This window comes from Vigna unguiculata, chromosome 4 (assembly GCF_004118075.2).
Source record: "Vigna unguiculata cultivar IT97K-499-35 chromosome 4, ASM411807v1, whole genome shotgun sequence".
Lineage (NCBI taxonomy): Eukaryota > Viridiplantae > Streptophyta > Magnoliopsida > Fabales > Fabaceae > Vigna > Vigna unguiculata.
In genome coordinates this window covers 34,748,499-34,820,587 of record NC_040282.1, presented here as the reverse complement: position 1 = coordinate 34,820,587, position 72,089 = coordinate 34,748,499, and the positions used below count along the sequence as shown (strand labels likewise).

The 72,089-nt window shown below is 32.8% G+C and overlaps 4 protein-coding genes and 1 pseudogene across 7 annotated transcripts; 3 read left to right on the top strand and 2 right to left on the bottom strand.

The window, feature by feature from the left end:
• Positions 1-3,280: 3,280 nt before the first annotated feature.
• Positions 3,281-9,442, top strand: LOC114182212 (ABC transporter C family member 10-like). Its single transcript, XM_028069031.1, has 11 exons — positions 3,281-5,510; positions 5,731-6,051; positions 6,129-6,215; positions 6,352-6,939; positions 7,011-7,175; positions 7,374-7,668; positions 7,811-8,025; positions 8,113-8,418; positions 8,493-8,556; positions 8,765-9,004; positions 9,315-9,442. The coding sequence occupies exons 1-11, from the start codon at positions 3,465-3,467 to the stop codon at positions 9,425-9,427; spliced, it is 4,440 nt and encodes a 1,479-aa protein (XP_027924832.1). The 5' UTR covers positions 3,281-3,464; the 3' UTR covers positions 9,428-9,442.
• A 15,565-nt stretch (positions 9,443-25,007) lies between these two features.
• Positions 25,008-34,771, top strand: LOC114182215 (annotated as a pseudogene).
• Positions 34,772-35,753: 982 nt separating this feature from the next.
• Positions 35,754-40,007, top strand: LOC114182218 (TMV resistance protein N-like). The gene is made up of 5 exons (XM_028069035.1): positions 35,754-36,347; positions 36,717-37,821; positions 37,983-38,273; positions 38,610-39,404; positions 39,485-40,007. The coding sequence occupies exons 1-5, from the start codon at positions 35,881-35,883 to the stop codon at positions 39,947-39,949; spliced, it is 3,123 nt and encodes a 1,040-aa protein (XP_027924836.1). The 5' UTR covers positions 35,754-35,880; the 3' UTR covers positions 39,950-40,007.
• A 6,503-nt stretch (positions 40,008-46,510) lies between these two features.
• LOC114182211 (ABC transporter C family member 10-like) lies at positions 46,511-68,654 on the bottom strand. Of its 4 annotated transcripts, none has more exons than XM_028069029.1 (11): positions 68,131-68,654; positions 50,204-52,281; positions 49,501-49,992; positions 48,768-49,355; positions 48,518-48,682; positions 48,084-48,378; positions 47,773-47,987; positions 47,378-47,683; positions 47,239-47,302; positions 46,932-47,171; positions 46,511-46,803 (listed from the first exon to the last, which is right to left on the bottom strand). In XM_028069029.1, the coding sequence occupies exons 2-11, from the start codon at positions 52,250-52,252 to the stop codon at positions 46,691-46,693; spliced, it is 4,527 nt and encodes a 1,508-aa protein (XP_027924830.1). In that variant the 5' UTR covers positions 52,253-52,281; positions 68,131-68,654; the 3' UTR covers positions 46,511-46,690. The 4 variants fall into 4 exon arrangements, with proteins under 4 accessions (XP_027924830.1, XP_027924829.1, XP_027924831.1 ...); XM_028069028.1 differs by lacking the exon at positions 68,131-68,654 and adding an exon at positions 52,398-52,538; XM_028069030.1 differs by lacking the exon at positions 68,131-68,654 and having other exon boundaries at positions 49,501-49,587; positions 49,672-49,992; positions 50,204-52,378.
• Positions 68,198-68,611, bottom strand: LOC114180822 (receptor-like protein EIX2). Its single transcript, XM_028067110.1, has one exon. The coding sequence runs from the start codon at positions 68,609-68,611 to the stop codon at positions 68,198-68,200; it is 414 nt and encodes a 137-aa protein (XP_027922911.1).
• Positions 68,655-72,089: the final 3,435 nt, after the last annotated feature.

Sequence of the window (72,089 nt, the reverse complement as noted above, 5' to 3'; positions counted from 1 at the left end):
TTTTAACATAGTATCATAGTCAAGTTATATTCTATCTTAGCAAAGTTCGTTATTTGTTGAGTTTATTGTTTGTTATCAGACCATCTATTAATGTTTAGCCTTGCACTCGATATATATGAGTAGGTTAGAGTCTATCCTAACAAAATTTTATTGTTTGTTGGATTTATTGTTTCACCTGCTATCAGATTAGATAATTTATTAATGTCTAGTCCTTCTCTCAAGGGATGTAAATGCCTCATCATGGGAAAGTGCGTTGGAAGCCTCGTATAAACTAGATAAAGTCAATTTAGAATATACAATGAGTACAGACCTTATATTACAAACTAATTTTTTGAATTTGAATTAACTTTAAAATTCACCATTTAACAAAAACCCTACGTCTAACAAAAAATAAGATGAAATCATATTATCTAAGCCCATGCAAATTTTATTTTGCAATCCATTGTAAAAATAATCTTAAACTTAAAATTTACTTATTTTTTAGGTTATATTATATTTTAAATTTACATCACGTGAGCAATGACGACAAAGTACTAGGGTTTCCAACGATTTTGTCTCTTCAGTCTTCTGGTTTACGACCTCTCGTTTTCGCTCCAGACAAGGTTATCTTCGACAAAATGGAAAATAAGAGAATATTTGACACCTAACTTTGATTTTACAATAACACGGACAAACAATCTTTCGCTTTTACAGAAGAGAAGGCCACGTTCTTAACAACTTATTCTTCCAATCATATTCATTCCAGTGCTCAATATAAATTTTTTAATTTACTTTCACCATTATATTATATATATACAATAAAATAAGTAGAAGTGGTTGGCAATGGCATTTTTACTTTTTCTACCATCGATCATGCACTCATTTGGGTTTCGTGTTATAGCTGCTGTAGTTTTTCTTTATTTAATATATTATTTGTTCCATTCTCCTTGTTTTCAATGCTTTCACTGTCTTATTGTATGAATATTATATATACTCAGATTAATTGTTTGTAAGATTTGTTTTACTCTACACCCAAAGTCATGCAATCACGTGTACCAGTAGAAAAGTTCATTGTACAATTATTTACATGTTTGTCTTCTCACTGTTGTCTTACGTTATTCTCTCTCTTCTATAAGTTGACAAAATGGTTTTTTAGTACATGTACATGAAGTAAATTTGGAGTGATAAAAGTACAAACAGATCTTGTTCCATACACTGAAAGGTCCTTTAGGATTATTATATTTCTTTCTGCGCCATACTACATATCCACCAGATTTTCCTTTTCGGCGTTACTTTATTCATCTTTCATCTCCAAATTCAGCTTCGTGATTTTCGCTAACTGGTGCTTGTTAGGTACGTATGTGGGCACTCACTATAACAACTTAAACATTTAGAAGAATTAAAAGTATCATGATATATCAGAATTTCTCTGTTGTCACCTTCCATTCTTTTGAGTGTTATGTTTCATGTTTTCAAATCCAGAAGGGTTGCAGCAACAATCTCTTAACTAGCGATAAGGGTTGAGTATTTTGATTTAAACCACCCTAAAACCAACCTAAACCTGCAACAGCATGGTAGAAGAGTTTTAAAATTTTGAGTTCATATGAAATACAGATATAGTGTTCACATGAGTTGATTTATCAATTTCACTGATGTTGAGCTTCATGCGTGTTACCATGTGATGATTAGGAATGTAAAATATATACGTATATAATTTATGGGTACTTATTGATATATGTTGATATTAAAAATATATACGGATACCTGCACGAATATAAATACGGATATAAAATGAATATTTATCCGACGAGTAGATTACTGTTCGTACCTTACCCGCTTCATTAACGTGTCCCTAACGATGATGTGAGAAACGATGATGTGAGAGTGAATGGAAAGACGGATTTATATCGTACCATTCAAATCTCATCTCCTCACAATTTATAACATACCATTCAAATCTCATCTCTCCAAAACTGAAAGGATTTGCAAGAATAAATAGTCATTTTACCCGTTACTTCTAATTCATGATCGGTGGTGATGGAAGAATTCCGTAATTCATATATATGAATATATAATTAATTGTAGTACAATTAATAATAATAATAATAATTAATATTGATAAATAATAAATAATAATAATTATTAAAATAATAATATTTAATGATATTAATAATAACATTAAATAATAGTAATAATTATATTAAATAATAGTAATAATAATATTAATAATTAGCTACAAGGATAAAGTAAAATTTTTTAATTTATTAAAAAAATTATCACATAAGTTAAATAATTTATAAATTTTCAAATTACTCTTTTACCTTCAAATCTGAAGTATATAATTGAAATTTATTCATTCAACGACGGCTCATTATTCTTCAAATCCATCTTATGCCCTTAAGTCTGGTATGCATTTAGTCCTTGAATAGTTAAATAGCTTTTATCTTCATATCTACGGAATTTTTATATTTTAATGTAAATATATGTAATGTTAGTATAAGTTAGATGAAATAATTTTTTTGAAAAAATCAAGTGAAATTTAACTACCATCATAATTGAATGGTTATTAAAGAGTGATATATATATATATATATATATATATATATATATATATATATATATATATATATATATATATATATATATATATATAGTACTAGTACAAAGGGCCATTGTACTTTATAACATGAAATAAATGTTTACATCTACTTTGTGTTTATTATTTGGAAAATTATACTATAACAATTAAATTTTTGACAACTTTCTCGTACAATCTAAGTTGTCATATTTTAAGTAATTTTTCATCTTTTTTATTTTCTCATTTTTCTATATTTCAAAACCACTCAAAATATGTCAATTCTGGTTGTAAGAGAAAGTTGTCAAAATTTAGTTGTTATAGTATCATTATCATTATTATTTTATGTTTTAGTTTTTTTTTTCTTTATAAATACAAAAGTTTACTCTTTCAATATTTAGTTTTTTCTTTTCTTTCTATATACAATAGTTTATCTCCAAAAATGGATAGTCAAGTAATGTTTGCGGTGTAAAAAAATAAAAAAAAATAATTTTGTTAGTATAAAATTGTAAATTAAGTATAAAGAATACATTTTAAGGGGTTTAAGATATAAATTATGTTACTACTTGGGATAAATATTTTTTATATTATAAAGTATGGTTAAATTTTTTAAATATGGAAAGTTATACATTTTACAGTAATATTATCAGTTTCTTATTTTATATATATTTTTTTCTAAATATGAACTTGTTACAGATGATTCTGTCTTAGATAACAGTGCAGAGATAGGCTTTGTGGAGTGAGTTTCATGGGTTCATCTTTCGTTAGAGTTGGTATTATTCTACTTACTGTGACCATTTTTGGTTCACTTTTTAAAAGAAGAAATATTAGGACAATGTTTTGTTAAGAAAGAGATATAACTTTCTTGTCCTTCATATCAGAGTTTAAGCGGCAGAGAAAACTTACAGTGATGGAGGATTTTTGGAGCATGGCTTGTGGAGAAACTGATTGTCCTGGGAATGGAGGAAAACCACCCTTCTGTTACGACTTCAAGTTTTTGAAAGATCCTTCTACGTGCACCATCCAATTCTTGATCATCTGCTTTGATGTTTTGTTAATGATCATGCTAGCATTCATTTTGATCCAGAAGTCTTTGTTCAAACCATTTCGTGGTCAGTTTCAGGTGGAAAGATATTCAAACTTGCAGGTACTGTCTGCCATGACCAATGGTTTTCTGGGGTTGTTGTATGTGTGCTTAGGCATTTGGGTTTTAGAGGAGGAATTAAGAAAGAGACACACTCTCTTCCCTCTTAAGTTGTGGTTGGCAGAGCTTTTTCAAGGATTCAGATGGCTTTTTGTAGGCCTAAGTGTAAGTCTTCAGTTGAAACAACTTTCAAGATCATGGTTGTGGTTGTTTTCTCTTGTTACGTTATTTGTTTCATTTATTTTCTGTGTTCTATCCATGTCTTATGCAATTAGTAGCAGAAAATTGATCTTCAAGGAAGCTTTAGATTTTCTGTCTTTACCAGTGTCAATGTTACTACTCTTGTGTACTTATAAAGTACATAAACGTGAAGACACTGACGGAGAAATTGATGAAGGCCTTTACGACCCTTTGAATGATCACTGTAGTGAAGTTGATCCAGATAATCATGTGACTCCATTCGCCAAAGCTGGATTCCTTAGTAAGATGTCATTTTGGTGGTTGAATCCATTGATGAAAAGGGGTCAAGAGAAAACACTTCAGGATGAGGATATGCCGAAGTTGCGAGAATCGGATCGAACAGAAAGTTGCTACTTGTCCTTTTTAGAACGTTTGAACAGGGAAAAAGGAAAAGAACCATTATCACAATCATCAGTGTTGTGGACCATAGTTTGGTGCCACAGGAGAGAGATTTTGATGACTGGATTCTTTGCTCTGCTCAAGGTACTCAGCTTGTCCACTGGTCCTGTACTTCTGAATGCTTTTATATTAGTTTCTGAGGGTAATGGAAGTTTCAAATATGAGGGTTATGTATTGGTCATATCACTTTTCATTATAAAGATCATCGAGTCCTTGTCTCAAAGACAGTGGTATTTTCGCAGTAGGCTTGTTGGAATGAAAGTTAGATCACTGCTTACTGCAGCCATTTATAAGAAACTATTGAGGTTATCAAGTGCAGCTAGATTGACACACTCTGGTGGTGAGATAATGAATTATGTGACTGTGGATGCTTACAGAATTGGAGAATTTCCATATTGGTTTCACCAGTCGTGGACAACATGCCTCCAAATATGTATTGCTGTAGTTATACTTTTCCATGCTATTGGAATAGCAACAATATCCTCATTGGTAGTGATAGTTCTCACTGTGCTTTGCAACACTCCACTAGCAAAGTTGATGCATAAGCTTCAGAGCAAACTCATGGTGGCACAAGATGAGCGATTGAAGGCCAGTTCTGAGGCTCTAACAAATATGAAAGTGCTAAAGCTTTATGCATGGGAAACTCATTTCAGAAAGGCTATAGAAAGACTAAGGAATTTGGAACTGAAACTTTTACGCTCAGTCCAACTGAAAAAGGCCTACAACATCTTTCTTTTTTGGAGCTCACCGGTTTTGGTCTCTGCTGCTTCTTTTGGGACATGTTACTTCTTGAATATTCCTCTGCATGCAAATAATCTTTTCACATTTGTGGCCACTATACGTCTTGTGCAGGAGCCAATTACAGCGATCCCAGATGTTATTGGGGTGGTCATTCAAGCAAAAGTGGCATTTGCCAGGATTATTCAATTCCTTAATGCACCTGAATTGCAGAGTGCAAATTTCAGGAATAAAAGTTTTGATGGCAGTAAAGGGTCAATTAAAATCAAATCTGCTGACTTTTCATGGGAAGGTAATGAATCAAAATCAACACTGAGGAACATAAACTTGGAGATCAGACATGGGCAGAAGTTTGCTATTTGTGGAGAAGTTGGCTCAGGCAAATCAACCCTCTTGGCTACAATTCTTGGAGAGGTTCCAATGATAAAAGGAACTGTAAGATTTGATTCTTTCATGCTCCTCCTATATTATACAATGCACTATTAAATCTTAGGGTACTGTTATTGGCTATAATGTTGATGACATTTCTACTTCGTATAATCAATAGTTATATTTAGCATATGAATTCAACTCACTATACTCAGTACTATTTTTTCTTATTCTTCTTTTCAGATGTAATATTAATAAGTCCTTAATTCTCTCTATTGAATTACAGATTGAAGTTTATGGAAAGTTTGCATATGTTTCTCAAACAGCATGGATACAGACTGGTACTATACGGGAAAATATTTTGTTTGGATCAGATTTGGATGGTCATAGATATCAAGAAACACTTCGTAGATCTTCACTACTAAAGGATTTGGAGCTGTTTCCCCATGGAGACCTCACACAAATAGGTGAGAGAGGAGTTAACTTAAGTGGAGGTCAAAAGCAGCGAATTCAACTTGCACGTGCTCTTTATCAGAATGCTGATGTATATCTTTTGGATGATCCATTTAGTGCTGTTGATGCACATACTGCAACAAATTTGTTTAATGTAATGTCATCCTCCTTATTTCACACACTATAATATGAGACATTCTTTATATTCAAACATGGTTCTAAATTTTGCAGGAATACATCATGGATGGTCTTAAAGAGAAAACTGTTTTACTCGTGACTCATCAAGTTGACTTTCTACCAGCGTTTGATTCTGTTTTGGTAATTCAATGAAACCAGGACATGGTTATGCTAAAGTTCTTCTTTTCTCACTTTCCTGCACATAACTAGTGATAGTAAATTAGTAATGAATTGGAAGTTACTGAAGTGAAGTTTGTTTTTTTTATCTTTTCCTCAGTTGATGTCAAATGGGGAAATCCTAGAATCTGCTCCTTATCATCATTTGTTGTCCACAAGCCGAGAATTCCAAGATCTTGTTAATGCTCACAAGAAAACTGCTGGTTCTAACAAGCCTATGAATGTTTCGTCTTCCAAGAGGCCTTCAATATCTGCTAAAGAGATTACACAAGCTTCCAAGGAGAATCAATTAAAAGAGACATATGGAAATCAGTTAATAAAGGAAGAAGAGAGAGAGATAGGAGACACAGGGTTGAAGCCTTACCTTCAGTATCTGAATCAGACGAAAGGCTATATATACTTCTTTGTGACTTCTCTTTGTCACCTCTTGTTTGTCATTTGCCAGATACTGCAGAACTCATGGATGGCTGCTAATGTTGACAATAACCAAGTTAGCACATTGCGGCTGATTGTTGTTTACTGCATGATTGGGGCTCTTTCTACTGTTTTCTTGCTCATCAGAACTCTACTTCTAGTTGCCTTGGGCATTCAGTCATCAAAATATTTGTTTTTACAGTTAACGAACTCCCTTTTTCGTGCACCGATGTCCTTTTATGACTCTACACCATTGGGAAGAATCCTTAGTAGGGTATGTATATTAAATGATTTCTTTCCATGCTGTGAATTGTGATGATATTTTGATAGTGATTTCCTATGCAGGTCTCATCAGATCTAAGCATTATGGATATTGATATCCCTTTTATTATTGCTTATACTGTGGGAGGTACTACAAACTTCTATACCAACCTCATGGTTTTAGCAATTATCACTTGGCAAATCTTGTTTATCGCTGTACCGATGGTTTACATTGCAATACGCTTGCAGGTAATGGCAAATTCTTCTTTTAAAAGTGTTGTGATACTAAAATAGTGTCTTCTATTTTGACTGGCATTGGGAAAGTTATCAAATTTGACCATATAATGCTCGTTGTTCTGTTAGCTTTTATCTTTTGGTAACTTTTTGTTGATCTTTTAGTGTGTTTAATATCAGATACTGAACAAAGTATTTCATTTTTAAAACTAGAAATATTACTTTTCCACTGCAAAAGAAGTGATGCGGATGAATGGCACAACAAAGTCCTTTGTAGCTAATCATGTAGCTGAAACTAATGCTGGAGTTGTGACAATAAGAGCCTTTGAAGAAGACAATCGTTTCTTTGAGAAGAGTCTTGATCTAATTGACATCAATGCTAGTCCCTTCTTCCATAGTTTTGCCTCAAATGAGTGGCTGATCCAGAGATTGGAAATAGTTAGTGCAGTACTTCTTTCCTCCACAGCACTATGCATGGTTACACTTCCACCAGGGACTTTCAGCTCTGGTGAGACTTCTGTCATGTTATATGTGAAATATCATGGTTTTTAGCGCTACAATTATCTTAATAGTATTTTTCTTTTATCACCAAACAGTATCATTATCTCTCTTGATGCAAGTATATTAATTTTAAATATCTTCTGTTCTAGGATTCATTGGCATGGCTCTCTCTTATGGCCTTACACTCAATGCTCAACTAGTATTTTCAATTCAGAGTCAATGCAATCTAGCAAATTACATAATTTCTGTAGAGAGGATAAATCAGTATATGCATATACCGAGTGAGGCCCCAGAAGTAGTAGAAGGAAATCGTCCTCCTTCAGATTGGCCAGTTGCTGGTAAAGTAGAACTAAATGACTTGCAGGTAGTTGGAACTTACTTAAAATGTGAATCTCAGTGTTCAAATATGTAATGATATGCTTATGTAATTTTCTTGTTTATACAAAAACAGGTACGATACAGGCCTGATGGACCACTTATACTTCATGGAATCACATGCACATTTGAAGCAGGACACAAGATTGGAATCGTTGGAAGAACAGGCAGTGGAAAGTCCACTCTTATCAGTGCATTATTTCGTCTGGTGGAGGCAGCAGGTGGAAAAATTGTAGTTGATGGCATAGACATATCTTCTATTGGCCTTCATGATTTGAGGTCACGTTTTGGAGTTATACCTCAGGATCCTACTCTTTTTAATGGGACTGTTAGATATAATTTGGACCCTTTATCCCAATACTCTGATCACGAGATATGGGAGGTAAAACCAACCACATTCTCTTTATTTTGTGCTTAACTTTCCAAATGTAGCCTAATTTTTTCATCAATATGAAGGTTCTTGGGAAATGCCAGTTACGAGAAGTTGTCCAAGAGAAATTTCAGGGCCTAAACTCCCCAGGTAATATTATTGCCAACGTTATGGTAATCAAGGTTTGAAATTTCAGTTGGGTTTTGTCACGATACATAGTATTGTGGGAAATTGTGCAGAAATGAGGTTGATGCAGCCACAATTGTGGTCATAAACTGTTTTCTGAAATATTGATGGTGATATTATGTCATAAGTAACTTACCTGGTTAATAACAACTAGAAAAATGTTGTTATGCAGTTGTTGAAGATGGATCAAACTGGAGCATGGGACAAAGGCAATTATTTTGTTTGGGGCGTGCACTTTTAAGGAGAAGTAGGATATTGGTGTTGGATGAAGCTACTGCTTCCATTGACAATGCAACTGATTTGATTTTACAGAAAACAATCAGGACTGAGTTTGCAGATTGCACAGTGATTACAGTAGCACACAGGATACCAACTGTGATGGATTGCACTATGGTTCTTTCAATCAGTGATGGTAATTTGGATATAGAAAAACAAAACCTTTATCCTTTTCAACAAATCTTTATCAAATTATCCATAACCCATTTTCTTATGTTAATATCAAACTAAACCTTTCCACTTGGTTTGGCACAACCATGCATTGCATAGGCATGCTGTTTGGCATATAGTTTACTTACATTCAATAGTTAAAGGTTAATGTGATAAACAATGGGTTAGTTGATTTAGACACCTTCTGGAATATGGGGTACTCGTTTTTCACACTTGAAATCTTTTATTAGAATAAATGTGAAGATTTTTTTTTTATCATTTTATTTGTTTTACAGGAAGGTTGGTGGAGTATGATGAACCAACGAAGTTGATGACGAAAGAAGGATCGCTGTTCAAGCAACTTGTGAAAGAGTACTGGTCTCATTTCCAATCAGCAGAATCACATTGATCGTGCAAACATGTTTGATTTATGTCAATATTGTGTGTCTATCTTTTGCATTGAAGAGGTTTTTGAGGTTATGAAGTAAATGATAATACTATATATTGACATAAAGAAACTACGAAATGAAGAGGTATTTGTTGTTATATGTTCTATAAAGGTTATAACTATTTTGGTACAATAAAATATCAATCAATTTACAAGTTTTATATACTTTTATTATTCCTTACAAGCTGATATCAGAGTTTAAACCAGACCTGATATATTTAACTAAGTTGCAATTAGCTAAGAGAGAAGAGAATACAACACAAAGATTGTCAAAAAGATCTAAGACAAAATTCTCCACTTTGATGGTCTACATTATCATTATTGGAGTGAGTTGATGAAACTTTTTTCTATTTGCGAAGGATTTATGGAGCTTGATTGAAACTAGTTTTGAGGAGCTTGGTGAAAGGTTGTTATTTTTAACTTAAAACGAATATTCTTATAAAAGATGGAGAAGTCAAGTTGGTACATTACAGAACCTAGAATCATATTGAAAATTTGATAACTAAAGTTATGAAACCTGAGACTTTTTAGAAGCTCTAGAAGATTATAGGTGTTGGAATTTTTAGGACTGCTAAAGATATCAGAGATACGAGATAAATGAGAGATATATGTTGCTGAAAATATTACTTAATATCATTTTTATTTAAATTAGTTTTTAGAAAATATTTCAGTTTTAAATATGTTTCGGTTTTAGAAATTAGTTATTATTTTAGATTAGGAGTGAGAAATTCTAAATATTTGATATTTGATATTTGTTATATTTTATTCTATATATAGGATATATCAATAAAATGCAAAAACATGTTCCTCCGTATAACATATCACATATATCTCTCATCTATCTCATATCTCATATTTTCAAAAGCCCTAAAAATCCCATTAAGTGGTATCAGAGCCATTATTCTTATTGCCGATAGAATGGAAGGAAATATGTCACATGTCACTATTCCACTCTTTGATGGTGAAAGCTATGATCTATGGGCGGTAAGGATGCAAACATATATAGAGGGGCTAGATCTATGGGAAGTCTGGAGGAAGATGATGTTCTCTTGTCTGAAAATCCCATCGTGGCTCAAATAAAAGTGCATAAAGACAAGAAAACGAGAAAGGCAAAGGCAAAATCATGCTTGTTCGCAAGTGTTTCACAAATGATTATGATCAAGATCATGACTCTAAAGTCTCCCAAAGAAATTTGGGAATACTTGAAAGCAAAATATGAAGGAAACGAGAAGATTCAATGCATGAAAGTTTTGAACTTGATAAGGGAGTTCGAGATGCAAAGAATGAAAGAGTCGGAGACAATCAAAGAATACTCAAACAAATTGTTGGGCATTGCCCACAAGACAAAATTGTTGGGAAAGGAATTTCCAAATTCCAAACTCGTTGAGAAAATTCTGATGACGGTGCCAGAAAGATTTGAGGCATCTATTGCTTCCTTAGAATACACAAAAGATTTGTCTACAATTACCTTTACAAAGGTGATACATGCCTTGCAAGCACAAAAGCAACGAAGATTGATGAGAGAAGATCATGAGGTGGTTGAAGGTAATTTAAATTACATTGAAGAGAATGCTCTCATAGTCAAGAAAAAATAGAAGGAGCAAATACAACAACAAACAAGTTTTTTCATCTTGTCCCCATTGTAAGAGAAAAGGTCATCAACCCAACTGGTATTGGTGGAGGCCAGATGTCAAATGTCACAAATGCGGTCAATTGGGACATGTGAAAAAGGTATGTAAATCTAAAAACTCTCAAGAAGATGTTCAAATTGTGGAGGATAAATCAGTGGAGGATAAATCAAAGGAAGAACTACTTCTTACAACATCATGTGTCACAACCAATGAATCTACAAAAGATTGGATTATAGATAGTAGTTGCACAAACCACATGTCTCATGATAGAGAAATTTTCAAGGAGCTCAATAAATCAAATATTTCCAAGGTAAGAATTGGAATTGAGAACAACTTGTTGTGAAAGGTACATGAACAATTTCAATTAAAACTCATTCAGGTATAAATTAATTTTTGATATCTTATATGTTCCTAAGATTACCTAGAATTTGTTAAGTGTTGCTCAATTGTTAGAGAAAGGTTATAAGGTCTCCTTTGAAAATAAAGTATGTGTGATAAAAAAATGCTAACAACATAGAGGTATTCAAAGTCTACATGAAAGACAAGAGATTTGCGCTGGATTTTATGAAGGAGGAATGTGTTACAAATAAAGTGAGTATGGAAGAAGGATCAAAATCAGAAGATAAATATCTCTGGAAGAAAGTAGATGTCCAAGTGAAGAAAGTAGATGGAGGTTCACATTTTAATATTCACAAAAGGTCTAATGTCACTCCAATGAAATCCACACTAGACAAAGAAAAAGAAGATGATGCTGATATAAGAAGAAATATGAAGGATGATGCCAAATTGAAGAAAGATGTGGTGTCATGGAAGAAAGAGAAAAACAAATATTACAAGCACAAAAAGAGGAGAAAATCAAGCATCAAAAGATGGAGAAAAGATGGAGAATCAAATTTGAACATAAAAAATTTAAATAAACAAATATTAAGCAAGGAGGAATATTGAGAATATTACTTAATATCTTTTTTATTTAAATTAGTTTTTAGAAAATATTTAAGTTTTAGAGATATGTTTCAATTTTAGAAATTAGCTATTATTTTAGATTAGGAATGAGATATTCTAAATATTTTATACTTGATATTTGTTATATTTTGCTCTTATATATAAGGTATCAATAAAATACAAAAACATGTTTCTCCGTATAACATATCACATATATCTCTCCCATCTCTCTCATATTTTCAAAAACCCTAAAATTCCTAACATATGTAATATGTTATACGGAAGAACATATTTTGTATTTTATTGATATACCCTATATATAAAGCAAAATATAAATAGGATATCAAGTATAAAATATTTACAATATCTCACTCTTAATATAAAATAATAGTTAATTTCTAAAACTAAAATATTTCCTAGAAACTAATTTAAATAAAAAAGATATTAAGTAATATTTTCAACATTCCTCCTTACTTATATATGTTTATTTAAATTTTATATCTTCATATTTGATTTTAATTATCCATCTTTTGGTGTTTGTTTTCTTCTCTTTTTGTGCTTGCAATTATTGTTTTTCTCTTTCTTCCATGGCATTACATCTTTCTTCAATTTGATATTCTTCTTTGTGTTTCTTCTTCTATCAGCATCATCTTCTATGTCAATTGTGGATTTCATGGTAGTGACATTGGACCTTTTATGAATATTAGAATGTGGACCTCCATCTATTTTCTTCACTTGGACATCTACTTTCTTTCAGAGATATTTATTTTCTTCTGATTTTGATCTTTCTTTCATACTTACTTTATTTGTGGCACATTCCTCCTTCATCAAATCCAACGCAAATCTTTTATCTTTCATGTGGACTTTGAATACTTCGAGGTTGTTAGCATCTTTGATCACACATATATTTATTTTCAAAGGAGATCTTATAACTTTTCTCCAACATTTGAACAATACTTGATAGATTTTGAGTAATCTTATGAACGTATAAGACATAAAAAATTAATCTTAGGAACATATAAGACATTAATAGTAAGTGACCTGAGTAATATTAAAAGGCTGAAAATTGTCTAAACTTTAGTAATTATTAAAACTTATCATTTCCTAAGTTGCAGAATGGAGAAATACGTCACATGAACTATTCATAAAATTTGAATGATAAAACTATTAACATAAAAAAAATTCTTTTTTCACTTAAATGGAAATTAAAATTTATTTATATTATTTACTTTAAGAGATAAATAATTTTAAGCAAATATTAAAACTTAAGTTTCATTATATGTGACTAATGACATTCACCCATGATAAACAAATATTTGGTTGAAAATAATTTTTCCATTATATTATATAGATCAATTGAGAAGTAAAGTAATCTCACCCAAGTTGTCTAGTGATAAGATTGAGGCAAGCCTGTTAAGACAAGTAAGAAAAAATTGAATGTTTATACAGGCTTCTTTCATATGGACTTTTAAACAAATTCTAAGGTAAATAAAAGAAAGCAAATGAAATAAACATTTAAAAAGTTAAAATTAATTCATAAAAAATAAAACATTTCTAAGTTTTTATTTTTATTTTTTATTTTTTAATTTAGAATTTACTATATTTTTTATCTTTATTTTTATTTTTTTTTTAACTTTTTATGAATTTTCTTTTATCCAAATATACCTTCTTCTACCTTTTTAATGGCATTTTATAAACAGAACCACAAAGTTCTAAATAAAAAAGGCCTGATAAAATTAGATTCTATGACATTAGAAGATACCTTGGGCCGAAAAAGCTATGACAAATTAAGTTTTTCTTTTCAACTGTTTGTCTTTTGTCAATGGAATATCATCATTATATATGTTGCAACCCTGACGACTCCTGATAACATAGATAAGAATACGAATATCAATTAACAGTTTACTAAAATGGGTTTAATTTTGTGGCCACTGAAATATTTAATTAATCTAAATGATAGATACGATTGAACAATAGAGTAAACATCATATTTACTTTAGAAACTTGGAAATTAAAATGAATATCTCCTTAAAATTTTGAACTAATTTGATCTCCTCTTTAGTAATATGTAAATTTAATTATTTTAATCAACTTTTTTAAATTTATTTTACATTTTAAATATTTTTTAAATTCGATTTTTAATTAATATTAAAGTGAAAAATGTATCAAATAATATAAACAACTCAAATGTTATCATAAAATGTGTTTGAAATGTTAAATAAATTAAACTAAATTTGATTGAAAGTATTAAATCTACACATTTGTAGAATTGAAGGATTAAATTTAGTCAAAATTTGAAAGATGGACTAATATTTAAATGAAACTCTATTAGTATTGCATAATATATTTAATAACTGTGCCACTTTTATAAAATTGATTAACTAAACCTATTAAGCAAATAATTAAGATTAGTTCGAATATATTATAATCCTATATTAAATCATTGTTTATTTAATTGCATATTATAAACTAAATTACACAAAGTCGAATAAAAACTCTCTTTACCTTTAATATATATATATATATATATATATATATATATATATATATATATATATATATATATATATATATATATATATATATATATATATATATATATATATAATCAAAGCAATTCAAACTCTTTTGTTCTTCTAAGCACGCGTTGAAAAGAATAATTGATAAATGTCAATAAGTGTTTTTGTTTTGTACGTTGTAGTGTTTTTTTTTTGTCTTGTCCATGAGTTTTTTTTCTTTTTCATTGATGTAGATTATCTAGAAGCTTAAACGAAGGTTACAAAATTTGAATGATCAATGCAAATCAGAGAAACGAAAAAAAATAAGGAGCATCCTTTATTCAAATACACATGCAATTCCAGTTTGTGGATATATGTTAGTGGGATTGTTACAAGATATGAATTGTAATGTAAATATAGTCTTGGATGAGGTTGTTGTTCTCACAAGTATATTTTTGAAAGACTCATATATATAGAGCAGAAGAGTTATATTATTATTTTTTTATTTTTTTATATATATTACTTTGTGCATTGTCTGGCAACCAAATTATCTTTATTTTATTTTTTTTCTATTATGAAAAAAATACAACTAATCAAAATATGTCTTTATTAATCATTTCATAGTATCAATATATAAATCGACAAAGAATTCAAGAAAGGATTGGTTCACTCTTTAAGAACTACATTCAGTCTATTTTGCATCTTCGGCAAATAGTTCCACTAATCAACAAAACATTACAAGATACAAAATATTCTCAACACAATATCACATTCATACTTTTTGAATCCTAGAAGAAGCTAAGTCTATGCAAAACCCTATTGCATAACTCTGGAACCTACCAAAAAAGCAAGAAATTACGAGACAAGGTTAAAGAACAAAACAACCAGAGCAATGATTTGCTTAGAACTCCCACAAGTTCTTAGACGAAGACCATACTTATCCTCAAGAATGTTTGATCTTGGTAGCATCTCAATATCACACACATTTTTAGCTCACTTACATATTAAAACTTTTTTTCCAAAAAAGTTAAGTTCTTCATGCACTGAATGATTGATATATAAATATATTCTCTAATACATTCAACCGATTTGATATAACAAACAATAAATAGATTTCACTTAATTAGTGAAATCAATTGATTGACAGTTATATTAATAAGTTAAGGGTTAAATATGTTTTTGGTCTCTCAAGTTTTAATGAAATTTGGAATTAGTCATTCTTCGAAATTTTATACCAATTTAGTCCTTCATCTTTAAAAATGCATGAATTTAGTCCTTTTAACCAAATTTTGTTAAGTTTATCTGACGTTTCAAGTACATTTCATGATAATATTTGAATTGTTTATACCGTTTGACACATTTTTGCTTCAATGTTAACTCAAATATTATCATAAAATGTGTTTAAAATGTCAAATAAACTTAATAAAAATTGGTAAGAAGGACTAAATTCACGCATTTATAAAGATGAAGGACTAAATTGGTATAAAGTTTCGAAGAGGGACTAATTCCAAAATTCACTGAAACTTGAGGGACCAAAAACATATTTAACCCATAAGTTAAAATGCTCATAGTATATATCCTAGAAACTAAGAACATTTAGCTCGTTAAAATGTTTTAACAAACTAAATATATTATTGAGATTTGGAAGATTGTAAATACATATTATATGTTTATGCAATGATCTATTACTTAATATCTAACTTGTAATAGTTTAATTAGTAGTATAAATCTACTAAATTTGGGATATTACTAGTGCAGAATTGCATTTTTACCTCGCCTTATAGGTCTCGGTTGGCAAGGAACCGAAGCATATAATGGCGCGGTGGCATTTTTGCAATTCCAAGCAACTTTTAAGCCTCAGTTCAAGCAAAACCCGAAGCCAAAAAGTGTTATAGCTGTTACGTCTTTGACCTCGGGTGACACTGAACCGGGGCCAAATAGGGCTATATGCCTCGGTTATTAATTGAACTGAGGCCATATAGTTTAATTAGGGCACAAAACAACGAACCCTTTTCCTTCTTCCTCGCACGTGCTGCATCTCCTCCATCTCTCTCTCTCTCTACAATTGTTCCGGCGACACCACCACGCGAGCCCCCTTCTTCTTCCACCAACGTTGTGCTGCCACCGTTGCGTCTCGCCTCCGACCAGTCGTTGCTCCGATTGGACAATGTCTCTCTCTCTCTCTCTCTCTGCAATTGTTCTGGCGACCCTCCACCACCTCCGATAGGACATGTATTTGGATTGTAAATGATTTGTAATTGTCTTTTAAATGAATTTGAATTGTGGATGTGTTATAAAATATATTGTTTTGGTATGTGCTGGGTGCTGAAGAAAATTTGTAGGTTTAAATGTAGGAATAACACCAAAACAAAAATTGTATTAAAACAAAAACACTATATTAGGCCTCGGTTCTTACCAGAACCGAGGCAAAAAGCCTACATATGGCCTTGGGTCAAACCAAAACCGAGGCCAAAAGATGATCGAATTTTTAAAATTAATGGCACATATGGCCTCGCCTCAGGTCAAGCCAAAATCGAGGCCAAAAGATGATCGAATTTTTTAACAAATTAAAAATTAATGGCACATATGGCTTTAGGTAGACTTGAACCGAAGCATAAGGGTGCTCTATGGCTTCGGTTCATAACCGAGGCCAAAAGCGTTCCCCTTTTGGCCTCGTCCCAATATGCTTCGATCTGGGAATCGGTACAGAATATTGAAAACAACCGCTGTCAAAGCCCCTTCATGCAATGGTGTATGTTATATTAAAAGTATCTAATATTATGGTTATAAAGACTTTTGTTGATAAAAAAGTTAAAATTTAAATAAAAATATTGTATAAATGTATTCATTATTCTTTTATATTATATTTATATGAGATACATAAAAAAGAACTTCACATATAAATTGTAATTAAGCTTAATTACTAATTTGATCTTAATTTAGAGATGACAAAATTGAATCGTTTAAAAAAAATGAATAAATTGAATAAAAAATAATAAGGGGGACCAAATTAAACATTTTAAAAAAATTGAAGGACTAAATTGAACCAAAAATAATAATAAGAGGACCAAAATAAACTAAAGTAACAAATTAAAGGACTAAATCACTAATTAAGTCTAAATATAAGGAATAATTATTTTTTATCTATAAATTAGTTATTATTCATAATTTTCTTGTGGTGATATTATGTTATATTACATTAGGAAAATTATATTTTGTTATATATATTGGTTTAGGATTTAGGGTTCAGAGTTTAGTAATTTAATCTGTTGTGATTGAATTAGATATCAATTTAGTGATCGAAATTATTTATCAATTTAATAACCAATTTCAGTCATTGATTTAGTGATCTGATTTGAGTAATGATATACTTGGTCATTAAATCACTCTCTAAATTGAGAAAAAAAAAATAATCGTTCATTCGATCACTAATAAGAACAATATGTTATTGATTTTTTATGTTACTGATTTTTTGTGATTGAAAATTTGTTCGCCAAGTTGGTTACTAATTTAGAAACTAGAGGTGTCAATTTGGCCCCTAGCCCATGGGCCAGCCCTGGCCCACTCTTCATAAAGCCCCTTTTTAGGGGGCCCCCAAATGAGGGGGCAAAAAAAAAGCCCCAGCCCCCAAAGCCCCCTCTCTAGTGGGTTAGGGCTAGGGCTAAGGTGGGTTAGCCCCCCCCCCAAATAATACTACATTAAGCTAAAGTCAAAGATCAAGTTGAGCGACCCGGATGGGCCCGATGACCCGGATGAGCCCGATGACAAGGACGTGCTCGACGACCAGGATGGGCCTGACAACCCAGACAGGCCAGACAACCCGGACGGGCCAGACAACCCGAACGGGCCCAACGAGCCGGATGGGACCGATGACCAAGACGGGTCCTACGACCCAAACGGACTCGACGACCCGGACGGGCTCAACAACAAGGACGTGCCCAACGATCCGAACGGGCTTGACGAGCCCGACGACCCGAACAAGCCCTACGACCCATACGGGCCCAATGATCAAGACAAGACCAATGACTCGAACGGGCCCGACGACCCGGATGGCCCCGACGACCCGGATGAGCGTGATGACCAGGATGAGCCTGATGACAAGGACGTGCCTGACGACCCGAACGGGCCCAAAGACCTGGATGGGCCCGATGACCTGGACGGGACCGACGACCTAGACGGTCCCAATGGGCCCAATGGGCCCAATGACACGGACAAGCTCGATGACCCAGACAGACCCAATGATTTGAACGGGCCCAACGACCCAAACGAGCCCGATGACCCAAACGGGCCCAATGACCCAAACAGGCCCAATGACCCGGATGAGCCCGATGATACAGATAGACCCAACAACCCGTACGGGCCCGATGACCGAAACAGGTCCGACGACCCAAACATACCCAACGACCCAAATGGCCACGATGATCTAGATAGGCCCAATGACCAGAACGAGTCCGATGACCCGGCCCGTCCGACGATACGGACGAGCCTATTCGGGTCATTGGACAATTCTGGATCATTAGGCCCGTCCATATCGTCGTACTCGTTCGTGTCGTTGGGCCTGTTTGGATCATCGGGCATGTCCGGGTCGTCGGGCATGTCCGAGTCGTCAAGCCCGTTTGGATCATTGGGCCCGTTTGGATCGTTGGGCCCATCTGGGTCGTAGGGCTCGTCCGGGTCATCGGGGTCGTCCGTGTCGTCGAGTTTGTCTGGGTCGTCGAGCTTGTTTGTGTCGTAAGGCTTGCCCAGGTCATTGGGCCTGTTCTGGTTGTCAGGCTAGTCCGGGTTGTCGGGCCGTTCGCATCGTTGGGCCTGTCTGGGTCGTCGGGCCCGTCTAGGTCGTAGGGTTCGTCTAGGTCGTCAGACTCGTCCGGGTCATCGAGTCTGAGGCGTGTACGGGTTGTCGGGCTCGTTCGGGTCGTCGGTCCTGTTCAGGTCGTCAGGCCCATCTGGGTCATCGAGTCCGTTCGGGTCATCGGGCCCGTCCATGTCGTCGGGCCTGTCCGTGTTGTCGGGTTTATCCTGGTTGTCAGGCCCATCTAGGTCGTCCGGGTTGTCCGGCTCGTCTGCATCGTCCCGGTCGTCGGGCTCGTTCGGGTCGTTGCCTGTTTGGATCATCAGGCCCATTCGAGTCGTCGTTCTTGTCGAGGTCTTCGGGTAGGTCCAAGTCGTTCGATCTATTCGGGTCGTCGTGCTTATCCGGTTCGTTGGGCTTGTCCCACAGATAGTAATATATTTTAAAAAATAATATATTTTTCATGTGGAAGATGAAAGCCCATGGTTGGCCCTGGCCCACAGGGCTTTTGTAGGTTTTTGGCCCTGTGGGCTTCTTTGTTGGGGGCTTTTTTTTCAATGTGGGCTTTTTTTGCCCTAGCCCACATGGGTCAGGGCCAAGCCCCGTGGGCTGGGCCAAATTGACATCTCTAGTACCGCATGTGAACAAACATCTTGTTTGTGATCAACCATTGTGACATTGTGAGAATATGTAAAATAACATGCATATACATAACCCATTGGTCTGAATCTGAATCATTTGATGAAATAAGCTCATATTCGTAGTACCCTTAAAGTAACGAAGTAAATGTTTTACTCCAAACCATTTTCTTCTTGTAGTTGAAGAACTATATCTTGCTTAGCAAATTTATAGCAAATGCAATATTAGATCGAGTATAATTAGCAAGATACATTAGTGTTTCTATGACACTAAGATATGGTGCTTCTAGACCAAGAAGATCTTCATCATTTTCTTGAGGTCTAAGAAGAGTCTTTATCAACATCTAACGACCTCACAACTATTGAAGTGCATAATAGACATGACTTGTCCATTTAGAACATTTTAAGCACCTTAATTAAATAAGCCTCTTGACGTATAAAAACACATTTATTTAAATACTCAATTTCTAATTTCAAATAAGACTTTGCCCTTCAAAGATCATTCATCTTAAATTATTTCTTTGAGTAATCAATTATCTTTGTAAGCTCATTAGGAGTTCCAACGATGTTTATGTCATCTACATAAACAATAATTATGGAAAATTCATTTTTGGATCTTTTCATATAAATACAATAACAAATAGGATAATTTCTATATCTTCTTTTAATAAGTACTCAATAAGACGGTTATGTCACACTCGTCCTGATTGCTTTAATCAATAAAAGAGCATGTTCAATTTTATTGAATAACCCTCTTTAGAATTTGTCTTGTTGGACAAATAAAATCCTTCAAGAATTTTCATATAAATAAGATTCTCAAAATAACCATACGAATAAGTTGTAACATCATGCATTAGATGTAAATGCAAACCTTGTTGTGCAACTAGGATAATCGAATATTGCAAAGTTGTTGCATCCAATACTAGTGAATATGTTTTTTCACAAATCAATACAAGGTTTTGTGAACAACCTTGAGCAATCAATTGTGCTTTGTATTTAACAATTTCATCATTCTTAATTTGTTTTTTGTGCAAAAATCCATATGTACCCAACGGGTTTCCCAACTTTAGGTGTGTGAACTATACGTCCAAAAACCTTTCGTTTAGCAAGCAAGTATAATTATTTGTTTTGCATATTTTCATTTTGGCCAATCTTTTCTTTGCCGACAATCTTCAATGATCATTGCTTATTGATCCTCATTGTCATTCATAGCATTCATCACTATATTATAAGTAAAAGTTTTGTCAATGTTAACTTCATTTTGGTTCCATATTATATGATTCATGACATAATTTATTGAGATCTCATCATTTTGAACAATTTCAGGTACCTGAGGTTCTTCTAGAACCGAATCATTAATTATATGAAATGAATCTTTTGGGATTTTCACCTTTTCGAGTAGGTCATCTTGCATTTTAGCTCCTTCTAGTTTTTATCTTTGGAACCAATCGGCCTACCACGCTTCAAGCGTGTCTTTGGAATTAACAAACCATAAGAGAATGTTGATAATTTCTCCAATATACATTTTTTTTTTCAACTCAATTGTAGAGATATAAAGATATTTCATATCTTTTCCATTGTTTGTCTCAATATAATATCTATTTAGACAAATATCCTTGAAACTTAGTAAGTTTCTATTCAACTTCTTGGTAGAAGTATTAAAGCTCTTCTAAAGCCTTCAAATATATTTGTAGTACTATAAATAATACTAACATTGATGTCTAGCACTATCAAACAATAGAAAAATTTGTTACTCTTGAGAATTGTATAAGTTGTTGCATTGTCAATAAGACACAACCTTTGGTACTAGTGTCAACATTCATTCTTCATATAAACATAAATATAAATATGATTTTTTTAACACTCCCATAACTAATGAGGTGATCAGTGATCAATGTTTCTATCTGATTTAGCAAAGAAAATAATAGTATCAAGATGAGTAACATCCATATGGCCATAATTAGAATCACCATCTTCATAAGCAAAATGTGTTTCTATGATCTTCACATTATTTGTAAGATGCTTTGGTGTACAATAAGTACAACTCAAATGGTCTTTACCATTGTATAGATAATATATACTTTCATCTTTTCTTTTGTCAATATTTTCAAATTTTCCTTTTCCCTTTTTCACATTATTGTGCCACTTCTGATGACAAAATGTGTCTTTGAAATTTTCTTTATAACCATATCCATAATCAATATCACGATCATGAAAATATAAATCAAATCTTGCTGCATTCACTTCTAGGAATGGAGCAGAACCAATTTGGACAGGTTTCATGATTTTTTTTATCAAAAGCTCATTGCTTTGTTCAGCCATACAAAGGCATAAAATAAATTCAGAATATTTATTGTTGCATTCACTTCTGGGAATGGAGCAAATTAGGTGGATCTTATGATTTTTCATCAAAAGCTTTATTGCTTTGTCCAGCCAGCCATACATAGGCATGAAATAAATTCATAATATTTGTGAAATCTCTTTTCACACTATTTTTGTTGCATGAGCAAATTAGTTGTTTAGATGCTTTATTTCTTTATTCAATGGTATCTCAATATCCATTGCATCTAAATGTATTTCAATATTTAAAATCCAATATAAGGAATTCTTCCTTGTAATATCAAGGGTCACAAATCCAAATTTTGCAACGTTTTGCGTGTTTAGAATTAGCACATAAAATAATAATATTAATAATAATAATCATCAAAATAATAATAATAATAATAATCACCATCATAATAAAAATAAAAATAATAAGACGGAGATAAAAATTGATAAAGTCAAACAATTCTTATCACAAGAGGAAGAATATAAGGTAAACTTATAAATTGAGAAAGGATTAGAAAGAGTCTGAATTGAGACACGCAGAGCACTGTCGTTAGAGAGAAAAAACCTCCATTGGTCCTCAGTTGGTTGAAGCATCGTGCTGATAATGTGTTATGAAAGAGAGCCAATAACAAAGAGAATAATAGATAATAGAGAAGAAAAAAAACAATAGAGAATAAAGAATGAGAGAATAGTGAACAAGTCATCTGTGTATTACTATTGAGTCCTATATATAGATACAACATGTAATCCATCTAATCCATAAAGGAAACAAATCAACTTAGTTAATACAAATATTTACATAAAGAGAAGTAATTAATATTAATCATATGAGTAGATGTCTCAGATCAATGGACAATCATTAATTCATAATATTAACATATATATATATATATATATATATATATAAATTATAATTAAATATGTAATATTATTAGAGTATTAAAAAGGAAAGAAAAATTAAGATTGAGAACAAAAAGTAAAAAAATAATAAATAATAAATGTGACAAAGAAACAATTATTCTAAATAAATCACTTATATATATATATATATATATATATATATATATATATATATATATATATATATATATATATATATATATATATATATATATATATAAAGAAATAGTGCAAAAAAATATTTTAAAAGCATTATGAATAAATGTGGATTATATAAATTCAACTTAATCAAACAAATAAATTTAAATCGAACCGTTTGGAGAGATAGAATTAACAAAATGAAAATGACGTATAGTGTATATTATCTTTATAAGATGGAGATAAGTTTAACATTATTGTGTTGACTACTGTTGCATTGACCAAAACTGGAGCATACTAGAAAGAGACCAACAGAGATATTTTCCAAAAGTTTCACGCGTTTAATGTACAACAGGAGGACCCACTCTAATTACTGTTTCATACTTAACTCTGCATTACCTTACATTTCATTGTTTGAATTTCATGTTTATTCAAAGTTTGATTCCATTTGGTCCCAACACGCTCAATTTTCACTCCGGACTTTGTTCTAATGCCAACTCCAAGTTCCCTTGGTTTCACATACGATGTGTTCCTCAACTTCAGAGGGAAGACACGCGTTATGGTTTCACTGGGAATCTCTACAAAGCTCTGTGTGACAGGGGAATTCACACTTTCATCGATGATGAAGACCTTCAGAGCGGAGAGGAAATCACACCAGCACTTCAGAAGGCAATTGAAGAATCTAGGATTGCCATTGTACTCATAAAACAATTCCAAAACTAAGATGGACTTTTGTTTTTGAACATGCACGGATCCCTGAACTCTATTTTTTCGCTGTATATTACAAAATATCACATTTTTTGGAGAAAAAAAAAATATACATTTCTTATATACTCGTTTCTTCGTTCGTTTATTACTACAGCCTTGAAACTTAAGATTTTGAAAGTGCGTAAACAATTATGTTATGAGATACCATATTGATATTTAATATTTTCTCAAATATTATTCACTCATTACATTATGTATCTTATCTCAAATTTTCTTCTTATCTCTTTTAGAATATCCGTGGAACTATATCTCTAAACATTAACTCACAGATTGGGCTGCCTACTCCTTTTGAAAAAGTCAACTAATCTAGTCATGAAACATATAATCAATAATACTGTAACAATAAACATATAATCAGCTTTTACATTATCAAAGAGAAGAAAGATTGAAATTGAGAAAAACTAAAAAACATTCACAATTAACGGAAATGAATCAATAATTTAAAAATAATTTTTTTTCATTACAAGAGATGTAGTTGCAAAGAAAATCAAAGTGCACGTATGAATGGAAGTAGTAAAAACAATAGTTTGAGATTATTAGGAATGAATATGACTTAGATCAACCCAACTTAATCAAACAAATCAATTTAAACTCAACTGTTTGGATTGGGTATAGAATTATCAAAGGTGAAAATCAAGTGAACTAATCCAAGTTAATTATGTCATTTTATAATTTATAATCTTTATAAATGAATGTTAATAACATAAGTGGAGCAGTATTGTGTGGCTATTGTTTGCATTGACCAGTGTGAGGCAAATCAGAAAGACCGAAACAACACGAGGATATTAATTTTCCAAAAGACCACGCTAATTACTGTTTGGCACTTCACTCTGCATTACCATACATTTTACTCCTCCAATTTCATGTTTATTCAAAGTTTGATTCCATATACAGTCCCAAGACGCTAACAATTATCACTCGAGACTTTGTTCTAATGGCAACTCCTGGTTCCCGTAGGTTCACGTACGATGTGTTCCTCAGCTTTAGAGGGGAAGACACGCGTTATGGTTTCACCGGCAATCTCTACAAAGCTCTGTGACAGGGGAATTCACACTTTCATCGATGATGAGGAACTTCAGCGTGGAGATGAAATCACACCAGCACTTCTGAAAGCAATTGAAGAGTCTAGGATTATTAGACTGCATGGTCCCTCATAACTGAAACGTAGGAGGAAGAAAACAGTAAGGTGCTTGACAGAAGATCGTGATAGCAGAATAGTGATCAGAAAAAGCGAAAGCATAAGCGAAGAAAAAGTTCCCTTATTATTGGTGTAAGCAAAAGATGGTTACAGAGGTTATAGTTTTAGAGGAAAGAAGTTCCTTATATACAGAAAAGGTAAAAAGAAGTAACTGCAGAATAAAAACAGAAAAACTGTTTTAAAACAAATTAATAGATTCTAAGACCCCCCGCAAGCTGGCAATATATATTAAGATTGCCAAGCTTGGAGTTGAGCTGAGTGAAGAGTCTAGGAGGGAGAGCCTTTGTCATAATGTCGACAAGTTGATGATTGGTTCTGACAGGAAGGAGTTTGACCAAGCCTTGCTGAATCTTTTCTCTTATAGTGTGGCAATCAATCTCTATGTGCTTAGTACGCTCATGGAAAACAGGGTTATTGGCAATTTTGATGGCAGAAGTGTTGTCACAGTAAATGGTTGCAGATTGTGCCATTGTGATATTCAGATCGTGCAGCATATGAGTAAGCCACTGAACTTCACATACAGTTTGTGCTAAAGCCCGATATTCTGCTTCAGAGGAGCTCCTAGATATGGTGGCATGTTTCTTTGATTTCCATGCTATGAGGGTGTTCCCTAGATAGACCAGAAAGCTTGTTACCGATCGTCATGTGTCAGTGCACCCAGCCCAGTCGGAATCATTATAGGATTTGAGTTGAATATCACTCTTTGCATCAAGAAAGATCCCTTGTCCAATGGATCCCTTTAGATATCGAAGGATTCTGAACACCGCTTGATGATGATCCATAGTTGGTGCAAAGACATATTGACTAAGATGATTGACAACATAAGTGATGTCGGGCCTTGTGTTGGTCAAGTAGATAAGTTTCCCAATGAGTCTACGATAGGTTGTGGGATCAGGAAGGGCTTCACCATCTGCATGATACTTGACAGAGAAATTCATAGGAGTGCTCACAGGAGAGCAATTTAACATGCCAGTTTCAGATAACAAGTCGATGGTGTATTTTCTTTGAGAAAGAATTATTCCTTTATTGCCTCGGGCAATTTCAAAGCCAAGAAAGTAGTTCAGATTTCCCAAGTTCTTCAGTTTAAAACGTTGATCAAGTAAAGCAGTTATACGATGGGTATTTTCCACATTATCTCCTGTGATAATTATGTCATCAACATAAACTAAGAGAAGTGTGATTTTACCTTGATTGTTATGAATGAACAAGGAGTGGTCAGCAGATGATTGTTTAAAATTGTGACTAAGAAGAAAAGATGATAGTTGAGCATACCACTGACGGCTAGCTTGTCGGAGGCCATATAGAGATTTGTGTAAAAGGCATACCTGCTGAGGATCTGTTTTCTTCATTCCAGGAGGCATATCCATATATATAGTTTCATCTAACTCACCGTGCAAGAACGCATTATTGACGTCAAGCTGGATCAATTGCCAATCTTTAATGGCAGACACAACAAGTATCATACGTACTGTTGTAAGTCTGGGCGCAAAGGTGTCATGAAAGTCCATTCCTTCGAGTTGAGTGAATCCTTTTGTGACTAAGCGGGCTTTGTAGACCCATTTATGTTTTAACTTGTAGACCCATTTACAACCTATAGAGGAGCAGTTGGTAGGGAGCTTGACTAACGTCCATGTCTTGTTTTGTTCAAGAGCTTTTAACTCCGTATCCATGGCATCTCTCCAATTAGAGTCTTGAACAGCTTCGTTGAAGGATTTTGGCTCACTATGACTATCAATGTTGAGAGTGACCTGTTGGAAATGAGAAGATAACCTAGATGGAGAAACATATGACTGAATGGGGTATTTTGAAGATTTGACACAGACTAAATCTGTATGATAATCTTTCAAATATGCATGAATATTTTTAGTTCTGTGAGATCTTCTATGACCAATGTCAACAGTACTAGATTGTTCAGAGTTGTTAACTTGGGTAATGATTTCAGAATGTGCAGACGTGTTAGCTTGTTCACTGATATCATATTGCTCAACACCAACAGTATCACTATATGCATTATCGGGCTAATCAAAAGTAGAGTTGTATGATTGATTAACAGGCAAACATATATCAGTTTTGCTAACAGCAGAATCATCAATGTTAATGCAGCTAGGAAAAACATCTTCATAGAACAAGACATTACGAGACACTTTGATATCATGATGCTTCAAATCAAACACTATGTACCCTTTTGTATTAGATGGGAAACCAAGAAAAATGCCAGGTTTTGTACGAGGATCAAACTTAGAACGCTTAGCAGATATAGTTTGCATATAACACAAACATCCAAACACTTTAAGATTTTTAAAATTATAAGAATCACCATATAATTTTTCATAGGGAGTAGAATTTTGGAGAAAAGGAGTAGGGGTTATATTAATCAAGAAAGCAGCATGAGTGAGTGCATAAGACCAAAAAGGTGTTGATATTTTAGATTGAAAAAGTAAAGCCCTAGTTACATTGAGCAAGTGTTGGTGCTTTCTCTCGGCAATCCCATTCCGTTCGGGAGTCTCTACACAACTGGTTTGGTGTATAATGCCCTTAAAGCTAAAGAACTCATTCGTTTTAAATTCACGGCCATTGTCACTCCTAATCACTTTCACTTTGGTTTCAAACTGATTTTCAACAAAGTTAATGAAGTTAGTGAGATGTGTTCTGGTTTCAGATTTATTATGCATGAGATATATCCAAGAGTACCTACTAAAATCATCAATGACAGTTAAGAAGTAGCGATGACCATGTAAAGAAGGAGTGGGTGCAGGACCCCATATGTCAACATGAATGAGATTGAAACATTTATCAGCACGAGATTGACTATTGGAAAAAGAAAGTTTCTTTTGTTTTGCCATATGGCATACATCACAGTGTTCATTTCTGATATCTATATAATCATGTTTACTTTTCAAGATGTGTAACCTTTGATCAGATAGGTGGCCTAGCCTTCTATGCCATGTATTACTACAAGCAGAATTAACAGAATTCTTAGAGTCAGACAAAACGTATAGTCCTTCATGAAAGCTAACTGAACCAATCATCTTTTTGCTCACTTGGTCCTGAATGAGGCAGCCAGAGTTAGTGAAAACAACATGTACTTGAGAATCTACTACTAACTTTGAAATAGATATCAAGTTATAGTTGAAATCGGGTATAAAGAGAACATTATGCAGTATAATACCATTATTCAACTTGATATCTCCTTTGTGAGTGGCATTAATACAAGTACCATTGGGAAGGTTTATTTTGACATGATTAATCATTTTATATGAAGTAAAAGAATCAAGGTTTATGGCAACATGATCTGTAGCCCCTCAATCTATAATCCATTTCTCATTATTATGAAAGAAACTACGACAATTAAAGATATTACCTGGCTCAACAGTGTTAGAGTAGATGCTACCGACGTGACTTTGTTTATGAGTGGTGTTATCAGAATCACCCCCAGGTTTGATTAAAGCCATTAAAGCTTGATACTGTTGTTGAGTAAATTTCACCTCCTGGTCATCTTCATCATTCTTGGGTTCGTTGAATTTGGCTTTAGTACTGAAGGTTTTATGACCGGTAGGTGGAAATCCATGCTTCCTATAACAAACATCCACAGTGTGGCCATTTTTACCACAATGGGTGCAGACACACTTTCCCCCTTTATTATTAGGAAACCCATTCTTGTTGTAACAAACGGATTCAACATGACCGCTTTTCCCGCAAAAGGAGCATGTGGTTGCTGAATTATTTGCAGCGGCCACAATTTTATTTTCTTGATTACCAATCATATGATTCCTGAACAATTGTCTTTCTTGCTGCATCACATAGGAAAAAATTTTCGAAATAGGAGGTAAAGGATCCATTAATAGAACGTGAGATTTGATATTACCGTACTGCTCATTCAAGCCTCTCAGAAACTGCATCTCACGATCCTCAGATTTGCTTTGGATGACTAATTCTGAAACCTTGCAAAGATCTTTGCAGCTACAAATGGGATCCGGACGAAAGTTCTGAAGTTCATCCCAGATGACCCTTAATTTTGTGAAATAATCGCTAACAGTTTGGTCCCCTTGTTTTAACTGTGACGCGTCTGATTGAAGGTATGAAATACGGAGTAGATCACCTTGAAAGAACCAAACCTTGAGATCTTTCCATATCTCTTCAGCGTTCTCAATCCACAGAACAAATTGCCTAATTTGAGGTGAAACAGAGTGCACAAGCCAAGAAACTACCATATTATTGCATCTTATCCAGGCATTATGTGAAGGATCACCTTTTTCTGGTTCAGTAGCGACCCCGTTCACGAACTGTAGTTCGTTCTTGGCACTCAAGGCTGTTAACATAGACCTGCTCCATGAATGGTAATTTCTAGGATCTAACACCGGCGACACAAGAGCAACCGCTGGACTTTCTCCAGGATGTAGGTAAAGGTGACCTTCACTGGTGATGGACATTTTTTCAGAAATCTCTTCTTTAGTCATGGTGAAGAAAGAAGGAAGATAAAACCGTGAAAGAAAAAGGAAATAACAGCAAGACAAATGAAAGAATCAGAGTAAGCAAACCGGGCGCAGCAGAGCTCTTCAATCGAAGAGCTCTGATACCATATTAGACTGCATGGTCCCTCATAACTGAAACGTAGGAGGAAGAAAACAGCAAGGTGCTTGGCAGAAGATCATGATAGCAGAATGGTGATCAGAAAAAACGAAAGCATAAGCGAAGAAAAAGATCCCTTATTATTGGTGTAAGCAAAAGATGGTTACAGAGGTTATAGTTTTAGAGGAACGAAGTTCCTTATATAAAGAAAAGGTAAAAAGAAGTAACTGCAGAATAAAAACAGAAAAACTGTTTTAAAACAGATTAACAGATTCTAAGAAGGATTGCCATCGTTGTGCTCTCTAAGAACTATGCTTCTTCCTCCTTCTGCTTGGATGAACTTGCAACAATCCTTCACTGTCACACCCAAGGATTGTTTCTTATACCGCTCTTTTATAAGGTGAATCCTTCAGATGTAACACATGAAAAAGGTAGTTATGGAGAAGCATTGACTAAGCATCAGAGAAGGTTTAAAGATAAGAAAGAGAAGTTGCAGAAATGGAAGATGGCTCTGCGTCAAGTGGCTGACTTGTCTGGGTATCATTTCAAAGACGGGTACACCACCTTACCAATCTTTTTACTTCATTACTTTTCTTGGATTAAGTTTTACTTCTCTAATGATATAACGTTAAAATTCTTGTTACCCTTTACCATACAAATTACAAGTATTAAGACATGGACCGGTCTCAATTTTTACCAGGGACTTTTCTAAATACTTTAACACTTTTAAGATTTTATTTTCTGTTTCCTCTGTCTTCTCAGATTCGATTTAATGATAAACCTTTTCGTGGGCACAGTTAGCTGTACCGTTAGTGATTAAGTAAAAACGATTGGTGCTGGTATTTTTTTTGTGCAGATTTACACATCTGTGTAATAATCAAAAAGAAAAATTTTGTACCACACAACCTACACTCACAAAATTGAAGTTTACTGTTTTTTTCCCTCTTTTTATTGCAACTTCACAAACAACACTCTTTTCTGTTTTATTTTGGTTTTACAGCTCTATATAGTTTTCTGATTTTTTAACAATTTTAGCCTCATTAAACCTTTTTGTTTGAAATAGTAATGGGTACGAATTCAAGTTTATTGGGAATGTTGTGGACTGGGTCTGCCACAAGATTAATCCTGCTCGTTTACATGTTGCGGATTACCCTGTTGGACTAGGGCCGCAAGTGGTAGAAGTAAGAAAGCTTCTAAACGTTGAATCTGGTGATGGATTCCACATGACAGGGATCCATGGAATGGGTGGTGTAGGAAAAACAACACTCGCTTTAGCACTTTATAATTTGATTGCTGACTGTTTTGATAGTTCTTGTTTTGTTCAAAACGTGAGAGAGAAATCAAAAAAGCATGGGCTGGAACACCTCCAAAGCATTCTTCTTTCGAACCTACTTGGAGCGAAGGACATCAACTTAACAAGTGAGCATCAAGGGATTTCAATGATACAACAAAGGTTGCAGCGAAAGAAGGTTCTCTTGATTCTTGATGACGTTGACAGGTACGAGCAGCTACAGACACTGGCTGGAAGCCCTGATTGGTTTGGTCCCGGCAGCAGGGTCATCATCACAACTCGAGATATACATCTGCTTGCATCTCATCAGGTCAAAACAACATATGAGGTCAAGACATTGAATAAAGATGATGCTCTTCAGTTGCTTACATGGAAAGCTTTCAAAACGGAACATGTTGATCCTCGTTACGTGGAGGTCTTAAATGAAGTGGTAATTTATGCTTCTGGCCTTCCATTGGCTTTGGAAGTAATTGGTTCCAACCTGTTTGCAAAAAGTGTGGAAGAGTGGAAATCTGCTATCAACCAATATAAAAGAATTCCTAACAATCAAATCCTAGAGATTCTTAAAGTAAGTTTCGATGCTTTGGAGGAAGAAGAGAAAAGTGTTTTTCTTGACATTGCTTGTTGCTTCAAAGGATATAAATTGACAGAGGTTGAGATTATGCTTCGAGCTCTTTATGATGACTGCATGAAACATCATATCGGGGTGTTGGTTGAAAAATCTCTCATAAAGGTTAGTCGGGGTGGAACAGTTGAATTGCACGACTTGATTAAGGACATGGGTAGACAAATTGACCAGAAAGAATCACCGAAAGAACCAGGGAAGCGCAAGAGATTATGGTTACCGAAAGATATAATCCAAGTTCTAAAATGCAACAAGGTGAGTGAGACTCGTGAATGGTTAGGTTTCTCTTCTTGATTCCCTTTTTTGTCTATCATATGGTCATGTTGTACTTGTGTTTTTTTTCTTTAACTTTATATTGAAGTCTGACATATATATTATGGTTGATTTGTCTTGTGGAATAACAGGGAACAGGTGAGATTGAAATGGTATGTCTGGATCTCTCCCCATCTAACAGAGGAGAAGTGGTGGAATGGAATGGAATGCCCTTCCTGGACATGGAAAACCTCAAAATACTTATTATTAGAAATTGTAAATTTTCCAAAGGTCCCAAATATCTTCCAAATAAGTTGACAGTACTGGAATGGTGGAGATATCCTTCACCTTGTTTACCATATGATTTTTATCCCAACAAACTTGTCATATGCAAATTACCTGACAGTTGCTTTACATCATTTGAATTCCATGGCTCATCAAAGGCAAATTTAAAGAATATATTTTCCTGATATTGTTAATTGATAAATGCATTTAAATTTATTCATTGATTCTTATTTTTTTTCCTTATTATTTTTTCTGCAGAAGTTTGAGAATCTAACCGTCTTGAAATTTGACTACTGCAAACATTTAACACGGATACATGACATATCTAATCTGCCAAACTTGGAGAAACTTTCATTTAAATGGTGTGAGAGTTTAGTTTCAGTTCACAACTCTGTTGGTTTTCTGACTAACTCAAAATACTAATTGCTGAAAGATGCGAGAAGCTACGAAGATATCCGCCTCTCAACTTGACTTCTCTTGAAAGACTAGAACTTTCGTATTGTTTCAGTCTTGAGAATTTTCCAGAAATATTGGGAAAGATGGGAAACATAAGGAAACTTAGTTTGCTTAAACTTCCCATCAAAGAATTACCAGATTCATTTCAAAATCTTACTGGACTGCAAGAGTTAGACTTGAACTGTGATTTTGTTCACTTAAGTGGCAATATCTTGACGCCCGAACTGACTAGGCTCTACGTTCTTACTTGCAAGGAGTGGAAATGGGTAAAATCAAAAGAGGGTGAAGAAGATGTGGGCTCAACAGTATCTTCAAATGTACAATCGTTTTGGGGTTCTTGCTGTTGGAACAAAGAGGCACCGCTAAAAGAAAGCTGCTCTGAGAAGATTTTTATTTAGACAAAGTGAAAATGTCTAATCACACTAATGATGAGCAATGTACAACTAAATGTAAAGAATGACTTATATACAAGTCAGCATCGAACAAACTAAAACAGATTTCTTAATCACAACCTAACACCCTTCACTGATTAAAAAACTTTTACAAATGGAAATCAAGAACATTCAGGGATGTTCTCATCTCATTGAACCTCTCGTACTTCAAAGCTTTAGTCATGACATCAGCTAATTGAAGTTCAGTCCTGCAATGCTTCGATTTGATGCTTCCCCTGCTAACTTGATCTCGCAAAAAATGGTATTTAGTGTCGATATGCTTGCTTCTTCCGTGAGACACTGGGTTTTTGGCTAGATCAATAGCTGATTTGCTATCCACTAGTAATTCTACAGTGTCATCATTAAACATCTTCAATTCTTTGAGTAAGGCCGTGAGCCATAGTGCCTGGCAAGCTGCAGAACACGCAGCAATGTATTCTGCTTCACAAGTGGAGAGGGCGACCATCGTTTGCTTCTTTGAACTCCAAGATATTGGAGATCCGGACAGCAGGAAAACTTGTCCTGAGGTGCTTTTTCTGTCAGTTGCATCACCACTATGAATTTTTTTCAGCAGGTTTCACTCAGTTGGCTCAAGTAAGACAGTTACGGCTGGTTAACGGTAATGTCACATTCCTTCCTGAATGCATGAAAGAATTTCACCACCTGAATGCTCTTGATGTGAGTTACTGCAAGAATCTACATCAAATTAGAGGGCTTCCACCAAACTTGAAAAGTTTCAGGGCAATAAAGTGCACATCATTGACTTCATTGGGTTCAAGCATGCTGTTAAATCAGGTTTTGTCTTGTTTTTAATGAGTTTGATTTGATAATATATTGTTCATCTAATGAATTGTTGGTGAATTGTGATCAGCAGCAACTTCACGAGGTGGGAGGGACTGAGTTTATATTTCCAGGATGAAGAATTCCAGAGTGGTTGGACAAACAAAGCAATGGACCTTCGATCTCTTTCTGGTTTCGAAATAAATTCCCTGCCAAAGTTCTTTGTCTTCTTATTGCACCTGTAATGTGCTCTTTCATGTTTGTTACACCCATGGTGTTCATCAATGGAAAAGTTAGAAAATGTCTTTCTAATCCTATGAAAACAAAAGTGGAGATGTTGGAATCGGATTACACGAATCTCTTTGATCTGCGGAGGTTTCTTTCCCATGGTGCTCTGATGGGCGTGGGTTTAGAAAAGGAATGGAAGCATGTGGAGGTTACCTATGAGGGTGTGTTTGAGACCTCAGTGATTAAAGCTACGGGAGTCCAAGTAGTGAAAGACAAAAACATCATCATGGAGGATATTCGATATGATGATCCTTACACCAACATAAAAGTAGAGAATCAAGAATGATTGAAAGTTCATCTAAACAAAAAGAAGAAACATGGTTTGTAGAGAGCACATTAATGGCAATCTTGGACTTTTCTTCACAAGTACTGGTGTATTTTCTCTCCACTCTTAAGGCCCTCAACAATAATGCTTTCTGATGCCAATTGTTAGTAACTCATTTTAGTAACGTATTACAAAGGTTAGCAAGAGTGGTGATTTTGTACTCATATAAAAGGACTTTATATAGGACGTATATTGTATTTTTAATTTGTATAAAGCATAAAAAGTGTTAGAACAATAAGATAGCACACGAGAGAGAAGAGAGAAGTGAAAGAGAGAAATGAAATCTTGTTATTCACCGAACAAAGACTCAAGAGTTACTTGTAGAAGACTCACTAAAACAAATTCAAATAATAAGCCGTAATTCATATGGTATTTGAATCACATTCTAGTATTTCATAAAAAAGAGTGGACAAAGTTCCACACAAAGTTTACAAGCAATGACAAGAAGCATTTATTAAATCTTACTTTAGTTTGTCCAAGTTTGAAAAATGATTATATGTTAGCATGAACATGGACTCAAGCTTCAGTGGTCCTGCTATTTGTTTAACGTGTACTTGCCGTAGTCGAATTCAACATTTTTATTCAACAACCCTGTTTTCTCACCGACAAAGATGGAAATTGATTACAGAAACAACTCTGTTTAACGTGTACTTGCCGTAGTCGAAATTGATTAGTATTATATACCCATATTTATAGTCGAGATAAACTATTTTTTATTTTCTCAAATATTATTCGGTAGATTGAGTTTTAAATTGATAGAAAAGTAATTACAAACAGTGTCAAAATAAATGTGTGATATTTTTATAGTACGTAAGTAAAAAGAAAAGAAAAATTAAGATTGAGAACAAAACTAAAAAACCAATAGTAAGTAATAAATGTGACAAAAAAACTGTTATTCTATATATAAGTAAGAGATAGTGCAAAAAAAATATTTTAAAACCATTATGAACAAATGTGGATTAAAAAATTAAATTAATCAAACAAATAAATTTAAACTGAACGATTTGGATAGATAGAATTAACAGAGTGAAAATGAAGTAAAGCAACCAACTTGGTTAATTATGTGAGTTTATAGTATATTATCTTTATAAGATGACCATAAGTTGAGCATTATTGTGTTGACTATTCTTTAACGTACAACAGGAACCCACGCTAATTGCTGTTTGCTACTTCACTCTACTTGATTTCCTCTTCCAATTTCATATTTATACCAAGTTTCATTTGATTCCACTTACAGGTCCAACACGCTCACACCATTATCACTCTAAATTTTGTTCCAATGGCGATTCAAAATTCCCCTGCATTCACATATGATGTGTTCCTCAGCTTTAGAGGGGAAGACACGCGTCATGGTTTCACCGGCAATCTCTACAAAGCTCTGTGTGACAGAGGAATTCACACTTTCATCGATGATGAGGATCTTCAGAGTGGAGAGGAAATCACACCAGCACTTGCGAAGGCAATTGAAGACTCTAGGATTGCCATCGTTGTGCTCTCTAAGAACTATGCTTCTTCCTCCTTCTGCTTGGATGAACTTGTAGTCATCCTTGACTGCAAGAATAAAGGACTACTTGTTATACCAGTATTTTATAAGGTGGATCCTTCAGACGTGAGACACCAGAAAGAGAGTTATGGAGAAGCATTGACAAAGCGTCAGAGAAGGTTTGAAGATGTGGAGAAGGTGCAGAAATGGAAGATGGCTCTGCGTCAAGTGGCTGATTTGTCTGGCTATCATTTCAAAGACTGGTACACCACCTTACGAATCTTTTTACTTCACAATTTTTCTTGGATTATGTTTTACCTCTCTTATGATTTAACGTTAAAATTCGTGGTAACCTTGACCATACAAATTTCAAGTATTAAGACATGGACAAAATGCCTCAATATTTGACTGGGACTTTTCTAAATACTTTTAGGATTTTATTTTCTGTTTCCTTTGTCTTGTCAGATTCGATTTAATGATAAACCTTTTTGTGGGAACAGTAAGGTAGTGATAAAGTAAAAAGGACTGGTACTGGTATTTATTTTGTCTGTTTTATTTTGGTGTTACAGCTCTTTAACGTTTTCTGATTTCATAACAATTTTAGTTTCACTAAACCTTTTTGTTTGAAATAGTGATGGGTACGAATACAAGTTTATTGGGAGTGTTGTGGACCAGGTCTGCCAAAAGATTAATCCTGCTCGTTTACATGCGGATTACACTGTTGGACTAGGCCCACAAGTGCTTCGACTAAGGAAGCTTCTAAATGTTGAATGTGGTGATGGATTCCACATGATAGGGATCCATGGAATGGGCGGTGTTGGAAAAACAACACTCGCTTTAGCACTTTATAATTTGATTGCTGGCTGTTTTGATGGTTCTTGTTTTCTTGGAAACGTGCGAGAGAAATCAAACAAGGATGGGCTGGAACACCTCCAAAGCATTCTTCTCTCAAAAATACTTGGAGAGAAGGACATCAAGTTAGCAAGTAAGCACGAAGGAATTTCAATGATACAACGAAGGTTGCAGCGAAAGAAGGTTCTCTTGATTCTTGATGATGTTGACACGTGCGAGCAGTTACAGGCACTGGCTGGAAGCCCAGATTGGTTTGGTCCTGGCAGCAGGGTCGTCATCACAACTCGAGATACACAACCGCTTGCATCTCATCATGTCAAAGAAACATATGAGGTCAATCCATTGAACAAAGATGATGCTCTTCAGTTGCTTACAAGGAAAGCTTTCAAAACGGAACAGGTTGATGCAAGTTACGTGGAGGTCTTGAATCATGCAGTAACTTATGCTTCTGGCCTTCCATTGGCTTTGGAAGTAATAGGTTCTAACTTGGCTGGAAAAAGTGTAGAAAAATGGAAATCTGCTATCAATCAATATAAAAGAATTCCTAACAATCAAATCTTAGAGATACTTAAAGTAAGCTTTGAGGGTCTGGAGAGAGAAGAGAAGAGTGTTTTTCTTGACATAGCTTGTTGCTTCAAAGGATATGCATTAAGAGAGGTGGAAGATATTCTTGGTGCTATTTATGATGACTGCATGAAACATCATATTAGTGTGTTGGTTGACAAATCTCTCATAAAGATTGGTTGGTGGAGTACAGTTGAAATACACGACCTGATTGAGGAGATGGGTAGACAAATTGACCAGCAAGAATCACCAGAAGGGTTAGGGAAGCGCAGGAGAATATCGTTACCTAAAGTTATAATTCAAGTTTTAAAGGAGAACACAGTAAGTGAGACTCATGGATGATTGGTTTTGTTTCTCAAATTGATATATGTTTCTTTTTAATCATATATCTCTATCCTAGTTATTTTTGTCTAGATGATTTGCAATTTCTCTGGATTTGTTACACAAAACTACTTGATATGTGTGCTTCTTTGCATTAACAGGAAACTAGCATGATTGAGATTCTATGTCTTGATATCTCGATATATAAGGAAGTAGAAAGACTGGATTGGAATGGAAACGCCTTTGGAAATATGAAAAACCTTAAAGCACTTATTATTAGAAATTGCAAAATTTCTGGAGGTCCCAATTGTTTTCCAGAAAGTTTGAGAGTATTGGAATGGCATGGATACCCTTCAAATTGTTTTCCATCGAATTTTGATCCGAACAAACTTTTGATATGCAAGTTACCTGATAGTGATTTTACGTCATTTAAATTCCCCGGCTCATCAAAGGCAAGTTTACGGAATATATTCCTCATCTCGTAAATTTGTAGGCTTTCTTACACAAATGAGATAATTCCCTACGAAAATAGGCAACTTTTTAAAAAAGTACAGTTAGGGGAAGTCATCTCGGACGACTTCAGCAATAAGACGTCGTATCACTTGAATACGAACTAAATCTCTATCGAAGTTTGTTCAATTTCCTGAAGTCGTAGTGATACGACTTCTTATTGAAGTTGTATTTAAAAAAGGCAATAACCTCAGTTGTGTCAGAAAATCAAATTTGTAAATACACTTCCAAGTTATTCATTATGTTCTTATCTCTTGTTCTCATTGTTTTCTTTGCAGAAGTTCGAGAATCTAACCGAATTGAATTTTGACTACTGCAATCTTTTAACACAGATACCTAACGTATCTCATCTCCCAAATTTGGAAAAGCTTTCTTTTAAAGAATGTGCGAGTTTAATTGCAGTAGACGACTCAGTTGGTTTTCTGACTAAACTTAAAATATTGATTGCGGAAGAGTGCGCGGAGCTTAAGAGATTTCCACCTCTCAACTTGCCTTCTCTTGAAGAACTAGAACTTTCAGACTGTTTTAGTCTTGAGAATTTTCCAGAAATCTTAGGAAAGACGGGAAAAATAAAGAAACTTCGTTTGGTTAGACTTCCCATGATAAAAGAGTTGCCAGTTTCATTTCAAAATCTTACAGGACTCCGATACTTAGAAATGACAGGATGTCATTTTCTTCGGTTAAATAGCAATATCTTGACGTCTGCATTGACCCATTTTAGAGTTTTTGGATGCAAGGAGTGGAAATGGATAAATTCAAAAGATGGCGAAGAAGTGGGCTCAACGGTATCTTCAAATCTACGTTCGTTTGGGGTTATGTATTGCGACCTGAATGATGATATTTTTTCAGCAGATTTCACGCAGTTGACCACAGTGACGTCTTTAAACCTATCGGGAACTAATATCACATTCCTTCCTGAGTGCATCAAAGAATTTCAGCACCTGGATGATCTTGATGTGAGTTATTGCAAGTATCTACAGGAAATTAGAGGGATTCCACCAAAGTTGAGAAAGTTCAGGGCGAAAGACTGTAGATCATTGACTTCCTCGAGTTCAAGCATGTTCTTAAATCAGGTTTTTGTCTTGTTTTTAATGAATTTGGTTTGATAATATATTGTTGATTTGCTGAATTGTTGATGAATTGTGACTAGCAGCAACTTCACGAGGCTAGAGAGACTGATTTTATCTTTCCAGGAGGAAGTATCCCAAGATGGTTCGAAAAACAAAGTCGGGGACCTTCAATTTGTTTCTGGTTTCGTAATAAATTTCCCGCAAAAGTTGTTTGTCTTCTTATTTTATCTTTACAGCAGCCTGAATATGCAGAACTAGTTAAACCAATGGTGTTAATCAATGGCCTACTTCGAGGCTCTTATGATTATAGTTATTATTTGAAGAGAGAAGAGGGGATTGTGGAATTGGATCATGTGTACCTCTTTGATCTACGAGTGTTACCTTTCCAAGATGATCTGATGGAAATGCCTTTAGAAGAAGAGTGGAAGCATGTGGAGGTTACGTATCAAGGTATGTTTGATACCTCACTCATTAAAGGAATGGGAATCCATGTAGTCAAAACGGAAAGGAGGAGCATGGAGGACATAAGATACGATTATCCTTTATAGCTTTTCTTCTTTTCTTCTTTCGCTTTATGTTAGCTCTCATTTTATTTACAACTCTCATCACAACTTTATTTGGGTTTACATTGTAAAACATATATTTTCAAAATCCTTCATGACTTCGTGCTTTCAATCTTTCTGGTTTTAAGCGTTTTTTTTCTATCTAGTTATCTAAATTATTAATTTTTCTAATCAACCAAATTGTGAACCTCTTAACTTTTCTTTGGGAACATACCTTGATACGTGGAATTGACTTATTTAAATTTTTGAATGACATTACAAAAGTTAAACTCTCATCATATGGAATGGTTTTAAATTTGCTAGAAAAATAAGATCCATAAGCGAAAAATTAAATTAAATTATAAAACTATTGTATGAGTAACTAATAAAATTTTCATAAAATGAAATAATCAAATTTAGATTTAATTTTAGCATGAAGGTTTCCATAAAAAAATAACTTCTAATTAATTTATTTGTTTTTATTTATATATACTTTGTCAACTTTGTACAACATATATGTTCAATTTTTAAAACATTAATTAACATTTATATCAAGAAAAAAAGTTGAAATTAAATACTTTTATCTAAAATCAAAGACTATCGAATAAATAAAATATTTTGGCGTTTGGGAAGAAGCTTTTCCATGTAGTAAATTACTGGAGGATGTGATTGGTTTGGCCCTGGAAGCAGAATAATCATCACAACTCGGGATAAACAATTGTTGGCAACTCATCAAGTTACAAGAACATATGAGGTGAGGGAATTGAATGAGAACGATGCTCTTCGGTTGCTTACGTTGAAAGCTTTCAAAACGGAAATGGCTGATCCAGGTTATGAGTTAGTATTGAATCGTCTAGTAACTTATGCTTATGGTCTTCCATTGGCTTTAGAAGTAATAGGTTCAAACTTCTTTGGAAAAAGTATAAAAGAATGGGAATCTGCTACCAGACAATTTAAGAGAATTCCTAAGAAAGAAATCCTAGAGATACTTAAAGTAAGCTATGGAGCTTTGGAGGAAGAAGAGAAGGTTATTTTTCTTGAGATTGCGTGTTGCTTCAAAGGATATGCATTGCGAGAGGTAGAAGATACGCTTAGGGCTCTTTATGATGACTGCATCAAACATCATATTGGTATGTTGGTTAAAAAATCTCTTATAAAGATTAGTCTGCTTAGTCTCAAAATCATGAAGAAAATGAAGAAAATATTTGTTCTGCATAGTGCACTAAGTGTCACTGAGATTCGCTCAGCTCCCTGACTGGTTTTACAGTTTTATTTATCACGCTTAAGCGCCTGTTGTTCAGGCTTAAGCGTGTTTTTATGTTTTTCTATTGTTTTACTGCTTTGTATAGAAGACCTTATGCCTCCTTGTTGAACAGACTATTTCCTTTCAAAAATATCCATCCTTTTCACATTCTCTCTTCATTCTTTTCTTCTGTTATTTTGTTTTTCTTTTCTATACGGTTTTCAATCATTTCAAGGTTTGAATATCATGTTAATGAGGTGCATCCGGAATCAGTGTTTTCCAAGATGGTATCAAGCTCTTATCTTGATATTATTTCTCTTGTTTCTCATAATCTTGATTCAAATAATTATCATTGATGGAGTAGATTTTTGATTACTACTTTAAGTTCCAAAAATGAACTTGAGTTTATTATAGATGGGACAGTTGTTTAACTTCATATAGATGATTTCTCATATCAAGCATGGAAGAGATGCAACAACATGATGCTTTCTTGGCTGGTACATTTGGTTTCTTCTGGGATAAAACAAAGCATTTTTTGGATGTACAAAGCTGAAGACATCTCTAAAGGATTTCAGAGTTGCAGATGAAAGCCTCTTGTCTGAGACACGAAGATCTTTTGATTATTGAATTTTTCATATATAATGCTAAGAATTATTTGGGATGAACTTAATAACTTAAGACCTTAACATTCTTGACCGGATACGATGAAGTTCTTAAGAGGATTGAATGGTCAAAAGAGCAATATCAGGTCTCATCAACTTCTCCCTGAAAACGAATCTGGTAATGACTTATAAAACATGTTGCTCATCATCTTAGCCAATTCACTCACCACTCAACACCATCAAACTTATATGTGTATCCTTCAACATCTCAAACAAGCTCTTGGATCTTGCTGACAAAAGTTAAGTCTAATTCAAAGTTTTTAGTGGTTTTGATTGAGTTGTATGTCTGAACTCACGTCAGTGTGTTAGTGATTCCATTATTTCTAGAAATCAAAAAACAACCAACTATCTCTAAAAGTTCATCAGAAGATGAATATAGAGTCATTGCTTCTACCACATGCGAAATAGTATGGCTCATGTATCTCATGAAGACCTTAAAATTAATCTTTATTTTAAAATGTGTAAAATCAAATTAATTTAAATACTTAGTGGAGTGATTTAATATCTAAATTCAAGAAAATTATTTTAACTGTTATGAAATAAAGTCAATAACAGATAGAATAATAGATAATAGAGAAGAAAAAAAATAGAGAATAGAGAATGAGAGAATAGGGAGCAACTCATATGTGTATTATTATTGATAGGAAGAGTCCTATTTATAGATACAACATGTAATCCATACAGGAAACAAATCAACTTAGTTAATACAAATATTTACATAAAGAGTAATGAATCATATGAGTATCAATCATATGAGTAGATGTGTCAAATCAATGGACAATCATTAATTCATAACACTCCCCATTGAGTGTCATTGATAAAATAATGTGCCTCGTTAAAACCTTACTAGGAAAAATCCTTTGTGATAAAAAACCTAGTGAAGGAAAAAGAGTACAACATTTTGTATTCTTTAATACAATATTGTTCATCACATATTCTATTTCTTCCCCTCATGTAAACTTACATCATTAAGGTGACGGAGTCCGAACTTGTGAATCATTTGCTCAAAAGTTTTTCTTGGCAAAAACTTCATAAATAGACATTGCCATATTTTCACATGAATGAATTTTTGGATATTTATATCATCTTTCAATTGAACAATACATTTGTCTTCATATATGGTTGTTGATTCCATCTTTGTCGGGGATAGTCACAAGTTTCTTGCACATGTTGAATTATAGACCTTTACAAAACATATTCACAACTTTCCTCGTAATTTTGTATGATTAGAGGATGTTGCTACTATGATTTATTTCATATACCTTCATGAAACCATTGTACTACCTAGAGGTGTCAATTTGGCCCCTAGCCCATAGGCCAACCCTGGTCCACTCTTCATAAAGCTCCTTTTTAGGGGGGGCCCAAATGAGGGGGCCAAAAAAAAGTCCCAGCCCCCAAAGCCCCCTCTCTAGTGGGGTAGGGCTAGGGCTAAGGTGGGTTAGCCCCCCAAATAATACTACATTAAGCTAAAGTCAAAGATCAAGTTGAGCGACCCGGACGGGCCCGATGACCCGGACAGGCCCGATGACCCGGACGAGCTCGACGACCCGGATGAGCTCGATATCCCGGACAGACTCGACGACCCAAATGGACCCGATGACCAGGACAGGCCTGACAACCCAGACAGGCAAGACAACTCGGACGGGCCATACAACCCAGACGGGCCCAACGAGCCGGATGGGACCGACGACCAGGACAGGTCCTATGATCCAGACGGACCCGACGACCCGGACAGGCCCAACAACTCGGACGGGTCCAACGATCCGAACAGGCCCGACGACTCAGACGGGCTCGACGACCCGAACAAGCCCAATGATCAAGACAAACCCAATGACTCGAACGGGCCTAACGTCCCGGATGGGCCCGACCACCCGGACGAGCATGATGACCAGGACGAGCCCGATGACAAGGATGGGCCCAACGACCCGAACGGGCCCAAAGACCCGGATGGGCGCGATAACCCGGACGGGCCCGACGACCTAGATGGTCCCAACGGGCCCAATGACCTAGACATGCTCCATGATCCAGATAGACCCAACGACCCGAACGGGCCCAACGACCCTGACAGCCCCGATGACCCAAACGTGCCCAACGACCCAAATAGGCCCAATGATCCAAACAGACCCAACGACTCGGACAGGCCTGACGACCTGTACGGGACCGATGACCGAAGAGGGCCCGACGACCCAAACATACCCAACGATTCGGATGGGCACGATGATTTAGACATCCCCAATGACCAGAACGAGCCCGATGACCCGACCTGCCCGACGACACAGACGGGCCTATTCGGGTCGTTGGGCAATTCTGAATCATTAGGCTCGTTCGGCTCATTGAGCCCGTCCGAATCGTCGGGCCTGTTCGTGTCGTTGGGGCTGTCTGGATCATCGGGCGCGTCCAGGTCGTTGGGCATGTCCGGGTCGTCAGGCCCGTTCGGATCGTTGGGCCCGTCCCGGTCGTTGGGCCCGTCCCGGTCGTTGGGCTCGTTCGGATCGTCGGACTCGTCTGGGTCGTCGGGCCCGTCCGTGTCGTCGGGGTCGTCCGTATCGTCGGGCTCGTCCATGTCGTCGAATTTGTCTAGGTCGCCGGGCCCGTCTGTGTCGTAGGGCCCGCCCGGGTCGTTGGGCCCGTTCTAGTCGTCTGGGTCGTCGGGCCCGTCCAGATTGTCAGATTCGTCCGAGTCGTCGGGCCCGAGGCGTGTCCGGGTTGTTGGGTCCATACGGGTTGTCGGGCCCGTTTGGGTCATAGGGTTCGTCTGGGTCGTCGGGCCTGTCCAGGTCGTCGGGCCGTTTTGGGTCGTCGGGCCCGTCTGAGTCATCAAGTTCGTTCGGGTCATCGGGCCCGTCCATGTCGTCGGGCTTGTCTGTGTTGTCGGGTTTATCCTAGTTGTCAGGCCCATCTAGGTCGTCCGGGTTGTCCAGCTCGTCCGCGTCGTCCGTGTCGTCGGGCCCGTTTGGGTTGTTGGGCCTGTTTGGATCATCAGGCCCATTCGAGTCGTCGTTCTTGTCGAGGTCTTCGGGCAGGTCCGGGTCGTTCGATCTATTCGGGTCGTCGTGCTTATCCGGTTCGTTGGGCCTGTCCCATAAATAGTAATATATTTTAAAAAATAATATATTTTTCATGTGGAAGATGAAAGCCCATGGGTTGGCCCTGGCCTACAGGGCTTTTGTAGGGTTTTTGGCCTTGTGGGCTTCTTTGTTGGGGGCTTTTTTTTCAATGTGGGCTTTTTTGGCCCTAGCCCACATGGGTCAGGGCCAAGCCCTGTGGACTGGGCCAAATTGACACCTTTATTAGAAACAAATATGTTTGATCACTAATTCGATCACAAATAATATATTAGTATTTGTAACAAAATTTAATGATTGATTTAGTAATCTATTTTTTTATGATTGAATTAGATATCAATTTAATTTAGTAATGAAATACTTAGACATTAAGTCACTCACTAGATCGAGAAAAAAATTATTTGCTCATTCAATCACTAATAAAAACTACATGTTACTGATTTTTTGTGATTGAAAATCTGTTCACCAAATTGGTTATTAATTTAAAAATATATATTTGATCACTTTTAATCACAAATTATTTTTATAATAATGTTAATTGCAAGTTCTTTTATGTTTCCTGAGGAATTTTGATGACTTTTTGTAGTTGCATGTAATTTTTATGCAGTTAATTCTTTAAAAAAAACAATGAAATTTGAATGTAATTTTTTTGTAAACTAGAAAGGAAATAAAAGAAACAATGGAAGAAGTGAGAAACTGTAAACAGAGAAATTATAATCATTACACAATTAAGTATGCTAGATGATCTATTAATTTGAAAACATTCTTAATTATTGATTAATTTTGACAAAATTTATCACAAGTAATAAACATCATATAAAATTGTAACTAAATTGTTGGATAAACAGAACTTTCTTTTATATGTTTTTATATGAAGTTAGTGATGTTGTAAAAGTTTCATTCATCTAATTTTAATAATCTTCTAATATTATTCAATATCTATTTCATATTAAGATATATTATTTTATTTTGGAATCTAATAATAATAATAAATAATAAGGTATTTTATAATATTGGGAGTAAGCCATTCCTCCTAACGATTTTATTAAACTTGTAGAAACATGGAATATATGATATTCCAAAGTTAATACATTTTCATAAATCTTTGTTGATACGAAACATGTGTCTTTTTAGTTAATTCCTTTTTTTCATTATATTTAGTCTTTTTTGTTATGTATTTATGAGTAAACAGAAGTTGATCTTTATGGTTTTTTGTGAACCAGTTGTTAATAAATAATGATAGATACAGTGCGTGGACACCTGCATTAACTAATTCATTCTATTTCCCATAAATCACACTCAATTCATTTTGTACAGTTCCTTCACTTTATTATACAGTGGATGATGAAGCACATTACGAGATTTGAAACTTTATTATTTAAAACTTAAAAATCAAATTTCTAAATTAGTTAAAATTAGTTTATATATAAATTAAAATCATTTTTTATGAAGATAAATCAGAAAAAAATTATTTAAATATTCATTTTAATTTAGAAAAAAAAAAGTTTATTTAACTTGTACTGTTTTGAAAGTTTATTCAACAACTTTGTATGATTTTCTTTTAATAATTAATGTTAGCTCATATACAACTCTAATCTAACATTCAAATACTTTTGGACTGTTTCTTTTCATTCCTACAATTCCTTACCATTACCAACATCTCAGTCCTAGCAAATTAACCAACACATGTAGCATCTTATCAAACTTTATTGACTCATTGCTAACATCAAAGAAAAATCGATAATAATGTTGACAAAAGAAAATATATTTTGCAGTGTCAATATGATTCTGCAGAATGAAAATGAGACCAGTACTCCTTAACAAGCTGCTTGAATAGCGATCCTTCTTTGTTCATCAAGTTCATTGGTTCATCATACTCCACCAATTTTCCTGTCAATAATACAAGTATCCCATTCATTGAAGAAAACAAGTAAAAGTTATAGTCAGGAACATACGATACGAACTCTTCTATTTGCATTCCTTAGAGGAAATAAAGAGGTTTTCAACATGAAATTTACCATCACTAATTGAAAGAACCATACTGCAATCCATCACGGTTGGTATTCTGTGTGCTACTGTGATCACTGTACAATCTGCAAACTCAGTTCTAATGGTTTTCTGCAGAATCAAATCAGTTGCGTTGTCAATTGATGCAGTTGCTTCATCCAACACCAATATCCTACTTCTCCTTAACAGCGCACGCCCCAAACAAAATAATTGCCTTTGTCCCATGCTCCAGTTTGATCCATCTTCCACAACTGTGTTACAAATTGTTACAAGTTATTATCAACTAGGACAAAATAACTTATGACATAGAACGTGTACCTGAGGAGTTTAGTCCCTCTTCTTTCTCTTGTACAACTTCTCGCAGCTGACACTTCCCAAGAACCTTCATATTCAGCAACAAATATGATAAACTTGCAATGCAATAAAGCAAAGATAAAGAGAATGTAGTTGGCTTTACCTCCCAAATTTCTCGATCAGAGTATTGAGATAAAGGGTCTAAATTATATCTAACAGTTCCGTTAAAAAGGGTAGGATCCTGAGGTATAACACCAAAACGTGACCTCAAATCATGAAGGCCAATAGAAGATATGTCTATGCCATCAACTACAATTTTTCCACCAGCTGCCTCCACCAGACGAAATAATGCACTGATAAGAGTGGACTTTCCACTGCCTGTTCTTCCAACAATTCCAATCTTGTGTCCTGCTTCGAATGTGCATGTGATTCCATGAAGTATAAGTGGTCCATATGGCCTGTATCGTATCTTTGTATAAACAAGAAAATTACATGTGGTTCATTTCAATTACCATTTTTCTGAACATTTTGATTCACATTTAAGTAAGTACCAATTACCTGCAAGTCATTTAGTTCTACTTTACCAGCAACTGGCCAATTTGAAGGAGGACGATTTCCTGCTATTACTTCTGGGGCCTCACTTGGTATATGCATATATTGATTTATCCTCTCTACGGATACTATGTAATTTTCTAGACTGCATTGATTTTGAATTAAAAATACTAAGGAAGCGTTTAAGGTAAGGCCATAGGAGAGAACCATGCCAACCAATCCTGAAAAAAAAATATTGAAAGATAAGGTTTAAGATAAACAAATTCTCAAAGCTAAAGGCATCACATTTGACATGTAAAAACGAATCAAAGTCTCACCAGAGCTGAATGTTCCTGGTGGAAGCAGAACCATGCATAGAGCTGCAGAGGTAAGAAGTAATGCACTGATTACTTCTAATCTTTGGATCAGCCACTCATTTGAGGCAAAACTGTGAAAGAAGGGACTGGCATTGATATCAATTAGATCAAGATTCTTCTTGAAAAAACGATCTTCTTCCTCAAAAGCTCTTATTGTCACAGCTCCAGCAGTTGTTTCAGCTATATGATTAGCTACAAATGATTTTGTTGTGCCATTCACGCGCATCAATTCTTTTGCAGTGGAAAAATAATATTTCTGGTTTTATAAAGAAATACCTTAGATACTTTGGATAATGAGCATTATTTAGTTAAATTTTTCAATTCTATCAAAATAAAATACATAGAAGACACAATTTCAGTATGACAATATTTTCAAAGATGAATTTGTTCAATACCTGCAAGCGAATTGCAGCATAAATCATTGGTAAGGAGACAACCAAGACTTGCCAAGAGACAATGGCTAGAACTGTGAGATTAGAACATAAGTATATAACACCTACCGTAGTGAAACTTAGCATAAAAGGTATATCAAGATCCATAATGCTAAGATCTGATGAGACCTGAACAAGGAAATGATAATCAAAATACTATTATGCTATTACTAGCATTAAAATCAAGCGAGGAAAGAAATTGTATAATCCTTACCCTGCTAAGTATCCTTCCCAATGGTGTACAATCATAAAAGGACATTGGTGCACGAAAAAGGGAGTTAATTAACTGTACAAATAAATATGTTGATGATTGAATACCAAAGGCAACAACAAGCAGAGTTCTGATCAACAAGAAAATTATAGAAGCAACCCCAATCAAGAAGTAAACTACAATCAACTGCAGTGTGCTGACTTGGGAATTGTCAACATTTGCAGCCATCCATGAGTTTTGCAGTATCTGGAGAATCACAAACATGAGGTGACAAAAAGAAGCCATAAAGAAGTATGCATAACCTTTCTTCTGATTCAAGTATTGCAAGTACGGTTTGAACCCTGTGTTTCCTATCTCTCTCTCTTCTTCCTTTATTAACTGATTTTCATTTGTTGCTTTTAACTGCTTCTCCATGAAAGCTTGTGTAATCTCTCTGGCAGAAGTTGAATCTCTCTGGGAAGAAGAAACATCCAAAGGGTTGTCAGAACCTGCAGTTTCATTGTGAGCATTAACAAGATTCTGGAATTCTCGGCTTGAAGTCAACAAATGATGATAAGGAGCAACTTCTAGGATTTTCCCATTTGACATCAACTGTGAAAGGAAAGAAGAAAATTCAGTCTAAAAGTAGAAGCAAGAGAAAAACTAACTTCAAATTCATTATTAATTTAAAATCACTGGTTATATGCAGGAAACATACTAAAGAAAGATGAACACTGTCTTAAGGTTAACGAATTACCATAACAGAATCAAAGGCTGGTAGAAAGTCGACTTGATGAGTTACGAGTAAAACAGTTTTCTCTTTAAGACCATCCATGATGTATTCCTGCCAAATTTCAAAGCCTTTTTTGAGTAAGGAATGACTCATACCACATAAATGTAAAATTTGAAGTAAGGAAGATGACATTACATTAAACAAATTTGTGGCAGTATGTGCATCAACAGCACTAAATGGATCATCCAAAAGATATACATCAGCATTCTGATAAAGAGCACGTGCAAGTTGAATTCGCTGCTTTTGACCTCCACTCAAGTTAACTCCTCTCTCACCTATTTCTGTGAGGTCTCCATGAGGAAACAGCTCCAAATCCTTTAGCAGTGAAGATCTACGAAGTGTTTCTTGATATCTATGAGCATCCAAATCCGATCCAAACAAAATATTTTCCCGTATTGTCCCTGTTTGTATCCATGCTGTTTGAGAAACATATGCAAACTTTCCATAAACTTCTATCTGTAAGTCAAAATGAGAGATTAAAACTCCTCTTAGCAACACAACAACAATGGAGGACAGAATAACTTCACGGAAAGAAGTGGAAATCATGTGCTAAATACAACATTTCATTATAAAGTTGAACTACCAAGAAAGTGTTATATTATAACCAATTAGGTTACCCCAAGAATTAGTATTGTAATCTATGAGCATACATGGAAGAAAAGCTTACAGTTCCCTTTGTCAGAGGAACTTCACCGAGAATTGTAGTTAAGAGGGTTGATTTTCCTGAGCCAACTTCTCCACAAATTGCCAACTTCTGCCCATGTCTAATCTCCAAGTTTATGTTCCTCAGTGTTGACTTTGATACATTACCTTCCCATGAAAAGTCAGCAGATTTGATCGAAATTGAGCCCTTGATACTATCATCAAAACACCTATGCTTGAATTTTGCACTCTGTAATTCAGTTGCCTCAAGGAAATTAACAATCCTGGAAAATGCAACTTTTGCTTGAATGACCACCCCAACAACATCAGGGATGGCTGTAATTGGTTCTTGCACCAGGCGTAAAGTTGCCACAAAAGTGAAAACATTGTTTGCATGTAAAGGAACATTCAAAAAGTAGCATGCCCCAAAAGAAGCAGCAGACACCAAAACAGGTGAGATCCAAAATAAAATTATGTTGTAAGCCTTTCTCAGTTGCACTGCACTCAACAATTTCAGTTCAATGTTTCTTAATCTTTCAATAGCATTTTTAAAATGCGTTTCCCACGCATATAGCTTCAGCACTTTCATATTCACAAGGGCCTCAGAACTCACCTTCAATCTCTCATCTTGTGCCACCACGAGTTTACTCTGAAACTTATGCTGCATCTTTGCTAGTGGAGTATTGCAAAGCACAGTGAGAACTATCACCACCAATGAGGCAATTGTTGCTAGGCCAATAGCACGAAAAAGTATTATAAGTGCAATACATAGTTGTACGCTTGTTGTCCATGTCTGGTGAAACCAAAATGGGAATTCTCCAATTCTGTAAGCATCCACAGTCACATAATTCATTATCTCACCACTAGAGTGTGTCAATCTAGCTGCACCAGACAACCTCAATATTTTTCTATAAATGGAAGCTGTAAGCATTGACCTAATTTTCATCCCAACAAGCCTAGTGCGAAAATACCATTGCCTTTGTGATAGGGACTCTGCGATTTTTGTAATGAAAAGAGTTAAGACCAATACATAACCCTCATATTTGAAACTGCCATTACCCTCAGCAATCGATATAAAAGCATTCAAAAGTACAGGACCAGTACATACACTAAGTACCTTGAGCAATGCAAACAATCCTGACATCAAAATATCTTTCCAGTGGCAAAAAACTATTGCCCACAAAATTGATGATTGTGACAATGATTCTTTTCCCTTTTGCGTGTTCAATTGTTCTATAAACGACAAATAACAAAATTCTGCTCGATCCAATTCTGGCAACTTTGGGATATCCTCATCCTGAAGTGTTTTCTCTTGACCAATTTTCATCAATGGATTCAACCACCAAAACGACATTCTACTGAGGAATCCAGCTTTAGCAAATGGGGTTACGTAGTTATAAGGATCAACTTCATGAAAGTCGTTGTTTAAGGAATCATAAAAGTCTTCATCAATACTTGTAGCAGTGTCTTCACATTTAGGTGTTTTATAAGTGCACAAGAGTAGTAAAACTGCTCCTGGAAAAGATAGAACATCTAAAGCTTCCTTGAAGGTCAGTTCTCTGTTACTAATTGCATAAGACATAGATAAAACACAGAGAAAACTCGAAAGAAATAGTGTAACAAGAGAAAACAACCACAACCATGATCTTGGAAGTTGTTTCAACTTAAGACTTACACTTAATCCTACTATCAACCATCTGAATCCTTCAAAGAGTTCAAGCAGCCAACCACTAAGTGGAAGAACCGTGTGACTCTTCCTTAAGTTTTCCTCTAAAACCCAAATTCCTAAGCACAAATACAACAATCCCAGAGATGCATTGATTATGGAAGAAATTAGCTGCAAGTTTGAATATCTTTCCACCTGAAACATACCCTGAAATGGTCTGAACAAATACTTCTGGATCAGAATGAATGCCAGCATGACCAGCACTGACACATCAAAGCAAAAGATCAAGAACTGGTTGAAGCATGAAGAAGGATCTTTCAAAGTCTTCAAATCAAAACAAAATGGTTGTTTTCCTCCAGTCCCAGGACAATCAGCTTCTGCACAAAACATGCTCCAAAATTCCTTCATCGTTGTATGTGCTCTTTGCTGCTTAAACCCTGTCATGAAGGAATACAATAAGCTTTTTATTGAGAAAGCATTGTTCTAAATATTAAAGAGAAAAATTGAATCCAGAAAGAGGGTCCTCAATAGTAGAATTGAACCGAAAACTAACATAGCAGTTAGTTTTTGAAAACCAAGTTGCATATGCAGCCGCCAAAGCGAGAAGCGGCAGCTAAGTTAGTATTGAAAATATTCGACTCTGCTAAAAGGACACTGTACTTGTCATGGAAGATAAAAGAAAAACAAATCGTACAACTTTAATTCATCACGATGAGTACAAAATTATTAAATTAGTGAAAAAGATTGAACATAGTGACAGCTACGGGTTGGACCCAGTAGCGGGGAAGGGACTAAGGGGGTCATGGCCCCCCAATTTTTTTTATATTTATATTTATTAATATATAATCTTAAATATATTTTTCAAAAAATTTATATTTGTAATATATTTTATATATTTAATATTTTAATAAATTTGTATACATTTATATTTATAAATAAGTAAAAGTTTTTTTTGTCCACATTTATTTTTTAATTTTATATTTTAAATATTTTTTAGATAAAAATAATTATTTTATTAATATTATCTTTTAAATGATTATTTGTGTAATTTAACTATTTTTTATTTGATTATTTTTTAAAATTTAATCATTATAAATGAGAATTAATTATAGTAAAATTATAAAAATAATTTATATTTAATTTTATAATTATAATAATAACAATAATTATAATTTTTATTTTATTTTTATATTATAATGAAAAAAGTGGATATAATGTTTTTACTAATTTATATAAAATCTTTGAGATTATTTTGTTGGTTTCTATTTTCTTTCAAAAATATCAAGTTGGTCCTCCAGTTTTTTATATTTTTTTGTCTCAATTTAGTTCCGATTTTTGAAAACATGATGCAATTTTGTCATTTTCGTTAAATTTCTTGAATCAGATTTTTCTTCAAAATTGAAGTTGTAAATAAGAATGATTATTTAATTTGTCGGTATAATTGACATAATCCTAATATCAATTTTTTATGGAAGATCTTTCTTCCGCTTTAAAAAATTCAACGAAAAAAAAAGTACATCAATTTTTAAAAAATCACGAATAAATTAAACGAAAAGATAAAACAAAAGAGTAATTCAACCAAAATTTTGGCACCCCCAAAATTTTAGCTGAAGATCCGCCACTGGTTGGACCTGTTTCCAATACTTCACCGTTATTAAATCATTTTCGTCAACTAACAGTATATTCCTATTCTTCGAATATTTTTTAAATTATTTTTGCAAACACATAAAAGAATATATATTTTATCTCCTAAATGCCGAATAACGAAAGATACTGCTATTGTATAAATTTGGTCAATATATTTTCCATTAACATCGAGATCACTTTCGGACACAACTTCCATGTTTATTTTCCATCATGTTAAATAGACATGTCAAAGCAAATTAAATAGACATGTCAAAACAAATCAGGTCCGTCGGACCAGTCCGTTAACTCACCAAGCAAAAGGCAGGACGGATTGGATTTTCCAATCCGCTGACCCATCATAGTCTAGTTCGTCTAATCTGTCAAAGAGGTAGACCAAAGGTGAGCCAGTCTATCCTAGTCTGTTAACCCGTTTTCTTTTTCAATTTTTTTATATTTAAAAATTAAAAATAATTAAAATAAATAATTTGTTTATATTATATAAACAAATTTATACATAAAAAAATTTTAAACAAAAATTTTCAAAAAGTTAAAAAAAATAAAAAAATATTAATTTTTTTTCTTAAAATAAAAAGGTGGTGGGCCAGCCACCGGCCCATGAGACGGGTTAGGTTACAGAATTCAACCCTTCTTGTTTTGACGGGTCAGCCTGACCTGACTCGTTTTTTGTGGATCAAAGGTAGAGATAGGCCAAATCAGGCCGAGCTGACCCATTTTGACACTCCTAGTGTTAAGAAGTAGATTTTAAATCTAATTCAGTTCTACAAAATTAATCTTATAAAATTAAACCGTAAAGTAAGGTTTTTATCCTGTTATATATTATAAATTCAACTTATCACGCTAGAACTTCCAAAGATCTATAATTCGCAACTTTGGGGATGAAACAGACATGGAAAATGATAAATAACAAGAGACGTAAATGAATGGGTAGGAACAGTGGAGTGCTGACTCACTAAGTATTTGTCTTTTACCTAAGACACAGATATCTCTTACAGTAAATAGTACAAGGTTAGTTGGTTGTTTTTCTGAAAACAAATCAACATGGCTCTCAATTAACTTATATATTGTTGTCCATGGAAAACGACATTATTGGATGAGTAGAAAACGAAAGCTTTGTAGACAAGATGGAGAAAAAAATATTGCTGATAATCAGACACGTAGAAGAATGTTATTGATATTCACGTGATATCCCGCATTAATTTAAATGTATAAATGTACTAGAAGAATAAAGAGTATTGGGTAGTGTAGTGTAATGTGTTGTAGTGTGTCAATATTATTATAATACATTTGATGATAATTGTCGTTTAACTAAACTACTTTTGTTGCTGCTTATTTGTCTTATTTGATGTTATTATGAAGAAAATATATAATAATTTATCTCCATTTTAATAAAATATTTGTATAGTTTCTTATTTTTCTTTTCTTTTCTTTTCATTTAACACACTGAATTAATGATTTACTGAAAATGTTTTAAACTAAGTTTATAAATTTAAAACAGTAACATACAGAAATATAATACATTGAAAATAAAATAATTGATACCAATAAAATTAAGTAACAAAATTTGATGTTATTATCTGCATATTATATGCAAATTATACGTAGTATTATTCCCTGTGTTTTTGTGTAGTCTTTATTAGGCAACGGTTTTCCTGTTTTGTAGTACGTAGGTAATGATTATTTAATTATTATGTTTATGTTTAGAATATAATTATTAATAGTCATTTTTTATATAGGCAATGGTTTATGTTTAATTCTTCTTGATTTTGATTTTTGTATCATTTATTAAGTCAAAATCTATAATTATTAGTTAAAGTACAACTCTTTTTATTTAAGATATTAGTAATCAAAGTATCATGATTTGATTCTGACTTAACCCACTTATATATTTTTTACTATGAGACAATTAATGCACCTTAAAGTGATGCATCATGAGACAATTGACTTGTGAGTTAGGTCACATGATGGTAATTTAAAAATATTTAAAGTTAAATTACCACAATTTTAAAAGTGTGGTCTAAGCTATCTACATTTTAACAATTGTTATCTATAACTATCAACATTTTCTACTTTATTGCTTCAAACAAATAGGCAACATTTTTTGTATGTTCTCTATGTTTAAAACAAGTAAAACACACTATATAACCAACAATAAAAAAACTATGCCTTATTTTTATTTTAGGCAATGATTTCTTAATTATTACCATATCAGCGTTGCTTAATATAAGAAGATTCATGGTGTATAGTATAATTAAGAAGGCAACAACACAATGAAAGTAAAATAATAAATAAATAATTTAATTACTTTTAATATGTGTTTATATCAAAATAAAAATATTAAAATGATAATATATTAATTTAATTTATCTTATTTAGATTATAATATTGTATTGGTTCATTTGTTTTTAATTTTAGATATAATTTTTATTTATAATTAAAAGTCTTATTTTATTTTCTATTTAAAATGTATTTAAGTTGTGATATATATATATATATATATATATATATATATATATATATATATATATTAATTTTAATATATTTTTATTTTGAAATATAAATTTTATTTTCTAATTTAAAATTTATATTAACTTTAGTTTATATTTTTTAATTTATTAAATCTATTATATTACTCACTAACTTTTACAATTTTTTTCTCAAATTCATTCAAATCACACCATCTTTCTTTTAGTCCAAACAATCTTACTTCCACTATAAATTCACTCAAATTCACTCCTTCATCCAAAGAGAACCTTTAGGACTATGCAAGTTATGAAGTGGATTCTAAGTAACAAAAACATAGATTTAGTATATAGAAGAGTAGGAACCAAATGTATCATAAAAGATAAAACATATTAGTAACAAGATACATTTCATTCATGATGTCACAAGAGAAAGTGATGTGTTGGTGGAGAAGATTGATAGTTCTAATAATCCAGTATATGCAATGACAAAAGTTCTCTCATAATTAAAGTTTAATCATTATTTAGACTTAATCAAAGTTACAAATGTCACTTAACATTATAAGTCGGTGCAACAACACAAAAAAACAATGGAAGTTATTTGACATGAAATCCAAATACAAGTAAAGACACTACAAAAAATATAAATTTAACTTCCAAATATCACTGCCAACCAAATTACGAAATTATTAATGTCAGTTTAATCAACTTTAATCAAGCAGATTATTATTAAAAAAAACTAAAACAAATAAAATGATTTTTCACTATACTATTTGTGTTAATGTCGGGTTACCATTGGCTTAACCAATGTTAAGTTGATTTTTTAATAAAAAAAAAGTTAAAAATGTAAAAATATTTTTAAAACTTTTATTAAATAAATATTTATATTACCAACAATTTAACAAAAATTAAATTAAATAAATATTAATAGTAGAAAAGATTAGCATCAATTTATCATATTCTAACTTTATTTATTTTTAATATTTATATTTATTTAATTTAACATCCTTACTATAAAAACCTAAAATAATATTTAAAATAATTTAACAGTAAAATATAACTGCAGAAATTTAATTAAAAAATTATAATCACCAAATCTAATAAGACTTCATTGGAAAATTTCCAAATTTATTATAATTCACACCATAATTAACCATAATTAAGTCTATTAAATATTAAATATTATATATATATATATATATATATATATATATATATATATATATATATATATATATATATATATATTTGTGTGTAAGGCTCACTATTTTTACTTTGCCCTAATTTAAAGGGACTGTCCCAAATCAGTTGGGCCTAGGGCTGGCCTATAAGGAGGCAAAGACCCTAAACCAGCTAACACACTTTCATTCTCTGCACTTTTCAGAAATCAGTCTCCTCCATCCCTCCTAGAGCAGTCTCAATTCTCTGCTAGGGTTTAGGCCTTCGTCACCTTCAAGCTTGTTCAACTTCATTTTCTCGCTCCACGTAAGTCATTCTCCAACTCATACTTCTCCTCTCTGGGCATATTTCGTATTTACATTAGGGTTTCGTAGTAAGCTCATTTTCTAAATCTGTTTCGCTATCTTGTTCAGTTCACGAGTCCGTTCTTAGAGTTGTTGTGTTCCACTGTTTAGAGTCGAGGCATTTTTCTAGCTATTTCCAGGTAAGGGAATCTAGATCCTTTTCGTATTTGAAGTTGGTGGTGTGTTTCTGCTTGTTATGTACTCAAAATAATTTGGGAAGCGTTGGTATTCATGTGTGAAAGATTTGTATGGAAATGCTTGGATGTTTTTGGTTTTGCAGGCATAGAACAGTGGGAGAGAACTACTATTTTAGCCCAAGCGAGCTAGTCTCGCCTAGGCGAGATTAGCAGTAGTTCGCCCAGGGGTTTTAGCTTGAATACTCGCTCAAGCGGAGGAATTGAGTTTTGAGCGAAACACCATCTCGCTCAGGCGAGATGGCCTCACCTAAGCGAGTGTTTGCGAAACCTCCAAGAACACTGTTCGCAGTCTCACCTAAGCGAGAGCTTGCAGCTTGAGCGAGAGCACTCCTCTCGCTTGAGCGAAACCTGATGTCGATTGTACTGTTTTCTCATATGTTTGTTATTGATGGTATCGTTGGATGTCTTGCCCTAGTTATAGTGAAAATCATGTGATTTAGTATGAAAACTTTGATGTGATGAGTTATAATGATGAGTTGGGTATGATCTTGGCATGTGATATGTATGAATTGGATTGGTTGTAATAGTGGCATGATTATGGTATGAGAAATGATCCTATATAGATTGACGGAATTATGATGTTGGTTGGGCTAGGGCGTAATTCCACGATAGTTTCGTGGTGGTGCCTCATTAGTTAGGATGTAATTCCATGAGTCTCTAGGTGAGACCTCATGGTTGTGCCTCAGTTGGTCGGGACATAATTCCATGATCCCTGTTAGTGGGATTTCATGGTGGTGCCCCATCTATATAATTCAGTAAGGATTTAATGTAAGGTTGTATCCTGACACTCTAGAGAGTCAGTTAGTCTCACATAGAGCATACTGACTCTGGTGGTGAGAGTAGCAGGAGGCCTGGAACTCATTAAGGGCTAACCTTGTGTGGGGGGATGGGACACTGTAACAATTAGCTCGGTAGAGCAGGGAAGTCCACCACAAGTGCAAGCATCCACTGAATCTGACTACTTACATGTATCCGGATGAGTCACGTTGTGAGTCTTAGTGCATTGTTTGAAAGTCATAACATGATTGGATGATGTGTGTATATTTAACTGTGAAAGTGTATATGATTGTATGATAAATCCTTTTTCGCTCTAGCTTACCCTTTTGTTTTTTGTATGTTCTATTGTGTGGTTTTCTCTCTTTGTGATGATCATCAATTTATTGATGTGAGCAGATGCGAGAAACACTCGTGGTCCATAGGGAGATGGTGATTCTGCTGCTTAGCCTCTGGGATGGCTCCCGCTTGTTTGAGTTGTAATTCGGGGCTATGACCCATGTACTGTCTTGTTATTTAGCCTGGTTTGGAATTATCTAGGTCAATGTATTTCCTATTGTATTGGCATCGTAGTGTGCCCTTTATACTTTCTATTTTATGTACTTTGAATATTTGTAGGAATGACTTTATACTTCGAACTTTGCCTCTCATATTATATTGTGTGACGTGTCGTTTAAATAAGTTATTTATTTAATGGGACGATACAAATATATATATATATATATATATATATATATATATATATATATATATATATATATATATATATATATATATATATTTAAGTCATATATAACTAATGTTATGAAGTTTTCATATTTAAATGTATGACAAAGTAGTTATTTTACACTATCATCCTACTTAAATATCCTTACATGATATTTTATTGCAAGATATTTTAATGACAATAATCTCCTTCCATGGTTTACTGTGTTTAAGAAAATTATTCCTAAATAAATTAAAATTATAAAATTATAAAATATAAAATATAAAATTGAAGAATTAAAAATATATAATTTATAAAATATGAAATTAGATAATTAGACAATAATAAAGTTATAAAGTTATTAAATATAAAATAAAAAATATGATTTCAAAATTTTTAATTTTTTTAGTTATCTATTTGTACGTTAATATTTTTATATTATATAATTAAGCCATTATAATTTTATAAAAATATAAAATTATAAAATTATAAAATTATAAAAGTAATAGAATTACGAAATTATAAGAATAAAAAAATTTAAATTTTGACTTTTGAAATTGTAATATTATGATATTATAAATTTATAAAATATAAAAATATGAATTTAAAATTAGATATTTTAAAAATTATGAAATTAAAATTATAAAGTCATATTTTTTTACTTTATATTTATTAATTAAATAATTTTATTATTATTTAATTTTATATTTTTTATCTTTTAATTTAATGTTTTTTAATTTTATAATTTTAATTTATTTTAAAAATAATTTAAATTAAATACAGTCGACTCTTGAAGAAGATTTTAATTATGAAAAGTTTTTAATATTATAGGACAATATTTAAGTAGATGACAATGTTAAGTAATTTTGTCATATATTTAAGAGTAAAACGTAAGGACAGAAACTCCATTAAAAAGTTTTTAAAAATTTATTTAATAAACAGAAATTATTCCTCAAATCAATAGTTAGATTAGGGTCACTCACTTATGGATACCCCCACAAATCATTTGGATCGTGTAAAGCAGAGAAGCTAATGAAAGAGATAACTCATACATAAAACAAGAGTGTGATTGAAAGATGATAAATAACAACAAAACACAATGATAAAGATGAACAGTGTTAGCATTTAAGAGTTGGTTTTGTGGTAAATTAAAACTACGCAATAATGGAACAAAATCAAAACAAATTCACCGTACATAAGTTATCCAGAGTGAAGAAGCTTTGCGTTGTGAACCTTCTTCAGCTGAGATTTTGCATAGAAGTGTTTATGTACATAATCGTAAGATTTGGTGAATATAAATAAGTAAAGTAGACTTTAATTAATTAATAAACATACTATATCTTCCTTCCTATTTAAACCAATTATAACACATTCAGTTGAGTCTTATTTTAGAAAATAATATAATAATAATAATAATAATAATGTGTGACTCGTGGTTCTTCAACAAGTTGCCTTGATTAGAATAATAAAACCTACTATTGGGTTTTTATTTTAATAAAAGATAGCCTACTATTGTTTTAACTTTTGCCTATCCTTCTTACCAAATCCCTTTTTTTGTTTTTATTCTCTTAATAATTGTATCATCCTTTATATTATTAGTGATGGAAAGGTAACAAAAATAATAAGTGAAAAAAAATCCATATCAATTACTTTTTTGTGTAAATAATATTTGAATCTGAAAATAAATAATCAAGTAATCTAAAATGATAATATATAGGTAAACAATAAGATGTATACACAGAAAATAAGTAAATAAAACTAGTCGACACCAATATTTTTAAAGAAAAAACCTCTATAGCATGGAAAAATCCAAAACTTCTACTAATAATAATATTGGATAGGTGCATCATCAATTCTCTTTTAATTTTTGAGAAAATTATGGAATGTTATAAAATATTTTCTTCTAAGTTAATTTTTCCGCTAAAATTTGTACAAGACATTTGAATTTTTTATTATTATTATAGCTTCTTTTATTTTTTTCACTTGAGAAACATAATTTCTTGTTGCACCATAGTGGTCAAATTGATCGTTATGTACCACAATGGCCAGATTGATCGTTATATCATAGTATTCGAATTGTCCACCATCTTAGGAAATTTGCCAACCCTAAAGACCGCTAGCTTGCAAATATTCGCTAAGCCTAAAGAAATATCAGAAGGTCTGCCGCTAAACCTACATGACGACCAAGTTGGTTAACTACATGGCCTCCTCAAACACCTGTAATAACTAATAATGTTGTATACTCCAACTTCAAATAAATCAGGCAAACCTTTACGAAAAATTGTTGGAACAATGAAACCTAGGTCTAACTAAAGTCCACATATATAAACCTAATAAATGATTGGGCCACTAAAGAGATAATCAAGACCCAACCTATGGTCTAAACAAGAAAAATAAGATTAGTCTTTTATAAATAAGAATGGACTCCAACAATTAAAGATATGCATTCCCTCAATGTTTCATCAAGTGTCAAATGGCGAAGACATGATGAATAAGACTCAGGAGTATCCATCCAAGAAGTTCAGATATCTTTGTAAGATAAAGTTTGAGTCCCATAATAATCTAATATTATTTCTATAGGAACACTTATATTCCATCTCCCCTTTTATAAGACCTTATAAAAAAAAGACATTTTCTTTATTTAATTAAATCAACGTGAACAGTGGTGGATTTTGGTGTAGGTTGAGAGAGACTTGGCCTTTCAATTTTTTTATATAATTATAAATTAATATATAAAAATAATTTATTTTAATTTTAATATATCTTATTTATTTGATATTCTTAAAAATTTTATATATTAATCTTGATTCATATATAAAATATAAGATTCACCATTAAACGTGAGTCTAATTAACTAGTAAACATAAAAATGTAAACAAAAATTAATGACAGAATTTTTATACTATTTTTTTTATGATATTTAATATAATACTACAAGAAAATATTTCATTAACAATCAATTTTAGTGATCAAAAGTTGTTAATCACTAGAGTGACCAATTTAGATATCGATTTACAAAATAAAAAATTATTGGTTATTAAAATAATCATTATTAAGAATAAAAAAATATAATTGTTCGTTAAATATGTCACTAGTTAATTAAAGACTAATTTAAAAACTAATTCCTTTAATAACTGATGTCTAATGTTCAATTTCTTTTACTAACTAAATTTTAAACATTAATTTAAAGATGAATCATAATATTTTGTTCATGATAATAATTATTTTAGTAATCAATTATTTTTATTGTTGTGTAAACTGATATTTAAATTGATCAAATGACCAAAAATAAAATTGACTGTGAATGAAGTATTTTCTTAATATAAGATAACATGTATTTAAAAAACGTAATCAAAATATAACACTACATGGAATTTTATAATCATTTATGTCAACTTTATGTGGCTTTTAGTGTAATAATGTATACACTTTTTAAAATACTACAAGAAAATGGTTCATTAGTAACCAATTTTAATGACCAAAAGTTGTTAGTTACTATAATTACTATTTTAAATACAAGTTTACAAAGTACAAAAATTATTGGTTACTAAAACAGTTACTATTATGAATAAAAAATTATAATTGATCACTAAATTGGTTTTTAAGATTAGCTACCATAGTTTTGGCTACCAAAGAAATCTGGATACTAAAATTTAGCTACCTAAGTTTTGGCTACTAAAATAACTTAGTTACTAAATTGCTCTCTAATAAATTAGTGACAAATTTAGTAACCAATTATAATTTTTTATTTATATTAGTGACTATTTTAGTAACCAATAAATTCTAATTTTGTAAATTGGTATCTAAATTGGTCACTATAGTGATTAACAACTTTTAGTCACTAAAATTGGTTACTAATAAGATATTTTCTTGTAGTGAAAGAATGCATATACACATATAATATTATGCAAAATAATTAATTTTCTCTGCTAAATTAGTCATACAATGTCTAAATTCAAAAGTGAAAAACATTAGAGTGCAAGCTAAGCCAGTATAACTTTAGAACTTTACTCAGAATAATAGTGTTTTGCTTTACTTGAAAAAATGTTAACTTTGTTTTCATTGATTGATATGTTTAAGCATATAATACCATGCAAGAAAGTATTCTCAAAACCACTTTCAAATAATCTAAAAATCCAAAGACGCTAACGTGTCTGTTCCTTCACCATAGGATACGCAGACAAGTTCAAATCCACGTAAAAAAAAAAAAAAAAAAAAAAACTTACCACAGCATCCAACAGCATTTCACATCCCTAGTGGCATTGCAAATATATATAAAAAAAACAAATGACTAACACGAGAAAAGGACAAATATACTGTTATGTTGCGACATTTATTAGTATTTTTAGAAGTCATGAGAAGATTGTACTCTTTCTATCTTTTACCAAATGTTAGAATAATATATTTTCTTACAATTTTTCGTAAAATTTATTAATATACAATCGAATATCTTCACTAATTGTCATTCGGAATCGTACGATTTCATTAGTCTCCGTTCATAACGTGTTAGTCTCTATATCAGTTGTCATGTCAGTGCATTCGTGATTCTCGTGTGCAATGGCGAGGTTCCGATATTTTCGGCTGTGAACACAATAGTAATATTTTCTCTGTTTATTGACGGAGAAAATGTACTATACTTATTTGATTAAATTCAAAAAACAGCTAATGATTCCTTCCGGATGTAACAGCATTTAATTTAATTATAAAGTTTTAAATATATCGAACATATTATGCAATTTTAAGAATTACTCTAATTTTATGAATTAATCATTGTATCATCAACTTAAGCTTGTAAGTCATACAACTTAATATACTTTTTCCTTCTATGAAATAATGAATTGGCAGATAAATATATAGTTGAATTGTTATGTTATTTAAATTTCAGATTACACATGTCAAAACGGATCAGGCCCGTCGGACCGATATGCTAACAAAATGGTAGACCAGGTTGAAATGTTCAACTTACTATTGTCCGACTCATTTAGCCTAGCAAACTGACGAATCAATTTTTCTGGACCGCCAATCCTTTTTTTTATGTTTAAAAATTAAAAATGATTAAAATAAATAAGTTTTTATATTATATATAAAAATTATATATACAAAAATTTTAAAAAAGTCAAAAAACAAAATTAAAAAAATTATTAAAAAAAGTGGTGGACCAGCCCGCCGGCCCATCGGCCCACCTTGAGACGAGGCGGGTTGAATTGTCCAACTCGTTTTCTAGTGGTGGGCTAGTCTAACCGGACCCATTTTCGGCGGGCCAAGGGCGGGGCGGGCCAAAACAGGCAAAACTGGCTCGTTTTGTCATCCCTAACTCAGATACTCCAACACCTTTTGAATGCATGTACATTACAAACGCAAGAGACAACAACTATATACCTAGCTTTGCAGTGGACATTGTTATTATGGATTGTCTCTAAAGACCATGAATTTGCTACAAAGCAATTAAAAATATGTTGAGTCTTTTGAGAGTATTTACGGAAAGATTTCACATTGATGTGACATAGTGACGAAGATTGACCATTAGCTTTGGGGGAACCAAAATAATATTTTAAAATATATATGTTTTATCACTATCACTAGTACAACAAAAATAAATATATAATATATAATTTAATTATGACTATAAAAGAAATCACATATATCTAATAATTTTTTTTGTACTTTTAAATGATTGAATCCAACAATAATTAAGACAAAACATACACTACTAAAAAATATATATTTCCTGCCAATTTTGTTTTGAATTTTTTTTCATAAAAAAAACTTACAAATTTTGTTATGAAAAATAATTTGTAAGAAACTACTACCAATTTTGTATTAAAATATTTAGGGTTTCACAGAAAAACTTGTAGGAAATACTTGCAAATTTTATAAATGACAACAAAAAAATCTTTTCTTGAAAAATTTTATAAAAGGATTGCAAGAAAAATCTCATGAAATATAAATAATTCTAGTAGTGATAAATTTTCGGTTATATATTTTTTTCAATGTAAATAATTTTATTATGTACAAAATAATTATCTTCTATTTTATTTCACAATCTTGTTTAGCAAAAAAGAAATCTTTTTGTTTAAATAAAATCTACTTCTTATTCTTGTTAAAGATGGCTACAGTTCAAAATTGATTGATAAATTTTTTAAATTTGAATAATTAAAAGTATCAACAACCAAATACTGAAGTTAAATTTTAAATTAATTTTCTATTGAATATGATATTAGTAATTTAGTTATGAAATTATTAATTAATAGTAAGTGAATAAGTAAAAGGTGGTAAGAGATATTTTTATCCTTTTTAAATTCATTGAATAATTAAATGTTACCTATAATTAAATTTTTTTTAAAATTATATATATATATATATATATATATATATATATATATATATTCTAATTTTAATTACTAACCTATAAAAAAATATTGAGAGGGGGCCATAGCCCCATTACGGACCAACTAAGGTTTGCCCTAATGAGACCTAAGCTAAATCTACTTAAAAGACTTGACATTACTTTTAACCAAAAATATTAAGAGTGTATTAAGGGTGTATTCTTTTGTGAGGATAAATTTGAGGGGGAGTGATTGAATGAATTTGAGTAGATTTGAAGGTAAACTTTGTGTTGTTCTTTTTGAAAGAATTTGAAGGTGAAAGTGAGTGAATTTGAAGGTGAAGTTGGTGAGAGTTTTGACTGATGTGATAGATAAAAAAAAGTTTTAATAGAAAGTAAATTAAGATTATCAAATTGCCCCTTATGATAAAATTAATATGAAATGATTTGGTTAAATTTAGTCCATATTTTCGTAGCAAAATATCAATTTGGTTTCTCTATTTTTTTTTATCTTAATTAGGTCTATATTTTGGAAAATTCAATGCAATCAAGTCCTTTTTGTTAGTGGTGCAGTAATAACGTTAAATGGGTGTCACATGTAAATTTGATTTTTTTTTTTATGTTTTGAATTTTTTTAAAAAATTAAAAATTTGTCACGTGTCAAGTTGACATCGTGTCACGTGACAGTGATAGTGCCATGTGTCACTATTATGCCCGGTGTCATTTTCTCATCTTCAATTCCTATATTTTAATTTTTGTCTCAATTTAGTCTCAATTTTTGTAAAAATTGAGCAATTTTGTCACTCTCCAAATTAAAACCAAATTTAATTTCTATATAAATGTACACAAATATTTCTATCAAATTTGATATTTCAAGTAAATATTTTTAACAAGATTAAATTTGTTTAAATTTATATTTTACATTGAACTTCATTTAAAATTGTTAATAGAAAATAATGCTAATAGAAAAAAAACTTCATAAATTATATTGATATTTTATTACATCATACTTTAATATTATTTTTTATTTAATTTATATTTCAAATAATTGTATACTTTTAAAATGTGTAAAGTTTAATAATTTCTATACAAATGTTTGAGTTGGTGTAAAATAATAATTATATAAATTTTAAAAAATAAGTTTAACTAGTTTATGTAACCATTGAAAAAAAAATTAATTTGAAAATAATTTTAAGTAAAGTTAAATGTGAAACAAAAATTTAAATAAACCTAATTTTGTTAAAGATATATAATAAAAATATCAATATGAATAAAAGTATCAAATTTAATAAAAATATTTGTATAACATTTGTATATAAATTAATTTTTGTTTTAATTTGGAAATGGACGAAATTGTAAAATTTTTACAAAAATTGGGACTAAATTGAGAAAAAAAATTAAAATACAGGGACCAAATTGAGAATGAAGAAATGACACCTGCATAATAGTAACACGTGGCACTGTCATTGCCACATCACATTGTTACCGCCATGTGGCACGACATCAACTTGACACGTGGCAAATTTTTAATTTATTTTAAAATAAAAAAAATAAAAAAAAATTCAGGAACTGACACATGGTACCCCTTAAACGCTGTTATTGCACTACTAACGAATAAATACATTAGACCAATACGTAACTAAAGAAAATTATAAATAAAGTTTTGATTCCAATTTTTATTTAGTTTTTCAATTTCGTCATAATTTTATTTTTCAATTTTCGATCCTAATATTTGTCAATTTTGTTCAATTTGATCATTTTTGGTAATGTCATTTAAATAATTAACGAATGGTAAATAGTGATTGCCACGTGTCATTTCATGATTTATTATTATTATTATTTTTAATTTCAAAATATGTTGTTTGTAAGACTAGTCAATCCATATCATGTATATCTATGTACATCACTCCAAAAGAACTCCAAAGACAACCCTCAACCTATTGGCTAGTGCCATCACCCTCTGCAACCTCGTATCATTACAAAGGAGATACAAACAACCACAAAACAAGAAAGGTATAAGCTAATGATAACTTAGATACACCTATACAATAATTATATAAAGATATATGATAACCAATCTAGCAAATCAACAATTCATGTATCACCAATCAATTCTTCAGAAGTCCTTATATGGCCTTAAATAGGCTAGTAGGCAATGGTTTGCCGAGGTGTCTTTCTTCCTTATTTCTATTAGTTTCTGTCAATCTAAATCTGATCACTCATTGTTTACTCAAAGGACTAGCAAAACCTTTATTGTCCTACTTGTATATGTGGATGACATAATACTTGCAAGGGATTCTTTAGAAGCTATCAGTGATATAAAAGCTCAGCTCCACAATGCTTTCAAAATAAAGGACTTGAAGAATCTAAAATATTTTCTTGGTTTAGAAATAACTGATAAAAAAGGGTATTCATCTTTGCTCCAATAACCAACTTGTCGACATCTTCACCAAACCTCTTCATCGCAACATCCATAGAGACATGATTTGTAAGCTCGGACTAATGGACATACACGATCCGGCTTGAGAGGGGTGTATTGAAGTCGGTTGTTAGTTAGAGTTTTCTGTTTTCTATTTTTCCCCTTCTACTTAAAGGAAGGGTCTTTTGTGTTTTAGATGTAAGAAGAAGAATCATAATACAGAATAAGCGTTTTACCTGTTTTGAGTGCCCTTGTTCTTCTCGCAAGCCTTCTTCCTCTTTTCTCTCCACCCGCTCCTCTGGGTCAACCATGGCAGGAGGTTTTCCTCCCAGATACCAGACGCAAGAAAGTCCATGAAGTCTGGGATGTAAGGCCCAGCAAAATCATTATGGCTGCTGAAGTGACATTGATTGCACCTCTCAATTGTGTGTAGTGCGTTGTTCCACGAAGATCAAGTAGTTGTACATGACCAGTTTGATGGTTGCAATGAATGCGTTTCCATTTGCAGCGATCTGCATTATTGTGATGGCTGGTCCAAGTCGACAGCATGCCAGGGTCTTTAAGGCCCACTCTGAAGTTGAGGAGTGCTTGTCTCTCCCTCTCTATGCACTTTGCTTCACCACTTTCACTTGAGTTCTTCAATGTCACACTAATTCCCGAAGCAAGCAATGAAAGCAGGAGAAGTAGATAAAATGATTTGAGAAAATAACCACTCATTGAAGTTTTTCTGAATCAAATAATCTTAACAAGGGGGAGTAAACAAGAGTAGTATATTGCGAATGTTAACAAAGCTCCATGGCATCATTTATATTCATAATTGTAGGGACGGGCGGTGACTTTCTAAAGACTAGCAACAGAGTGAAAGTCTAAAATGTTGATTTCATAAAATTATAAAAGTAATAAAAAAACAGAATTCACAAAAAAGTAAAGTAATTATCGCAAATGAAATTGCACTAGGCTGGTAAACAAAACCCGTTGAAAATCCATGTTAATCTAAATCTCATAACGATTATAAATAAGAAAAAAAAATCATAAATCCATGCTTTAAAAAATTTGGTTAGAAGTAGTATAAATTTCTTATATAAACTAAACTTAGGTCACACTTACATAATCTCCATTTAATAAATTTATCTAAAAACAAAACCATCAATTGATATTTTAGCCTAGAATGTTGACTGCTTCAACTTACTTTTATAATACTTTAACATAGTTCTTTTAAATTTAAATTAGAACTATAGTATAAGCATTACATACAGTGGCGGAACTTAACCAAAAATTTTAGGGATCAAATTATATTTGTTATATATAAATTTTTTTTAATTAAAAAATAATAATTTCTTTTAATTAAAAAATAATAATTTCTTTACATCATTTTTTTTTATTCAAAATAAGCACTCATGACAATAGAATCTAAACAATATAACAATAATATATATGAAAGAGTAACATAAAGTTTATCATCAACAATGAAGGATAGCTAAACATAAAGTTTATTCCGCTTGGTTTCTACTAAAAAGATAGCATGGTAAGTAATATGCAACATCTTTTAATGGCGAATACTCTAACCATGAAGGAAATAAGCTAAATCATGTGTACTGAAACCTTCTTGGATGATCATCTTTACTAGACAATGAATAATTTTCTAGATGCATTTGATATGCACTCCATTTTAGATAAGTCCTTCGTACCTCATCCATTTGATTTGGTGGGTATTGCCAAATTTGAAGACGCTTTCCCGGATCACGTTCTAAAGTATTTTCAAATTCATTATATGTAACTTTAGGAACCTTAGAGAGTTGGTTTTCGTTTTCTTCGATATTTGGATTCTCATGAAGTTTCTCAATTTTAGATGACGTAGATGCCTTTTTTTCATCTTCATCACAAGCCTTCCTCTTGAAAAAAGAATCAATTCTTTTACTCTTTATCATAATTTTTCTAATATAAATTTTTCACCTCTCATCTATTTACAAAAAGATAAAATTATGAATACACCAAATTAAATCTTAAAAGCAAGACTCAATATTTTAAGAAAACTAATAACTTCTAAATGATTAGCTTCCCTTACCTTAGAGTAGATTCCTAATCTTGTTCTTCCCTTACACAACTTCAAAGCCTAAAATAGCTCTATCTACACAAAGAAGAGTTTGATCAACAATTAAAGCATGATATTATGATCTCTAACAGATAGAGATATGCCTAGAGCGTAAAAAAACCACATACAAGAGGGAAACATATTGCTTCAAAAATAAAAAGGAAAAAATGAACTTACTCAAAAGAAGAAATTGTTCGGTCCAAAATGTTCCTTAACTCTTCAATTTTGTCGTAGTGCAATTTGATTTTGAAAATAATAAGGAATTGATGATGAAAATTGAGATGAAAATAAAACGGGAGAAAGAGATGGAGGCACGGAAGAGAGAAACCAAATAAAAAAGTATAAGAAATTATAATAGAGAAAAAAATGTGATTTTTAAATTTAAAAAAAATTCAAACTAAATTAATATAAATAAGTTAATAATATATAAATAAAATAATAATATATAAATAAAGTAATAATATATAAATAAAGTAATAATATATAAATAAAGTAGTAATGTATAAATATATTTTTTTAAAATATATAGAAAATAAAATAAAATAAAAATTAATTAATATAAATAAAGTAATAATTTATAAATATTATTTTTTAAATATATAGAAAAAAAAGTAAAAAAAAAATGGTTGAGGGAGTCGTGGCTCCCCTGTCCCTTCTTTCTTCCGCCACTGATTACATACAATTTATTTGTATATGTACAACTAAAATTTGCAATAAATGAATATTTCTCTTTATGATTGATTTACAACAAACAATCTAAATTGTCATATAAAATTTTTCGAATTGTTTTCATTTTTTAAAATATTAAAATTAAAATTGTAGATTGAAATAGATGGTGATTAAACGGACCAAGTCTTCCTCTTGGCAAGGGTTTCTTCAATTTCAATCAATACATTACTTGTTAAATTTCCAAGTCTTCTAATCCCAAAAGATGGGTTATAAAATTAAGCAACTCAATCACACCAATACACTTAGTTGTGGAAAAGCTGCCTTCACCGTAATAATTTTCCATACTTGGGTTGGCTCAGTTGACCCATCCATTAGCTAAAGTTATAAACCAAATATATAAATAAATTCCACCATCATGCATGATATCCCTAAGGAGCTAAGGTACCCATAATTCACCTTTTAAAGTTCAATTTCTAATTTGGTAAGATAAAAACATTTAATTACAGTTTAAGAAAGGCATGTAATCTCTTTATGTTTTAGCATATGCTTAATCATTCTACCCTTTGCATTACAATGTTCAAAATGTCCTTTTGTTAGTGCATTATGTTGTCTTAAAGTCGTATATTATTGACGTCATAAATTGTGAAATAACAATAGAGCTTGAAAGCAGAAGCAACTAATATGTGATGACACTGAATTACTCAACATTTTTGTATGTAGGAAAAGATAAATGTGTGTTAACAAAAAGTAGTATTAGGAAGCCTCGTTGTAAGGGTCAGATAAAATATACTAAACTTATTTCACCATTAAAAAATTGCACTGAACTAAAAAATAGTTTATTTCAATTATGAAATTCAAAAATAGTTCAGACAAATTGAACTCAATTATTTTTTTTTTCTAACAAACTGAACTGAACTACATTGAACTTAATTGTACAGTCACTATAAGAAAAATCTTAAATAATGACCAAATTTAGTGACCAAAATTAATTATTCATTATAATGACTAATTTAGATACTAATTTATAAACTAAAAATCATTGGTAACTAAATTAGTTTCAAAAAATTATAATTCGTCTCTAAATTGGTAACTAAAATAGTTTCTATTATGAATTGATTTATAAATTGGTCACTATCAACACCCAATTTTGTCCGGATGAATAATTTTATTTTTGAAAAAAAAAAATTTTAATTAATGGTAAATAAAAAAGGTGAAATAAAATTTTCTTTAAAGATTTTCAAACCTTAATTTTAGCAAAAAAAGAAAAAAAAGAGAGATGAGAAAAAAAAGTAAAAAAGGAAAAAAAAGAAGGAAGAAACCAATTTATTTTAATTATCACACTTCTTCTCATGAGTACAACCACCCAACTTGGTATGATGATCAATTTCTTCCTTATATTGTTTGTTACAATTAAGGTTAGGATTACATTGATAT

Coding starts and splice junctions, on each gene's coding strand:
- LOC114182211 (XM_028069027.1), bottom strand. CDS start 52,288: ATGACAGGGTTTAAGCAGCAAAGAGCACATACAACGATGAAGGAATTT. Junction 49,993..50,203: donor TTCCTCTGACAAAGGGAACT/GTAAGCTTTTCT, acceptor TTTGACTTACAG/ATAGAAGTTTATGGAAAGTT. Junction 47,303..47,377: donor CTGATCGAGAAATTTGGGAG/GTAAAGCCAACT, acceptor CTGAATATGAAG/GTTCTTGGGAAGTGTCAGCT.
- LOC114182212 (XM_028069031.1), top strand. CDS start 3,465: ATGGAGGATTTTTGGAGCATGGCTTGTGGAGAAACTGATTGTCCTGGG. Junction 6,052..6,128: donor CTGCAACAAATTTGTTTAAT/GTAATGTCATCC, acceptor TAAATTTTGCAG/GAATACATCATGGATGGTCT. Junction 7,669..7,810: donor ACCAGGGACTTTCAGCTCTG/GTGAGACTTCTG, acceptor CTTCTGTTCTAG/GATTCATTGGCATGGCTCTC.
- LOC114180822 (XM_028067110.1), bottom strand. CDS start 68,611: ATGAGTGGTTATTTTCTCAAATCATTTTATCTACTTCTCCTGCTTTCA.
- LOC114182218 (XM_028069035.1), top strand. CDS start 35,881: ATGGCGATTCAAAATTCCCCTGCATTCACATATGATGTGTTCCTCAGC. Junction 37,822..37,982: donor AAGTTTTAAAGGAGAACACA/GTAAGTGAGACT, acceptor TTGCATTAACAG/GAAACTAGCATGATTGAGAT. Junction 39,405..39,484: donor CAAGCATGTTCTTAAATCAG/GTTTTTGTCTTG, acceptor TGTGACTAGCAG/CAACTTCACGAGGCTAGAGA.